We start from the raw sequence: 72,089 nt of genomic DNA on the forward strand, positions 1-72,089 counted from the left end.
AGCTAAAATACTGATATATCTTGTAGGTTTGTTTACACAAAACTCATGGCAATTCTAGGGAAAGCAAGGAAGCCAGACCATGCTCTTAATGTTTTCAATCTGATGCGTGTAATGATCAAGAACTTTTGGAAATTTTTAATTCAAATTCCACTCTGTATATGATAATGTTGGACTCTCTAACACTAGATCATCCAGGGAAATCGTCATATATATCCTGCCATGGCTGCATATCATAGCATTGCTATCACACTAGTTACATTGTTTTTGCATATGGTGAGGGGTCTCTGGTCTTTTTTTCTTCCAAACTCTGGACACGCAGGAATTTTCCGTCTTAGTGACTTACTTTTTTTAATATCAAACAAATAAATTATCAATTCCCACATAGGCCATTATTTATTCTCCTTTTCCTATGGGCATGTTTATCTGCTTACCTATCTCCTTTTTTTCTTTCCTATTCTGGAAATCTTGTTGATTGGCTATTTTAATTTAAGATTTGGAGTAATAAGACCTGGTTGGCATTTGCAGGTGGATTATGCATGTACCCCTGAAGAAGTACAGCAGCATTTCCAGTCATGCAGGACGATAAACAGAGTCACAATTCGCACAACAAGTTTGGCCAACCAAAGGGTTACGCTTATGTGGAATTTGTCGAAGTAGAAGCTATTCAGGAGGCAATCCTTCTGAATGAATCTGAGCTACATGGCCGCCAATTAAAGGTTCACATCATCAATACATTTTTTTTCTTTTTACTTTAAACTTCTAGTATTGGAACCATGTATTCAACTGAACAAGATCTTTTAATTGTATTAGGTTTTTTTAGTCTACTGGTTGCATTACGATAGCATAAATAATGTGAGTTATTATTCTTCTCCCACAACTATTTCTTTTTGTTAGTAGCATCGTATTATTCATGAGTTATTATTAAGTTGTGTTTTATGTGTGAATCGTTTGTCAAGTGGTTGATTTCATCTAGTTTGCTGTATTTATTATTTTTAGTAATAATGCAAGATGGGTGTTTTGAGTTTTGCTGCTTTATTATTTTTTTATAGAAAATATAGTGAACTAATAGTTGTGTTGAGAATCGGTGTCCCATTCTTTTAGTTTAGGTTTGATGATTGCATGTAGTGCCTTTTTGTATGAACTTGCATAATATTTAGTTAACCATATTGGACTATTAGAAATTTGTTTGATTGAATTTGCATGTTGGAAGTATGATAATCAATGATTCATGAAATAAGTAATGCGAGATTGAATTATTATACAGTTGAATATGAAGGTTGTATTGAGATACAAACTTATTAAGTATATGGGTTGTATTGAGATACAGACTTATTAAGTATGTTTTTATGTGTGAAAGAAGGAAAATATATTACCTAATTTTAAATTAAGTACACTACTATAAAATCAATTTTGGCTGGACCATGATGTATTTTTTCTCTTCTCATTTGTTTTTGGCTTTTACTTGGATCTTTAATGGTTTTTGTTTTGTTTTAATATGTGTGTTGGTGTGTACGTGTGAACTTTACTATGTTTGGCTATATGGAGACCTTTCAAGGACGTTATTGGCTCCTAGAGTTGGAAAATGAAAGACAATCATGACCTAGCAATTACATAGTAAAATATTTATGTATAAAGAGAGAGAGAGAGAGAGAGAGAGAGAGAGAGAGAGATGGAGAGAGATATTTAGTAAAATAGTCAATTGTCCTCGTCAAACATCGTCATTAGAGTGCGGCTTTTATATCATGGATCATGAAGTGCTATTGCTTGAATGAGACACTCATGCGATGACTAACTAGTAATTTAAGTGTATTTATAATTATTGAACTACAATTTTATTGAATTTAATTTTGTGTTTTGTAGTGTGGTGGGAAGAATACATATACACTTGGCGAAATTAATGAAACTCGAAATGAATGGGCGGGCAAGCTTCTTGAGTGGACTAGTCATAGCTAGAGTAACTTTTGAAATTAGAATTAAAAAGTATACTAATTGTAGTTTTTAGTCAGCACTTACATAGTTATTGCAAAGTGTATATTTTGATATTGTAATTTTTAGATTTGGAATATACTGAGTTCTATTGATTTTTTCTGCCAGTTTATTCTGTTTGAACTATGTTGTAATTACACAGAAAATTATGAATGAATATAATAGTTGAAAATAGAGAAATGAAAAAAAATTCCATATTCTACATGGGACGTCGATCTCCAAAACACCGTCGTCTTATGCATTGCAGGAACGATGCTTGCACATAAATTGTCATTTCATGTACTGCAGGAGGATGACACTTAAGTAGGAACTATCGTCTCATTTACCGTAGTGGATGACGCTTGCATAGAAACTGTCATCTCATGTACCACAAGAGACAACGTTTGTATATGAACCATTGTCTCATGTATGACAGGAAATGACACTTTTATTTAAACTGTCGTTTCATGTTTTACATGGTATGACATTGCATGAGACGACGGCATTAGAACCGACGTACGAGAGTCCATACGACGGTTTAAAACCATCGTCCCATGTCAATTTTGTAGTAGTGTTTAAGCAAGAAATTAATATAGTTTGTGAGCGGATCCTTTAATGTTTCCTCATACTAATTTTGCTCATCCTTTTTTCTTTACTAAAGTGATAAAGTCAATTTTTTGGAGTTGTTTATGTATCAAAGTTGAAACTTTGTTAATGATTTTATGAACCATCTTTGAAAAATAAAATTTCATCAAGGTGATAAAGTCAAAGTAGTACAGACTCTACTGTTTGTTGAAGGAATTAACACACTTCTTCAAACTCTCTTTAGAACAAGACTGCCTACTGTTATTGGAGGGTCTTATGCATTCATGGTCCCTATTATATCTATCATTCATGATTCATCATTGGCTAGTATTGAGGACCCTCATATCGTAAGTGCAACCCTTCTATTCTTGAATAAGTCATTTCCTTTTCCTTGATTTCACTAAAACATTCTTTTATGGTATGACTTCTTTGCTATCTATGTGTTGTAAGGAAGCTTACTTTTCTTGTACATTTTTCTAGAGATTTCTCAACACCATGAGAGCAGTCCAAGGTGCTTTGATAGTAGCATCAAGCATACAGATTATCCTAGGATACAGTCAAATTTGGCCATCTGTTCCTGGTAAGATTTATCTATCTTGGAATTAGAGGTAGCTGATTCAGGTATAATGCTGAAACCTGAAAACAACAGTATAATAGCTTGTGATTCTTGCTATTCAAATGGTTCTTTAGAGGGAATAAAAATTGGATGGTTCCTATTCCAAGGGGGAAAACAATGATTCCTTTATTTTTAAGTGTCAAGTGCAGTACCAATCTTTCAAAATCCTGATATTTCTATGCAATTTATGGTATTGAACTTGGTTTGGTCACATTTTTAGTCTTACTGAACCATTTTCTCTAGTTCAGACATGATATGGACTAGTCCTTTATGAATGCTAAATGGACATTTGACCATATGGTCCCCATGCATTTTTCTGTTGAAATATGTTTTACTGCACATTGGCTTTAAGGTCTGTTAACTATTTTTTGCACTTTGGAATTGGTACAAATGGGAATCTCCAATTTTTTGTGTTTTGGTTATTTAAAAATTTGCCAAGAGTTTGTTTTCTTTATAGGCTTGTTTGATTTTTCTATAAATTTTTTGGTTTACCTTGTTCTTTCTATTGATATTTTTTTTCTTTATGCTCTAGGCGGTGTGTTTTGCTTTAATGGGCATTGGCAGCTCATTTCATGCTAAAGAAACTGCTGTGAATGGGTAATTGGAGAGTCGAGTGTGGTAAATACTGTTCTTTTCCTATGTACTGTGTTATGTTTGGAGTCATTTGGGACATGTTACTTTCTGATTCTTTTGAGATCTGCATGTAAAAGCCTCAACTTATCTGTTTGCATACATTTGTTGAAAACTTCAGGTTCTGGCCTTCGGGTACTGTATGACTTCAGGCCATCAACTACAGAGGTTAACATAACAATAAAGCTTTTACTTGTGTTGCTTTTCTCGACAGTGGAGTTTTGTTGTCTCAGTTCACGTTTTGGTGGCATGATAGACATGGAATCTATCGAGGACGTGGCTAATATTTCTAATGTGTATGGGATTACTACCCATTCTTTGCAACTGTACAATCATTGTTGACCACTGGACCGTCTCCCTGCAACTGTACAGTCATTGCAACTGCTATTTATTTCTTTGTGTTGAAAGTAGTAACTTTTAACTATGTTGAATATTTAATACTCCTTGAATACTTAAAGAACATTTTGTTGTTGATGCCAGTGTTGAATGTTTTAAACTAATTTGTGGGTTGTTAATACAATGTTGAATGTTCTTACTTTTTGTTATTTGAAAATCAAGTTCATTTGATGATGCTAGTATATATTAGAAAGCTAATTTTAATTATATAAAAAAATTAAAATATAATAGAATAAATTAGTGTTATATAAATAAAATATATAATGAGAATTTAAAATTATCTAAATATTAAAATAATACAAAAATTGTGTTATAATATCTATTACAATAACACTTTTTATGCAAAGAATTGTGTTATGCAAACTTCATTATATAACACAAATAATGTGTAGTGTAGTATAACAGAAAAAATGTGTTATACTAAAGTATAGTATAACACAAAAAATATGTTATACTAAAGTGTAGTATAACACAAAAAAAGTGTTATACTAAAGTGTAGTATAACACAAAAAAAGTGTTATACTAAAGTGTAGTATAACACAAATTTATAAGTATTGAAATGTATCATATAATCGACTATAAATAACATAATTAAACACTTATCTATATATTAAAATAACATAGAAAATGTGTTATCGTTGACAGTATAATAACACATCTGTATAACAATGATAAAGTGTTATGTAAAGTACCTTGACCTATGATAACATAGTCAGTCTTAACACATCAGAAAGTGTTATGGTATGTTTTGATAACACATTTTCGATGTTATTAAAAGCATTTTTTCTTGTACTGCAGTGTGCTACTCAGGAATCTCCTCGCCGGTGGCACTCACCGTCATTGACTCCCTCACATCCTGGTGAGGTGCCAGAAGCCCGACCAGTCGCAGGTTAGCTTCTGTAACCAGCTATCTAACGCTCTTCTCTACGTCAGTCATGCTGGCCAAGAGTGCTGCTTGGACTTCCATTTCTGGAGTGGGAGCCGGTCGCAGCCATGGACCTGAAATATGCTAAATCTCTAAGGGGAATGCAGATAAAATACAAGGAAAATAAAAGACCAGGAGAGCAAAGATATTATCTCCTTAAGTGAAGGCCAGGTTATTGGCGACCATGTCGGTAGTCAAAAAGTACTCTAGATGGTACTTCCCTACATTGGATTTGAAGGTCGTATCACTCAGGAAAGTGCGGGTCATTTCCTAGTGGCAAAGATGAAAAAACCCCGTATTCTCTTGGTTGGGGTTGGATTTGAGGTCAAACAGATAGTTGACCTCATGTGGCGTAGGGACAGGCCACTTCTTATGACTGTAAAAGATATAGAGTGCGGAAAGCATTCTATACCCGTTAGGGGTTATTTGGAAAGGAGCAACCCCAAAATAGTTGGCCACTCCTTGGAAGAAAGGATGGAGAGGCAGGATTGCTCCTGTCTCGATATGATACCTCGACCAGACACTGAAGGCGTCTCCGGGCAGGTTTGCCCATTGGTCTCTGGTCGGTCGAACTAAAGTTACCCCAGGAAGTCCGTACTTCCTGAGATAGTTGCCTATCATCCTAACCGAGATTTGGCTAGGCGGAGCAACGTACCATTCAACATCTGGTCGAATGACGTTTCGAAGTTGGGCTTGATTTTGGATTTCTGGGTCAAGAGTATTTTCATCTTGACCACTGGTCTAAGGAATTTCAGCCCGAGGAGCAGGCTCATTTGAAGAAGGGTTGGATGGTTTCTTTTTCTGGGCCTTAGACTTTACTCGACCCATGTTTTGAGGTGGGGTCAATGGATTTTTTGCTGTGATACGAGAAAAAGGGATCTCTGGAATTAGCTGTGACGGTTGTTCTTCGTCCTCAAGCAGTTGGGCCAGCAGATCATCGTCGATAGGCCTCTCACCTCCCCACGGATCTTGCATGAAAGTCTGCAAACAGAAAATGGGAGATGAGAATCTAATGGCCAAAAGCATCAAGGTGTTTAAAAGTTGGAATAACATTGCTCGTGTATAAAAGTGAAGCTTTTATACGACCAGCAGTATTCTGACAAAAAAAAAACGATATATTTCAAGCGAACAGTTTGGAAAATGGATTAAAAACAGAAGTGAAAAGTTTTTCGGAAAAAACTTTTCGACTCTGAGAGGGCGGGAAAAACCCAGTTTTTTCTACAAGCTTAGAAATCGAATTTTTACATTGATTTCATGCCCTAAGTTAAATATCCTAACTGCCAAACTGATTCCTAACCCCAGCAGAGTGTCTTTTTCCTACCATATTAAACATCGATCAATATATCCATTTACCCCAAAAAAGTTTCGGTCAAGAACATTCAAGAACTTAGAATACAAAAATGAAGATGAAACAGGTGTTGCATGGCATCTCAAATAACTTACTTGAATAAAAATTGGAGTATGAACACGTGCGTCTCGAACGACTGAGCAAAAGTACCTTGGATCATCGATGAAAGTTTCCAGGTTTGCTTGGCTCTGTTCTTCACCGTTCGGCTCTGTTCTTCACCGTTCTTAAGGAGAAAGTAAAAGGTAAAAGGTAAAAATATGATCTTGGGGGATTATTTATATTGATCGTGGCACTGTAAAAGAGGTAATCATGGAATTACTCTTTTCAAAGCATGGGGAAACGCAATAGCCGTCAGACAATTTTTTGGGAAACCGAAAAGACCTGATTGGACATGATTGGTTACCTTTTTCGAGAAGGCATGGGTGGCTCTGACAGATTTGGTGGGGTACACGAAGGGTCAGTTTCCTAAGTTTACTTCATGATGGTCGCAGTAAAATAAACTTGGGGGGCAAATGTGTACCCAAAAATGGCTCCTGATGACGTGGCAAGAACTTATTACACGTGGTTGGCACGTGGCAGCGTCACGGTCAAGAGGTGTTGTTCGCCTATCGACCAGCTCCTTGATGCTTCATCAGATCTCGCGGTTAGATGCGACCAGTCTGGTCGCATGTTTCAGTTTCTTTCCTTTAAATATTGTAATCTTGTAATAACTGCATTCATTATTTCCTCTTTATTGCATTGATACGCTGATATTAAGGATAATTAAGGCCCATTGGCCCATGTAACCCCCTTGAGCCTATAAATATGAATGAGAGGGCTCAAGGAAGGGACTTTTGAATCTTTTTTCTAAATACTCATAGCAAGAGCGTAAGGGTGATTATCCACCATTTTTGTTTTAATTCTCCTAAAGCTTGTGAAACTCAAGAACCCTAGTTCTTTGATCACGGCATTGGGATTCAACATCAATAATAACACTAAGTGGATGTAGGTCATTACCATTCATTGGGGCCGAACCACTATAAATCATCTGTGTCATTTCTTTACCACTTGATTCCATTCTTGACTATCATCTCATTTCTTGTCGTAATTCTAACTCCGTGTCGTTGGCCAAATCAAGGGTCAACAGACACCAATGTGAACAACATACGACCAATAAGGAAGTGAAATATGTGATTGAAAAAGTAATGCTCTAGCCACATTAAGAATGTGTTGATGCTTTCTTTCTACTACAACATTTTGTTGAGGCCTATCAACACAAGAATGATAATATTGAATGCCTTTTAAAGCATAAATTTGTCAAGTTAAATTATTTTTCATTTTCAGATCAAATGCCTTTAATATTTCAATTTTATTGAGTTGAAATGAATTTTAAAAAATCAGGAATTATTTGTTGCACATCAGATTTCTCTTTAAGCATAAACACCCAAGTGTAACGAGTATGATCATCTACAATAGTCTAAAAATATCTATAAACTTCGATGCTCCTTATGTGAAAAGGACCCCAAATATCAACATGAATTAAGTCAAAAGGAACATAACTTATATGATTAAATGAAGGAAAAGGTAGTTGTTTTCGTTTTGCATAATGACAAGTAGAGCAAAATTTATCATGAGATTTATTTGTAGAAAAAAGAAGACTTTTATTCATTGAATTTGGGATCAACATAGATGGGTGTCCAAGGTGAATATTCCAAGGATTAGTTGTTGTACAATTATTAACAGTAGGTTGCAAAACAGGGTAAGATTTTGAAAAAAACTTGTCTTGGTCTATGAACTATAGGTTGCCTATCTTCTTAGAAATCCCAATCTTTGAATTCTGTTGTGGTTCCTGAATATAATATTGATTGTCAGTAAAGAAAACACAATTAGATGAGTGTTTAAGAAAAGCATTTACTGAAAAAATATTGAAGGTAAATTCTGGTATGTAAAGAACATCATGGAGAGTGATGGTGGTTGTCAAATGAACAAAACCAACTTTGTGAACCTTAACTAAGATACCATTAGGTAAAGTAATATTTTGTGCAATATGCTTACCAGTAAATGAGTGAAAAAATGAAAGATTGTTGCAAACATGATGTGTGGCACCGCTATCTATAATCCACAAAGTGGGAGAAAAATTAGAAGTGTTATTAGAGAAATTTGAAACTAGTGGCTGGTTGGTTTCGGATGAAGAGGTATTTTGCTTGAGTTGTTGGCAAAGAAGGGAAATAAGCTCTTGATTTGTGTTGGAGTATTGGACAGAGGTGTTAGCTGTATTAGGATCATTTGAAGATGAGGCCAAGCTGTGATTGGTGTAAGGTTTTGGATGTTGATCCTACTTGTTCCTATCACCATAACCATTTTTTGCTTGCCTGTTCCTATCACCATAGCTATTTGGTTCTTGCTTGTTCTTGTCACCATAAGCAGGTGGGAAGCTGTGGATAAAGTAGCATTTGTCAACCTGGTTTGTGACAATTTGATCAGGTGGGTCTTTGTTTTTTGTTTCTTTGGGCATATGGTTTTGGGTTTGGGGTGTTGGCTATGGCAGTAGCTATTATGGGAGAGGATGGAGAGATGTTGTATCCAAGACACCTCTACTTTCTTATAGGACAACCATGGAAAAAACGTTGGTAAGTGGGGGTAAAGGATCATACAAATGAATTTGAGCTCGTGTGGCATGGTATGATTCGTTTCAACCAGTTAAGAGCTGAAGAACTTGGCCTCTAGTGTAGAAATTTTGAAGATTCTTCATTGCTCCACAGGTACAGCCGCAAGTGCAAGGAGTGTAAGGTTGGAGTTCATTCAGTTCATCCCAGTAGGCTTTGAGTTGAGTGAAGTAAGTATTGACATTTCGATCTCCTTGTTTAAGGCAATGTAGAGAAGTCTGGAGTTTAAAAATCCTAGGGCCATTACCCTGCATTGAATCTCAAATAGAGGTCATTCCACATGTCAACAACTTTTTCTTGATACATAATGCTAGCAGCAATCACCTTGGACACCGATTGAAGAATCCATGCCATGGCCATATTGTTAGAAGTATGCCAAGATTCAAAATCAGGATGCTCAGAAGATGGACAAGGTAACATACCATTGATGAATCTTGATTTATTCTTTGCTCTGATGGAGATTGTGGCAGCATGTTTCCAAGATTGAAAGTTCTCTTGGCCAGTCAACGGTGTGGGAACAATGAGATAACTAGGATGATCACCGGTCCCCAAATGATAGGGATTCTTGGAGCTTTCTTGAGGAGATCGATCAGTGTAGGTGGTGGTGATTGGAGCAAACCGGTTAGTAGTAAACTTAGTGCCACCAGTGACGTTGAAAACCAAAGGAGATGGTGGAATCAAATGGGTCTGAGAACCAGAGGTGGGTTTCTTGAGTTTGTGCTTGAGGTCCAGAAATTGGGACCTGAGTTTGTGCGTGAGATCCAGAGATGGGGACCTGAGTTTATTGTTGTTGAGATCCAGAAATGGGGATCTGAGTTTCTTATTGAGATCCAGAGGCCCTTGTTGATAGCCGAAATGAAGGAATAGGCCCAATACAGTTGGACCCAACTAGTATTCAGGAGCACATGAAGCAGCTGGAGCAAAACACGGCCCAACCAGAAGGAGAAATAACCAGGCCAGCAGAAGTAGCTCGGGCAGAAGCTGAGAAGAACAAAACTGGGGAAATGGAGGACTTGGCGCCAAGCAAGAGAGTGAGTAGGCAGCCACGTTGGTTGAGGGATTTCGTGACCATACTTAGGCGTTGAGTGAGAAGGAGAGTAACTGAATTTGTTAGCTATTTTCCCATTGAATTGTATGGGTATAAATAACTCAATTGTAATTTTCAAATTTCTTATGTTGAATGATATTACCAGCTGGTATTTGGGAGATTTGCTCTGTCTCGAAGAGAGCTTTACCTTATCATTGGTGCTTTCATTGCACTCCTTTACCCTCATCATCATGAAGAACGAAGACATTGCTGCAATGTTTCAGTCGCTGGATCTTAAATTCCAGCAGTATTCCGATTCTCAGTTGGAGAGTTTCAAGACACTCCTGGAGCAGCACATTGCCAAAACAGATGAACGTTTTTCTCAGATTTTACATTCACCTGTGAAATCGGGCGAAGGTGATGGTAGCAATTCTAAGGACTCCAGCAAACAGCCTGGTCGTCAAAGTGATGTTGAACCCACGGGTCGCGACTTGGAGTCGATCCTCAAGTCCTTCCGCATCAAGGTGCCGCAATTTGACGGATCTCAGGTGGAGGATTGGATCTACAAGATCAACAAATTTTTTGATCTTCATTCGGTCGAGCCACGTAACAGGTTGCCGATTGTTGCTTTTCATTTGGATGGAGCTCCTTCCACTTGGTTCCAGTGGATGGAAAAAGGAGGTGCGTTCTCCGATTGGGATTCTTTTCTAAGAGCTTTGCAGAATCGTTTTGGGGCATCTGTTTATGACGACCCGCTTGGTCGTATATCAAAACTCACCCAAACGGGAAGGGTGGCGGATTACCGTACTGATTTTGAGGCATTGATGCAGCGAGTATCCAGGGTGGATGAGTCAATGTTCTTGAATTTCTTTATCTAGGGCTTGAAAATTGAAATTCGACGCGAGCTGTTGCTGTCGAAACCAGGGGATTTAGCCGAGGCTATGGCGAAAGCGCAACTATTCGAAGACCGTAATGATGATCTGGCCAATCGCTCGCGTAGTGAGACGGGTCGTCTATCTTGGCCACCGCGAGTACCCACCGCACCACCACTTGCCAACCCACCGCCAATATCGTATAAGTCCACTTCGCCACCTACTACTCCGCCTCCTAAATCACAGCCGATCGGAACTTCTTCTCTGCCTATTAAACGTCTGTCCCCCGCTGAATTGAAAGACCGTCGCGAGAAGGGTCTTTGTTTTACTTGTGACGAAAAATTCAATTTCGGCCACAAGTGTAAGAATAGAATGTTGATTTTGTGTGGCAGTGAAGATGAAGATGGGACCTCTACTGAGTTGTTGGAACTGCAAGACTCAGATGATCCACCTGAAGAAGAAGTTAGCCTCCATTCTCTTTCCAATGCCATGAACCCATGGATTTTTCGCATCAAGGCACGCCACGGCTCCGAAACTCTGGAGGTTTTGATCGATACGGGGAGCAATAACAATTTTATACAAGAATCGTTAGCTACCCAGCTTCAATTACCGTGGGAGGAGACCAAGAGATTCAAAGTGTATATGGGTAATGGTAATTTTTTGCTTTGTTCCAGGTTATGCAAAGCAGTTGAGTTGGTTTTACAGGGGCATCGATTTACTGTAGATCTGTATGTGTTGCCCATTTGTGGCTTGGATGTGGTTCTCGGAATGCAATGGTTACAGACACTTGGCCCATGTATCCATGACCACATGGCCTTGACCATGGAATTTGTGTGGCAAGGCAATACCGTGAAACTGGCGGGTTCTTGCGAACTTGACACTCAACAACTCTCTTATTCTCAGTTTAATGCCTTGTTTCAAGAAGGTGAGGTTCGCAGTTGCTATCGTTTAGCTGTCATTAAACAAGGGGATAGCTCAACTGAAGCGGAGTTACCGGTTTTGGAGGCCCGATTTCCAGCTGCTGCCCGAGGCCTCTTGTCGCAGTTTCGAGACGTTTTTGAGGAGCCCAAACAATTACCGCCATATCGGTCTATTGATCACAGAATCTTCCTGCAGCCAGGCTCTTTACCGGTGAATGTTCGCCCATACCGATACCCCTATTTTCAGAAGGACGTCATGGAACAATTAGTAAAAGAGATGATGCAGTTGGGATTCATTCGCCCAAGTACTAGCCCATACTCTTCACCCGTTTTGTTGGTAAAAAAAAAAGATGGCTCATGGCGGTTTTGCGTCGACTACCGAGCTCTCAATGGTATCACAATCAAGGATAGATTTCCTATTCCTACTATTGACGAGCTCTTGGATGAGTTGGGCAAGGCGGAAGTCTTTTCGAAACTTGACTTAAGGGCTGGCTACCATCAAATAAGGATGGATCGGAGAGATATTCACAAAACAGCTTTCCGCACTCATGAAGGTCACTACGAGTTCACTGTCATGCCTTTTGGACTCACCAACGCACCGTCCACTTTCCAAGCTGCCATGGCACAGGTTTTTCGCCCATTTTTACGCCAGTTTGTAATTGTTTTCTTTGACGATATTTTGATTTACAGTAGCAGCGAATAAGAGCATGTGGCGCATCTGGGTACTGTTTTGCAGCTGTTACGAAATAATTGCTTTTATGCCAAGGCCAGTAAATGCCAGTTTTTCCAGCAGACAATTGAGTATTTGGGACACATTGTCTCAACCGAGGGAGTACGAGCCGACCCCTCCAAGATTTCGGCGATGCTTGACTGGCCAAAACCGACTTCCCTCAAGCAGTTACGGGGTTTCCTTGGCCTAACAGGCTACTACAGACGGTTCGTGGCTCATTATGCCACCATTGTCGCCCCACTCACCGAGCTCCTCAAACGTGATAATTTTGTATGGTCCGAACAGGCAACCTGTGCCTTTGAGGCTCTTAAACGAGCCATGACTAACACCCCAGTTTTGAGATTACCAGATTTTTCGAAGCAATTTTTGGTGGAGACTGATGCTTCTAACTACGGTATAGGAGGAGTTTTGATGCAAGAGGGCCATCCTCTTTCTTATTTCAGCAAAAAACTGGGTCCCCGTTTTATTGGTGCGTCGGCGTATTTGAGAGAGATGCGAGTTATTATTGAGGCAGTAGCGAAATGGCGCCAGTATCTTTTAGGCTGCCATTTTATTATCCGTACAGATCATCGAAGCTTGCGCGAACTACTATCACAGGTGGTGCAAACGCCGGAACAACAACACTTCATTCGAAAGTTGCTGGGATTTCAATTCACAATTGAATACAAGGCTGGTAAACAGAATTCCGCGGCTGATGCGTTGTCCAGGCGTAATGACAACTGTCTTTCTCTTCTGAGTTTGGCCATGAGTAGTGGTTCTTATGAATTTTTGGAGGTTTTACGGCAAGAGAATGTTACCTGCCCTGATTTACGCTCTCTGAATGAACAGTTACAGCAGGGAAAATTAGATGCATCTCTCTATTCGGCCAGGGACGGGCTCCTGTATTACCGCCAGAAATTATTTCTCAGCCAGCATTCTCACTTAAAAACTCAGATTTTACAGGAATTCCATGCTTCACCAGTAGGTGGTCACACTGGGGTTGCCCGCACTTTTTTGCGGTTGAGTGCCAATTTTTTCTGGCACGGGATGCGCCAGGATGTGCGAAATTTTGTCTCGGCTTGCTCTGTTTGTCAAACAATCAAATATTCCATATCAGCTCCTTATGGTCTTCTTCAACCTCTTGCCATTCCGGAACGTGTTTGGGAAGACTTAGCTATGGATTTCATCGTTGGGCTGCCTAATTCTCATGGGGTTTCCAATATACTAGTGGTTATTGATCGATTAACTAAGTACGCTCACTTTGGAGCTCTACCGACACACTACTCAGCTACTAAGGTCGCTGACCTTTTTTCGAATATGGTTATCCGCCTACATGGACTGCCACGTACTATTGTCTCTGATCGAGACCCCATTTTCACCAGCACTTTTTGGCGGAAGCTCTTTGAATTAATGGGAACTAAGCTTAGCATGAGTTCAGCTTACCATCCGCAAACTGACGGTCAGACAGAAGTCACCAATAGGTACCTGGAGCAATATCTGCGAGCTTTCACAGCAGATAACCCGAAGCAATGGAGCAAGTTCTTGATGTGGGCTGAGTATCACTACAATACAAGTTTCCATTCCGCTATTGGGATGACGCCTTTTCAGGCTGTTTATGGACGCACACCTCCAACTATTCCTGCTTATACAAGAGGAGCAACGCCAATACAAGCAGTTGAAGAGGACTTACTCACTCGAGACGTTCTCCTTCAGGAATTGAAATCCAATCTGCAGAGAGCCCAGAACCGAATGTGCCAGCAAGCTAATAAGAAGAGAAAAGATGTGGAATTCAACTTGGGAGATCTGGTTCTTGTTAAACTCCAGCCTTATCGTCAATCGATAGTTGCCTCTCGCCTCAATCCGAAACTGTCTCGAAGGTATTTTGGACCCTTCGAAGTAATTGCTAGAGCGGGTCCGGTCGCTTATACTCTGAAACTGCCTCAACACAGCCGCATACACCCCACGTTTCATGTTTCATTATTGAAACCTTTTCGTGGTGAGCACCCAGTTCGCACATTTCCACTCCCAGAATTCAGCTTGGCAAATCGCCCTGTCATGACGCCGTTAGCCATCCTAGCTACTCGAGTTTCTCGAACCAACACTGGACTTCAAAGGCAGATTTTGGTGCAGTGGTCTCTGAGTCAACCTGAGGATGCCACTTGGGAAGATTTCGAACAGTTCATGGATCTTTACAATTTGCACAACCTTGCGGACAAGGTTGAATTCGTGGAGGGGTGTAATGATAGCCGAAATGAAGGAATAGGCCCAATACAGTTGGACCCAACTAGTATTCAGGAGCACATGAAGCAGCTGGAGCAAAACACGACCCAACCAGAAGGAGAAATAACCAGGCCAGCAGAAGTAGCTCGGGCAGAAGCTGAGAAGAACAAAACTGGGGAAATGGAGGACTTGGCGCCAAGCAAGAGAGTGAGTAGGCAGCCACGTTGGTTGAGGGATTTCGTGACCATCCTTAGGCGTTGAGTGAGAAGGAGAGTAACTGAATTTGTTAGCTATTTTCCCATTGAATTGTATGGGTATAAATAACTCAATTGTAATTTTCAAATTTCTTATGTTGAATGATATTACCAGCTGGTATTTGGGAGATTTGCTCTGTCTCGAAGAGAGCTTTACCTTATCACTTGTGCACGCCATAGAAGAGGATCCTAAGTTTGTGCGGAAGCTTTAGTTTATTACTGATACCATATTACGAGAAAATGAGTTTTGTGTATTTTCTTTATTCTCAGTAATAAAATCCTTACAAACACAAAGGGTTGTGCCTCTTATATATACGAGAAAGCCCAACCAATAACAAAACAACGTTAAGTCTGTTATATCAGCTCAGAAAATAATATCTATGCTAACATATGTATATATATTTATGGGTTATTACCGGCGAAAATACCCAATGTTTACATGTTGTTCCACTTATACACCCAATCTTTATTTTTCGCGGTGAATATACTCAAACCCACATGAACTGTGTCTCCGTCACTACTTTACCCCTAACAGCGTTAAAAATGCTTACGTGGCCAATTGCGTGTACAAAACCAGACACATGTGCTTTAAAATATTAACTGCAAATCAAAAAAAAAAATTCCAACGGCTTGAACAGGGAATGATTTCTTTATACCCACATTTCATGTAGAAAAGGCAAACCCACATTCAAAGTTTTTTCTGAAACTAATTTCTTGAGACTACAAAGATCACAGAGGACGACGACGAAGACTGAGGACGAAGAACCCCCTGCTTTTTACCATTTCGAATTGAGGAGGACGACGAAGACTGAGGACGAAGAACCCCCTGCTTTTTACCGTTTCGGATTGAGGACGACGACGAAGCAGGAGGAGGAACTGGAACAAAATGCCCATGCTTCGGACTGAGGACGAAGAACCCCCTGGATATGGTAAGCCCCTGACTGTGTTGTGCATGTACTTTTGTGGGATATTCTTTGTTTTGTTAGGGTAATGTGCTTTGTCGTATATCACATGAGTTTGTCCATTTTCCCACTAACTTTCTTTGTATTTTTTTATTATCTGATATGCTAGATCTGTGTGGGGGCCATTTTACTGTGGCAATGCACCATGGAGGAAATTTCTTCACTCCATTTGGCAACAAAAGGTATCATGGAGGTAAAGTTTCTTTTTTTGACTGGAATCACACTGATTACTTCAGTAGATATGAGTTGGATTGGATGGTGCAATGCTTAGGGTATAAATTGCCTGTGGGTTTTTTGTGGAAGCCTAAGGAGAAGCATTTGAATTTGGCTGAAATGGTAATTGGTGATAAACAAGTTATTGAAATGGTTGAAGATATGATGAGGAGAAAGTATAGACAAGTGGATATTTTTGTGGTCCAACCAGAAAGAACTTTGGAGTTGGAATGGAGTAAGGAGAAAGATGCAATTCCTTATATCCCAGAACTTTCTAAGAAGACGGTGTGCACTATAGAAGAGTTGCCTGATGATACAACTATCCCAGCAGATGTAGTGGTCAACCCATTATCAGATGATGAAGATCCTTGGTTTGATCACAATGAAATTAGATATGAGGATGGTCCTGAAGTTGTAGACATTGACTCTGTGAACTCTGAAGATGAGGACCCTTTTTTTGTTGTCAATATGCCAGAGGAATGGACACAATCTAGTTGTGTCATTGAAGACTTGCCTGATGATGCAGATGTAGTTGTCGATGTGGTTGTCAATCCAAAACTCAATTGTGCTGCAGAAGAGGCCCAAGTTGGAGAAGAGGTCGAATATGAGTATGAGTATAATGATTTTGGCCCAAGTCAAAATGATGAAGCTGATGTTGGTGAGAATATTCAGAGTGAAAGTGATGTTGGTGAAAGGGGTCTAGAGAGTCAGCATGATGAAGCTGCTGTTAATGAGAATGGGCAAAATGAAGGTGAAGCTGCTGTTAATGAGAATGGGCAAAATGAAGGTGAAGGTAATGAAGAGTCTGAATTTGTTATGGAGGAGGAGGAGTACATGCAGAATGAGGGTGAGGCTGAAGAGATGTTTGCTAATGCTAATCCTGCAACATGGTGGCATTGAGTTACAGACGGTTGTAGCCAAGCTGATCCAAATGATGATGAAGGTGCTTATGTTAGTGAGGAAGACCTACAAAGTTTGTCTAGTTCAGATGAGGATGGTAATGCCAGGAGGAGAAAAAGATCCAACAACCAATTCAATCATGCAACAAACATGGATAACTTCAGATTTAAATTAGGCATGCTTTTTGCTACCGTGGACCAATTTAGAACTGCATTGAAGGAGCATTTTATTAAGATTAACAGGGAGTATGTTTGGCTGGCCAATGACCAAAGTCGGGTAAGGGCAAAATGCAAGAGTGCAGGCTGCAATTGGGTCATTTATGCAAGAGTCCAACTGTCAGACAAGCGCTCATTCAGGGTAAATACATTGGTGGATAGGCACACGTGTGGATTGGTTTTCAACAACAAACATGCAACCTCCAATTGGCTTGCAAAGCATTATCTTGAACAGTTCAAAATAAACCCAAACTTAACTTACTCTGGTTTCATGCAGCTAACAACACGTACTCAGTTTTCAAGAACAACAAGGTCAACTTTCTACAGAGCAAAGAATTGTGCAAGAGTGATGTTAGAAGGAACTATAAGGGAACAATATGCCATACTGGAAGATTATTGCAAGCAACTGTTAGAGACAAATCCTGGGAGCACATCAATATTGAAAACCAGAATGCAGGATGGAAAGAGGTTATTTGAAAGGGTGTATATATGTCTTAAAGCTTGTAAAGATGGATTCGTCAATGGTTGTAGGCCCCTTATCTGCTTGGATGGTTGTTTTTTAAAAGGATATTGCAAAGGAATGTTATTAGCTGCAATTGGCATTGATGCAGCAAATGCCATGTTTCCAGTGGCTTATGCTGTAGTGGAGAAGGAGTACACAGGTAGCTGGACATGGTTTTTAAATTTATTGAAGGAGGATTTGAAGATTGATGAACCAGAGAGATTAACAATGATTTCAGATAGGCAAAAGGGCTTAGAAATAGCATTAAGTACTGTATTTCAAGGTTCGGAAGTGAGATTCTGTGTGAGACATATGCATGCCAATTTCAAGAAGCAATTCCCTGGACTCTTACTTAAGCAAATGATGTGGGCCGTTGCAAGGGCAACAACTAAAGTGGAATGGAAAAATAGGATGAATGAAATTAAGCAAGAGAATTTCAAGGCGTATGAATGGCTGATGAAAAAAAACCCAGAAGAATGGACCAAGTCTCATTTCAGGGAGCATGTGAAATGTGACCTTCTTATTAATAACCTCTGTGAAAGTTTCAACAATGCCATTCTTGATGCCAGAGATAAATCTATTATCACTTTGCTAGAAAATATTAGGCATTGGATGATGAGTTTGTTCTGCAATAGAAGAATGAGTGTCTCTAAGTGGGTGCATCCTGTTTCCAAAAGAATTATGGACATCATTGAGAAAAACAAGAATGTTGCTAAGCATTGTTTCCCTATGCTTGCTGGAGGTGGTAAGTTCCAGGTAAATTTATTGCAAAGCATCAATGCTCAGTCATTTGTTGTGAACTTGGAAACGAAAACATGCACATGTAGGCTATTCCAATTGTCTGGCATACCATGTGGGCATGCTTTAGCTGCTATCTGGTTTTCAAACCTAGATCCAGTGGGATTCATAGATGACTACTACAAGAGGCAAGCATATGAAGAAACTTATGCGACACCAATCGAACCAATGCCTAGCCCAGATAAGTGGCCTGACACTGGTCTGAATCCGATACATCCTCCAACAGAGACAATTTTACCTGGAAGGCCTAAAAAGTCTAGAAACAAAGAGGCAGATGAACCACCACCTACTACTGCAACAAAGGCTAGGAGAGTTGGCCAAGTTAATCACTGCAGCAATTGTAAGCAAACAGGCCATTCACGAGTAACATGCAAGAATGCAACTATGGAGGTAATCTTGGTACACGATATGCCAGACTTGTATTCATTTGCAGTTAAAATGAATGTGATTTGCTTAAGTATGATGAGTTATGTTTTTGGTTTAATTATAGCCTGCAAGGCAAAAAAAGAGAGGAAGACCACCATCTCAGAATCCTACTACTGAAACTATTAAAAGGAAGGAGCGAGCTAAGAGACAGAAGCAAAGGAATGGTGGTTCCACATCTCAGACCAACTAAGAAGCTGCTCTTTAATCTTAAACCCTTTTGATGTAGAAAACTTGTTTTCTTTTTGGTGTAGTCGCCATACAATATAGGCATTACCATACTTTTGACATGTACATATTCAGTCTGACTTTATCAATATTTTGGGACATCTTGGCCATTAGGAATACTTTTGACATGTAGACATTATGCTACTTAATATGTCATATGTTTGCTCTGTAAAGTTGAAAATATTAATCAATGACAAAATATCTGGTTTGGTGCATCATTCTATTATGCTTGAAAGCAACACTAAATAAATATATTTCTCTTACATTCAATGAAGCCATGATTTTTTTTCAGGGAAGGGTCGAACACTAAATAAAATACATCATTTTTATTATGCTTGAAAGCAACACTAAATACAATAAACAGGGAAGTCGAACATTACATAATTTTTGTCAGCCAATACACAATTACAAAAAAAAAAAAAACAACATCATCTTCCTCACATTTCCCTTTACCAACCAGGAACTTGCACGAACTCTTCCATCCAAACTCCCATTCATATAGCCACAATGTTGACATTGAAAAGGCTCCACACTAGGTTCAAAACAAGACTCATATCTATCTTCATATTCATAATATCTGCCCAGATCACCATCAAACTCACGTACTCTTCTTAGCAAACCAGGTATCACCATCTTTGACCTTTCACACATAGGGGGGTCAATCCATTGGAAATAGTTACAACCCCCATTCCACTGTTCACAAATAGTTTTCTTGAATTAATTTATTTCCAAGCTAATAATATATAAAGGAAAAAGAAGACAAAAAATATAAACAGGCTCACTTTCATCCTATAGCAAGATTTGAACCGTCTCCCTGGATTATCATCGGTCCATGATGTCCTCTCCACTGTTTCTGCCCCACAATCACAATGCTTACGACAAGCTTGATATACACCTTGTGCCCTAGATCTCGACGACCTCATTTTGGCTCCACCTCGGTTTATTGATTCGCCCCAAGACACACTTGGGTCTTCCCCTTTCATCTCTTCTCTCTTCTTCTTCTTCTTCTTCTTCTACAATGGAGATCTCTCGTGCATATGGTATTTAAGGATTTAAAGCTTTTTTTTTCAATCAATAATTAAAAACTTACCTGGGCTAAATGATGTGTCTGGTTTTGTACACGCAATTGGCCACGTAAGCGTTTTTAACGCTGTTAGGGGTAAAGTAGTGACGGAGACACAGTTCATGTGGGTTTGAGTATATTTACCGCGAAAAATAAAGATTGGGTGTATAAGTGGAACAACATGTAAACATTGGGTATTTTCGCCGGTAATAACCCTATATTTATTCAATGTTCGCGTAATGGAAAGGAATACATATTATTCCTTATTATATATATGGCCAGCCTATCAAGTTTTTAACTGCTTAAAATAGATAATGTACTATCAATAGGAATGTGATTAGACAGTAAAATACAGGAATATTAGAGATACCTGCTTATAACATATTTATCTATATATAATATATTATCATCAAATTATGACACATTTATATGTATACGTTCTAAATAGTTGACACTTTAATTTTAAGTTGGTCAGTGCATATTTATAAATGCAGTATAGCACATAATTACCTTATTAATTAATCAAATGAGTAATTTCTAATACAAAATGCAGCAAACTTGCAACTTCATATATGAGTAAAATTATTTATCTTACCCATGCACTAAAAAAGATCACGCATGTGCTTAATTATTCATTTATTAATTTAAAAGGGCTTTGTAATTGCTAAATAATAAACTATGGAAACACGATTGGTGATCCAAAAACCAACGATATCGAAGACATGCAAAGAGACACGTGATAATGTTATTATTAAATGTGTTTGTGTTGGATGCTACACATAAAACTTGCTTGTAAGTTGGATGACAATTAAAAAACGTTCAGGGTATGAAGCCGAAGTAACCATGTGACTCGCCTTGATGATACCTTGTTAATAAAGGAAACTAAATATATATTTATATATATATATGTGGACTGTGTGGAGAGGAAACCCTCTCTTGGGTCATGATTTGTCTCATTTATAGTACTCAGTTTTCTTAAGCCTTCAGATTCGGTTTCACATGAAAGGGTTGGACAGGCAACCATAAAGAGCAACAGAAACTGTACTATAGAGCTACATATCTCGTAATATGTCTACACAGAGTTAGTAACTAGCTAGAGAGATAGAGAGAGAGCAATGAAAAATATCAAACATCAAATAATAAGAAAAATTATTTAATTATTTTTGTAAATAATATGCATGTCGTTGGCCGGTCAAAACTAGTAAAGTACTATTGCAAAAGAAATAGATAATAAATTGAACAAATATATGAACAAAATTAAAACTTTAGTATATATATGTATACATACATATATATATATAGGTTGGAGAGGATGGAATTGAATTATTGTGTCAAGGGTGTAACGCTTTTTTGTTTGTTCCTCATAATTGTCAAAACAAATACAGTAGTAGTACTGAAGTGTATACTAATACTATCCTATCAGATCAGCTATGTACTTTGATGATATCTCATAGAATGGGTCGACATGAACACAGTACCACCAAGCATTACATGATGTAAAATAAAAATATCAACAGTATTTGATCAATTAAATGATGAATGGCCAAAAATTAACATCAGCCATCATCAACAACTAAAGTAATTAATATAGTCTTACTTTTACATTATATAGGGCTTTGTCTTTGTAATTTCTTCTTTTTTATTTTTTTGTTTATATAAAAAATTGTAAATAACAGACAAGAAATTAGTAAACAAAACACATGGCAGTTAAATCATATCTGAGTAAAAGCTAAATCATTCTTTAGCTTAATATAGATTCTTTCTGTTAAAGGATATATTGTAATTTTGCTTTCATTTTTCCACCAAAAAAGTAATAATTCACTCTGAGCCCCACCCTAGAATTCACACATAAAAACTCTTCCAGACACACACACACATATATATATATATGCCTGCATGTGAGTGTGTGATAATTAATTAGTAGTACTGATTAATTTTGTCGTAGCTTAATTTTAACTTATTTTTTTCGATGTGGAACAAAGAACAGGGGACCTAGCCATTAAAGGCCTTCCAATGAATCTGTAAAAGTTAGCAGGCTTTAGTACTTTGAATTGTTTGGCCAAAGACCAAACGCATTCAATTCGATCTCCTTATTAAGATAGACTCAACAAAGTAATATAATGAGACTGGAGAATCCAACTTGCAACTTCTCTAAATTAAAGCACTCTCCACAACCACGTTTATCTACATACAGCCCCAGGACCCAAATCCGTCACCCCACAAAAAACAACAAAAAGAAAATTAAATTAATTTAACTCACCACTTAATTATGAATTATATATGCATATTTAATACCTATATATAAAACAGTTAAGTATATATTGGCAATTTTTTGCGTTTATTTCTTAATTAATAAAGTGCTGGCTATAAATTTTGTTCGGGTTTAATTAAAAAATAATGATGAATTGATGGCACCAAACATATCTATATAATAATTCGTTGTCTTAACTAACAATATTATATTTAATTGCACTTAACAATAAAGACAACAGGAAAAAAAAAGAGAAAAAATGAAAGAAGAGCTTATATATAGAGAGAGAGCTGATCTGATCATTATCGTACTATTTATAATCTGGAAAACAAAGGCCTTAATTACATTATTTACTAACAATTTACAGTGAAAAGTGAAATTCCGTAAGGTAGATAGACACCCCAAAAAAGAAAAGAAAAAAAAATATTAAATACTCATACTATGTGTATCGTATTCTATTATAATAAATTGTGTTTTATTTTATGACATATACGGTACTATTTTATATCGTACTATCTTACTTTATTTACACATAAATGTATAATATTTTAATAAAAGTCAGCACTAAACATTTATAAATATATGTTATAAAATATAATTCATTGTTATAATACAATATAATACGGTGTATGAAACTTATTGATATAGAATTAAGGGACTCCTATATGATTAATACAAAAAGTTTTTGATTACTAATATTCTAGCCACAGCTTCTATGATCTTAATTAACACATAACATCCTTGAGAAGCTTGTACCTTCGAGTGGTTGGTCGTGGGGACGGAGCACCACTGGTGTTCTTTCCCTTCTCGGCGCTCTCATCGCGGTCGTGTTGCTTGATCTTATCCCCGCTGTACTCAGACCTGCTCGAAACTCCCGATTCATTGGCCGCCGTGGCCCCCGTCGCCGTCGATTTCTTCGAAGTTCCACCATATCTTGTGCTTTTCCCTTCACTTTGGCACCAATCGCACACTTCCATCGCCTCAGCGTATTCGCTGTAGTAGTTACTGCAGTACCTATATATATATACAAATTAATCGTGTATATAATTAATTAGTCGAGAGAAAAATTATTATCCTATGGGTTGTGTTCATAATATGGTTTAAACATCTTGGTCGAACTAAAAATTAGATATATAAAATAGCTTCATCGTATGTGTTGATGATATATGATATGCTTACATGTGCATATGTATGTATATATATGTATAGATATTGATATATACTTAATGATGCAGCGTCGGTATACTGTAATAGTATAGGTTGGTTGGTTGGTAAGCGATTTCGGTTTTCATTCTATTTAATGATCAGTTAAAAGTACCCATCGATCGATCGATGATGATATATATTATATATGCGCACATACATAATTAATTATGTATATGTACACACTTGTAGTACTCATATATATATATGTATATATATTGACTATATATTGAAGAAAACTTTATCTGTTTGTTGTGCGTGTCTACATATGATGATGATGATCATGATGATGAAATCCATACGAGTGTTGGAAACGGTGGCGGCATTTGTTGCAGCGGAAAAGCTTCTCAGGGAAACCCACATCACCGCACATGCAGCATACTGTCTGAGTATCCACCATTGCTGATCAATAACCCCCGGATCTTCTTCAAAGTCTTATTATATGTGTGTAAATATATGTATATATATATATGCTAAACATGAAATTACACAAACCCAAAAGCAAGAGCAGAGAAATTACGAAGAAAAAAGAGAAATAGAAAGAAGAGAGAGATAAATAGAGTAGCTAGGAGGAAAAAAAAGTGACTAGGCTTAAATAGAAAGAGAGTAATGGTTTGAGTCGGTGTACAAATTCCAATTTTATAATATTTTATTGAAACAATTAATTAATATTATTATTATTATTTATATTTACTTGGGATATATTCACAGGTAGACCCACAAGGTTGCTTGCAGTCGTTTTCAGTTAGGGCAGAGAAAGAGATGAACCTTAAAAATTTAGGGAGTGTAAATTACAATTGCATCCTTACTTTCGTTTAATTTATTTATTGCATTTTCTTTTTGCCTTTCCTTGTCCTTTTCGTGGCTTCGCCTTTATAGCCTTGTATTATTGGCAAAGTTAACACGTTACACCACTAGGCGATGTAATCCACGCTCCGAATTCTCTAGAAAGAATGATTGGACACTCTTATTAATTCTCTCTTTCTGCTGGGAAATCTTATTTATTCGCTATCTCTTGTATCAATTATTATGCATTCTGTTTCAAAACCCATTTACGTATAGCTGATCATCATGATTTTCAAGTTTACATTAAATAAATATGATCCATTCTCTATTTTGGTACGGTCACGAACATGAATAGAAGATGGAAGTCGTTGCATAAAATATAAAATGGTGGTCTACATGAATTTACTTATTTCAATGTAATAATATTAACATGTAAATTGATAGCAAGTTTTTTAAATTGGTTTTTTATTAGTTATTTTGATTAATATATTATTAAATTACTTTTTTTTTATTTAATAACATTATTTTAATATTATTCTTTTTAAAATAATAAATGTTAATTTTTATATTTGAATAGGCATATCTTTTGGTTCTTTAAGAATACTTGTTAGTTTTTTAATGGATAATAATGTTTAGGTTCTTTAAAAATTAAATGTTATTACACACTTATCTTTTAATCAATTTTTGTTTTTTCAATAGTTTTTATGCTAGATATTTTGTTAAAAATGAAATTCATCAATGTTATTATTATATATGTTTTTGTTGTATATCGTTATGTTACTATATATGTGAGTTATTGGAAATTTGGAGACCACATAACATTTTTTGGATAATTGTTAAATTTCACAGATAAATTATTAAATTTTATTGTTATTTTAGCATGAGATGTTCATTTTTCCAATTAATTAAGTACTTTTTTTTTTATACAAAACAACATGTTTATATTATTGTTATTTTCTTTCTTAAAAGTTTAACACTCACAAAATTTTTATTTTTGTTATTTTGTAGGTTGTTTCTTAGTTATCCAAGCAGGATGACTTTTAAGTTTGGTTTTGAATTAGATTCCTTTTCATGTTGAATATATTTAATGCTTGAATTCTCTAAGAGTTTCTTGTATTTTAATGAGTTAGATTCTTCTGTACAGAATGCAACAAGTTTGTTGTCCAATTTTTATAGGGTGTCTCTAATCTATGTTTGTTTTACACTTGGATTAGTTGTGCATGCTCTTAGGGTGGCTGAAAAACTTGTATACCTAAAGGCACTATAGAAAAATAGGTCTACAGCAACGACATGTCGTCGCCAAAACAGTGTCGTTGTAGGTCAATATTTGTAGCGAACTACAGCAATGACAAAACGTGGTCATCGCACTAGGGTTTTAATACAGCGACGACATGTCGGTCGCAGTAGGAATTCCCTTTTTCGGTTGAACTGGGATATTGGGACGACATGTTGTCGCTGTAGGTGGTTGCAAAATATGAAAACTTGAATTTCAAAAACTCTTTACAATGACCACATGTTGTCCCTGTAGGTCCATGGACCGCCAACATCTACAACGACGACATGTCGTCACTGTATGGTCACAAACACTACTACAAAAATACACTTTTAGGATACTTTTTTAGGGCAATCACCTAGATGTGAGCCCTAAAAATAGCTCCTGAACTTTTGGGACACTCATTGAGAGTCCTTAAAGAATTTTTTTTATGACACGTGGTGCGAGCTCTAAAATCTGATGTGTGTCCTAAAAGTTTGAATTTTTTTTTAACAAAAGTTCCTGGAATTTTTAGGACACTCATTGAGAGTCCTTAAAGAATTTCTTTTAGGACACGCAGTGCAAGCCCTAAGAACTTATCTGTGTCCTAAAAGTTTGAATAATTTTTTTCAACAAAAATTTTATTATATAATAAATCAGAAAAGAAAAAAAAAAGCACTGAGCTCATTCTCTCTCTCTCTCTCTCTTCCTCATTTCTCTCTCTCTCTCTCTCTCTCTCTCTCTCTCTCTCTCTGTAACGTCCCTAAGGTAGGGTACGTCTGCCACATACTCGTAATTCTAGGGTTTACGAGTATGTAAGGCACTTGACCAAAAGAATTAAATAAAATGATACGAAGAAATACAGAAAAATTTAAAACTTTTATATAAACTTATTAGAAGAAATTATTACACGTATGAATACTTTAAATTTAAGGCAGCCATATGAAAACTCTAAACCATTATTGCATTGCTACTGAGTCCGTGCTCCACAAGTTGCTCAACAGCTAAAGCCACACCTGGAAAAATGTTGGAAAATAACATAATGAGCTAACGCTCAGTAAGCAAATCTCATGCATACACATACACATGAATGTCGTGAGTTTGTAGTGCACATATATTAATATGCTGACTTATATACTTATGCATTCCATTTATTGCTCATGCACTTTCAAACTTTACTTTTATGCTCTTTCTGTTAGTTTCACATTTTTATGGGCCCAATATCACTTGTGCACACTGTTTGATTCAGCCAATGCCTGCAGGGCTTGTTACACATATCATATAGAATCCCATGGGTTCTCCTCCGGCTAGCCATCATCTCAGCTAGGCTCATCATAACACTCATTTCATCGTTGCCATAGCTGCCATACTTATTACACATATGGAGGAGAAAGACGGAAACATGGCAAACATATCTGAATGGTCAACTCTGACCTAGCCCACACTAGTGGGCAGCCACTATAAGTCTTATAGACTTCCGTCTTCTTTACTGAACTTACTTGATTGCTTCATCAAAACAGTGGCACCCTTTTTAAACATCTTATTATCACTTTGCTTAAGCCTTGTGTCATTAAAATGTTTAACTTTACATAAGACTTTTCAAGACATTTCATAACTTTTCTCATATCCATATGCATGGTCTTATATCACATAATAATGTATCACATAAATGTACATGCCATGCATACATGCTGATGCTGAAATGCCAATGTTCGTGTTCATGACTGATGTTGATGGTATTCAATCAAGGCATTGTATCACATCTCATATAACTCAAAACATCTTTAGTCATAATACATGAAGCTTTGGGTTGGTGGCGTTGTTATACCTTAACGTAGAGCTATGGCTCAGGTCTAAGGTTTCCAGCCTAAAAACTTAAACGCTTCATATATCATAACATATAACAAATCATGAACATAGAGTAATCCACATATCCATCAACATAAGAACACATACTTGCACATAATTCATATCATTCTTAACCAAGTAAGACATCTTTCACATATCACAGAATTCATCAATTACATATCACACAACACCCTTATGGTGTTCATATAACCATTCTTCACATACTTATCATATGCATCATCATCATACCATACTTAACTCATCAGATGTACACAATCAATGTAGTCATGCATCTTACACTTAAGCACAAAAGGTGAGATTTACTTACCTTAGGTCCTTAGCTTATTTTAAAACGGCTCACCAAGAGTCAATCAATCAAATCCATACAAATCCTATTCAAGGCACATAATTTATTAAATTCTATCTAATCCGTAAATATACACTATTGATAGTGTATATTAATCATACCAGAAACTATATAAATAATAATAATAATTATAATCCTAACAACAATAATAATTATCGTCTATAATTAAACTTATTTCGATATTAATAACAAAATACTTCAATAGCAATACGTATATGGATGTATATATTCAAATAGTCATTTTATAAAAGAAATCATATTTGTAACATAAAGTTGTAATAATCAATATAATGATAATAATATAAATATAAATATTTATATTATTATTAGTTAGTCATAATATCAATTCCAGTGATATAATAAATATACTTTCTCCAAACTTCACCGGTCTTACAAATATCAATAACTGTAGGAAACTAATATTTGATATTATTTTAATATTCAAATATTAATATACAATAATAATGGTTAGATAATAGGTTTACTATAAATCATACTTTTCATATATATATATGAATCTGTATTCTTGATTTACTTAACAAAATAATAACAATAATAATTAAAATTACTTAATCATAATAATTTCCATATTAATATAAAATCAATTAAATATGTATTTTTATACTTGATTTAATATCTAATATTTTCTAGAAAATTAGACAGCACAACGGCTATAAAGTGGACAATTCCAAAATCAAAACCTGTATAAAAAATATATATAATCCCAGACAGCCAGTAAATTACAGAAAATATTCCATATATCAATAATATATAATTATATACCATAAATACACATAATAACAATTACTCTAATCAATCACAATTAAATCACAATATATAGGTTAAAGAAATTATACCAAAATGATCGGGTTCCACAATAAGTCAAACGATGATTTTCTGAGACTCAAAACGTACTTCGGAACCTCGAACACTAAGTTTCGACCGTCGGTCTACGGTGGATCGCGGTGGCTCGTGGTGGGCCCACCACCCAACTATGGTAGATGTAGGAACAAGTTATTGGGTTTTGAAGCCCACAACACGAGGAACACGATGGTGGTGACGGATCGGCAAACGGATGCCCGAGGTGGCCGAATCGCAACTTTGAAGTCGCGGGGTGGCCGAACTTAAATCGAGTGGTTGAGGCGTTTAATCGGCGAGTGAGCTCTAGATTCCCGCGTGGGTCGATAGTTCGGAGGCCTCTGAATCCAACGGTCCAGCGCGTGGCTAAAAATGGTGGCCGGAAAGTACTCCTGCGTCGTCGGCAACAGTAATACGCAGAGGAGAGAGAGAGAGAGAGAGAGAGAGAGAGAGAGAGAGAGAGAGGGAGAGAGTTTCTGAGGAGAGAGAGAGAGGAGCTCGGGTAAAATGAAAGGCTGAAGCCTTTTATTTTATTTTTATTTTATTTATTTATTTATTTATTTATTTTTAAAAATTATACTTGGACCCAAAATACTAAAATTCTTTTCAAATAAGCCCTTTAGCCAAACTTTCTTAATTTTATAAAAATCCCCAATTAAAATTATATGACATTTGGGTCCAATACTTGACTACTCAAGTTTCTCTTTCTTTAATCTCATTAAAAACATAAAATCATATTTTAAACACTATTTTTCCATTACTATTTCTTAAATTTGTAAAGTTGTACATTTTATGTATTAAAACTTTGATTTATAATAAATAAATGTATTATGAAAATGTTGGATATTACAATCCTTCCCCCGTTAAAATAATTTCGTCCTCGAAATTTCAAACTAAAATTTGATAATCGGAGACAAGAACTACCATTACAAATAAACAGAACAACATTTCACAGCATAAGATTTTATACACAACACTTACTTTCACCCCGAAAACAAAACTTATTCCTGACTTCTTGTAATCCTTATCATATATAAAAAGGCGAGGATGTGTAAACACCTCACATGAGGACTACAATATAGATAGAAAGGAAATAAGCTATAACAATAGTATAAATTACAATGAATGTATACGAAAATACAAACGAATCCTCATCATCCATACTTTTGAACACAAACCACATAACGTAAGAAGAGAAAATGACCATCATCATGAAAACATCCTTGATCTTCATGTTTTACAGTCAATTTTTTTTTTTTTTTTTTAAGCAGATGCAAATGACTGGTTATACCTTGATAATAGATGCTAAATTGAGCAACAAGTTTGTTCAATAGAAAGTTTTTCGGCATAAAAAAAAATTGGATAACTAGAAAACAATTATATAGCCGATGAAGATTATTCTTTAAAACCAAGTCTCTGTGAAACCCTTTCGTTGTCAAAACCGACTTCTTGCCCTGAATGAGAAATAGTGAGATAGGCCATTCATTAGGTACCAGTTCAGAAAAGCCTGACTCTCATTCTTTCTCTAAGAAAACATTTAAAAATCAAAATTGTTTCCAAATGTATAAAATAATAAAGGGCATATTGATACTATGCTAGAATGCAAATAACCGTGGCCACTCGGAAATTCACACACTTAGCTTAGTATCCCTTCATTGAATAAAACATGGGATAAGTCTTGACTGACCAATCCACCACTTCATCTACGAAAACGAATAATTCTCACATGTCTAATAAGTTGGACATGTCTCATTTCAACACCTATACCAATAATACTCAGTCATCACTTCACACAAGTAATACATTATCTTACTTTCGGGATAAAACAGCTAATATACTATAATTTAATCGCCGAAAGTAATTCACACTACAGAGTAATTCAGTAAATAACATTTATCACCTCGATTCATTCAACAATTTACAAATTGTTTCCATGTTCAAATCAGGATCGCAAAATCAATAGAAGTGATTTCCATGTCGACAACATCTAATAAGTTTGACTTTCATCATCAGAGAGGATAGCGTAACACATTGAACAAGATAAAATCTGTGATATCTATCTTGAAAACAAACAAATTCAAGGATCCAATGACCCAACAGTTCAACACATTTTTCTATAAATAAAATTCATCACATACACACTAAAACACAATCAATCTCAAGCTTTTGAAAACCAAATCATTATTACTTCCGTCCATTACTCAAGCTAAGCAATCCATGGCATCCTCATCATCTCAGCTGAACTTAGACCTAACTTTAGCTTTACCTGAGCCAAATCTTCCCACTATCGAATCTTCACCACAAATTTCTGCACCCCTACTACAGCTAATGGTGTATCCTACGGTACACATCCCAGAACGAAATACTCAATTTCCCAGAGTTTGGCTTCCCAAATTTTATTCTGATACTGGCCTTGTCACGGTGGAGGATTCAGCTATGCTCGATAAAAAGGTGGCCATTAGTATAGGTCAAAGCATACTCACCCCTAAAGACCAAATAATTTTATCCCATAGGTCAGACCTACAAGCTGTAAAAGATTCCTTAGTTCTTACCACTCAGGCGGCAGCATCGGTCTCAAACCTAGGCCAACGGGTTCTTGCAAGAGAACAAGAGGTTGACCACTTGAAAAGGTATATAGAAACACAAAAACAAGAGATGATAACCATTAGAAATGCCAACAAGGCATTGACTCGAGAGAAGGAGAAGTTGGCTAAGGAGAATGGGACTTTAACTACACTTCTTGCTAACTACTCAGTCGATATGAAGGAAAAATTTCAGACACTGCAAACTACTGGGGAGACCCTTAGAGTTGAACAACAAAAGTTGATTGACGAGGTAGAACGTGTCCAAAACCCCAATCCTTAATGTATTATGTATTTTTTTTTTTTCTATATATTACTACTGTTTCACTAAAGTCTCTTATTGTGTGTGCTCTCAGCAACAACCTAAAACTCTGCTCTCCAAAACACTAACCTGACATATTAACCCTTAACACACTAACTGAACTGATAGATCACTTTCAAAGCTTGAGAATATCAATTAACAATCCAAACATCGACATCGATAAATCATCAATTATTTATCACATCAATAATAAAGGCATGCATTCAGATAAATAACAAACTTCAATTTCTCTACCGTGCATGAGAATATTCATTTAATCCAAACTCATACTTATATCATGGAAACTCAAACACACAATGAGTTTCTAATACAATTATACAACATCATTAACATACATTAACTAAAATATGGATAAATTATACTAACCATTAACGTGTGGCTTGTCTTGTGGCGGAACTCAGTAGCATTTCAGATCCCAAAATCTAATAACATAACGAGTATACGACATCTACAAACTCAAAGCTCTGATACCATTTGTAACGTCCCTAAGGTAGGGTACGTCTGCCACATACTCGTAATTCTAGGGTTTACGAGTATGTAAGGCACTTGACCAAAAGAATTAAATAAAATGATACGAAGAAATACAGAAAAATTTAAAACTTTTATATAAACTTATTAGAAGAAATTATTACACGTATGAATACTTTAAATTTAAGGCAGCCATATGAAAACTCTAAACCATTATTGCATTGCTACTGAGTCCGTGCTCCACAAGTTGCTCAACAGCTAAAGCCACACCTGGAAAAATGTTGGAAAATAACATAATGAGCTAACGCTCAGTAAGCAAATCTCATGCATACACATACACATGAATGTCGCGAGTTTGTAGTGCACATATATTAATATGCTGACTTATATACTTATGCATTCCATTTATTGCTCATGCACTTTCAAACTTTACTTTTATGCTCTTTCTGTTAGTTTCACATTTTTATGGGCCCAATATCACTTGTGCACACTGTTTGATTCAGCCAATGCCTGCAGGGCTTGTTACACATATCATATAGAATCCCATGGGTTCTCCTCCGGCTAGCCATCATCTCAGTTAGGCTCATCATAACACTCATTTCATCGTTGCCATAGCTGCCATACTTATTACACATATGGAGGAGAAAGACGGAAACATGGCAAACATATCTGAATGGTCAACTCTGACCTAGCCCACACTAGTGGGCAGCCACTATAAGTCTTATAGACTTCCGTCTTCTTTACTGAACTTACTTGATTGCTTCATCAAAACAGTGGCACCCTTTTTAAACATCTTATTATCACTTTGCTTAAGCCTTGTGTCATTAAAATGTTTAACTTTACATAAGACTTTTCAAGACATTTCATAACTTTTCTCATATCCATATGCATGGTCTTATATCACATAATAATGTATCACATAAATGTACATGCCATGCATACATGCTGATGCTGAAATGCCAATGTTCGTGTTCATGACTGATGTTGATGGTATTCAATCAAGGCATTGTATCACATCTCATATAACTCAAAACATCTTTAGTCATAATACATGAAGCTTTGGGTTGGTGGCGTTGTTATACCTTAACGTAGAGCTATGGCTCAGGTCTAAGGTTTCCAGCCTAAAAACTTAAACGCTTCATATATCATAACATATAACAAATCATGAACATAGAGTAATCCACATATCCATCAACATAAGAACACATACTTGCACATAATTCATATCATTCTTAACCAAGTAAGACATCTTTCACATATCACAGAATTCATCAATTACATATCACACAACACCCTTATGGTGTTCATATAACCATTCTTCACATACTTATTATATGCATCATCATCATACCATACTTAACTCATCAGATGTACACAATCAATGTAGTCATGCATCTTACACTTAAGCACAAAAGGTGAGATTTACTTACCTTAGGTCCTTAGCTTATTTTAAAACGGCTCACCAAGAGTCAATCAATCAAATCCATACAAATCCTATTCAAGGCACATAATTTATTAAATTCTATCTAATCCGTAAATATACACTATTGATAGTGTATATTAATCATACCAGAAACTATATAAATAATAATAATAATTATAATCCTAACAACAATAATAATTATCGTCTATAATTAAACTTATTTCGATATTAATAACAAAATACTTCAATAGCAATACGTATATGGATGTATATATTCAAATAGTCATTTTATAAAAGAAATCATATTTGTAACATAAAGTTGTAATAATCAATATAATGATAATAATATAAATATAAATATTTATATTATTATTAGTTAGTCATAATATCAATTCCAGTGATATAATAAATATACTTTCTCCAAACTTCACCGGTCTTACAAATATCAATAACTGTAGGAAACTAATATTTGATATTATTTTAATATTCAAATATTAATATACAATAATAATGGTTAGATAATAGGTTTACTATAAATCATACTTTTCATATATATATATGAATCTGTATTCTTGATTTACTTAACAAAATAATAACAATAATAATTAAAATTACTTAATCATAATAATTTCCATATTAATATAAAATCAATTAAATATGTATTTTTATACTTGATTTAATATCTAATATTTTCTAGAAAATTAGACAGCACAACGGCTATAAAGTGGACAATTCCAAAATCAAAACCTGTATAAAAAATATATATAATCCCAGACAGCCAGTAAATTACAGAAAATATTCCATATATCAATAATATATAATTATATACCATAAATACACATAATAACAATTACTCTAATCAATCACAATTAAATCACAATATATAGGTTAAAGAAATTATACCAAAATGATCGGGTTCCACAATAAGTCAAACGATGATTTTCTGAGACTCAAAACGTACTTCGGAACCTCGAACACTAAGTTTCGACCGTCGGTCTACGGTGGATCGCGGTGGCTCGTGGTGGGCCCACCACCCAACTATGGTAGATGTAGGAACAAGTTATTGGGTTTTGAAGCCCACAACACGAGGAACACGATGGTGGTGACGGATCGGCAAACGGATGCCCGAGGTGGCCGAATCGCAACTTTGAAGTCGCGGGGTGGCCGAACTTAAATCGAGTGGTTGAGGCGTTTAATCGGCGAGTGAGCTCTAGATTCCCGCGTGGGTCGATAGTTCGGAGGCCTCTGAATCCAACGGTCCAGCGCGTGGCTAAAAATGGTGGCCGGAAAGTACTCCTGCGTCGTCGGCAACAGTAATACGCAGAGGAGAGAGAGAGAGAGAGAGAGAGAGAGAGAGAGAGAGGGAGAGAGTTTCTGAGGAGAGAGAGGGGCTCGGGTAAAATGAAAGGCTGAAGCCTTTTATTTTATTTTTATTTTATTTATTTATTTATTTATTTTTAAAAATTATACTTGGACCCAAAATACTAAAATTCTTTTCAAATAAGCCCTTTAGCCAAACTTTCTTAATTTTATAAAAATCCCCAATTAAAATTATATGACATTTGGGTCCAATACTTGACTACTCAAGTTTCTCTTTCTTTAATCTCATTAAAAACATAAAATCATATTTTAAACACTATTTTTCCATTACTATTTCTTAAATTTGTAAAGTTGTACATTTTATGTATTAAAACTTTGATTTATAATAAATAAATGTATTATGAAAATGTTGGATATTACACTCTCTCCCTCTCTCTCCTTGCTGCCAGCCACGAACGACAGCTTTCCGGCCACCCCCTACGTACATTGTTGGGAAAACTTATACATGATCTTTATTTATTTTCTTGTAGATCTAATATTAAACAAGTTAATATGAGACAACCTAGAACATGTTTCTAAAATTTAATTCAAGGAGAAACAATGATAAGAATACTTACAGTATATGCAGCGGAATGAATGAGTCATTCCTTCAGTTTCTCTAACACTTGTATCATTTCTGTCGCAGAGTATTATCAAGAAACTGAACCAATCTTTTATAATCTTCACAATCTTCCAAAGTATCTTTAGAATCACCTAGACTAGAGTGGGCAATTCTCAACACATGAGATAGATACAGAGAGAAGAAGAGAAAATAACAAAGAGGTTTAGAAAAGGACTTATGTTTAGAGTGAATCTAAAACTTATCAGAAAACTAGTGTCTGTCATATGTGACTTCTATTTTCAACTCTCTCTTAACATTCCTTTTATAGACTCAATTAGGTCATTTATTTATTTAAAAAATCAACAAAATAATAGTCAATTAACGGCCCTAGGTCGAAATTATCATGGGCTTTAGGCCAGTTAAATTTCACATTTAATTATAAGCCCACTTGACTTAAAATCAAGGCCTGTATTATTTCTATTGATTTAATTAATTAAATAATTATTTAAATCATTTATCAAATTAATTATTATAATTTGAATCTTGATTTAAACTTATTTATTAATTTACAAACCAATTTATCTTAATTAATAAATCTGTCCTAATTTCTCTTTTCTTCTATAAATTACATAACTCTGTGAAACTATCCAAAATTGAGCGGGTCAACTTTTATAATTCTAATTGATAACTAAATCAATTGATTGAGACTATCTAGATGATTTTATCCAAGGTACAAAGGGGACCATGGGCCTATGAAATCAAGTTCCAATAAAGTATCATAAATCTAACAAATAAATGTACTAACTTATTAATTCCTCGTGACTCTACTAAAGACTCGGAATTGCACTTTTGAATTCATAGAACGCTCTATAACAAATATAGATACGCTATTAATTATCCATTGTTACAACCATAATTGTCACTCAATCCTTTATAGATGGTCTATAATGAGATGGGACTAAAATATCGTTTTACCCCTCATTGTATGTTATCCTTTAAAAACTTAGTTACTTGTAAATGATATTTCAGTAAACTAATATTAATTATTGAAATGAGATCTCTATCATTTAGCACATTGAACCAAACTAAAAGGAAACCATCATTTCACTTCTTCATCAGAAGCTATAGATGTTCATATCTATGATTAACACTCCCACTCAATTATACTACCGAGTTCCCAAGATGTAAGTATGGGCTAGTCCGTAGGGTAAGCTGGTAACGAACAAGTCAAAAAACTCAAATAATACAATCAGTTAGAATACTAACCACTCAGAATTGAGATTGAATTGACATATGGTCAACTATATGATATGACTAGAGTAGATAATAGCAGTATGTTTACTTATCCTATCAGCTGTCAATATCGGTTCGGTTCGATGTAACAAATACATCTGATCTTATCTACTTTGCTAATATTTTGGAAAGAACATAACACTACAATGTGTAAGTAGATCATATCGTATATTGGCAAGTCAGTATAAATCATTTGCACTGACTAATCTTAGGACTAACTTATTTGGAACATATAATCATATTTATATTCAACTGTGATTACGTCACTATAAATATGATTAACTATATGCTCGGGATTTAATAGAATTTTATATTAAACAAATAATCATGAAAAGAAAACATGTGAACAAAGTGATTGACCAAGTCAAAAAATAATTTCTATTGTTTTATTGATAATAAATGAGATTACAAAGAAATTAGGTTTTAATTAGGGCATAAAATCCCAACAAACTCCCACTTGCACTAATTGAAACTAATGCCTTAATTCTACTAATCCCATTTTCTTGATATGCTTATCTAATGTAGCTTCTTGTGGTGTCTTTGTAAACGCATCTGGAAGATTGTCTTTAGTTGCAATCTTCATGACCTTCACATCTCCGTTGGCCACATATTCTCGAATAATGTGATACTTCCTTTCTATATGCTTACTCCTCTTGTGACTACGAGATTCTTTCGAGTTAGCTATCGCTCCTGTATTGTCACAAAACAACACAAGCAGTTTATCCATTTTTGGAATAACACCAAGATCCAAATAGAACTTCTTTAGCCAGACTATTTCCTTAGCTACTTCTGACGCAGCTATGTACTCAGCCTCCATGGTGGAATCTGAGATTGCAAACTGCTTTACGCTTCTCCATATCACTGCTCCACCCCCAAGAGTAAACACCATTCCAGAAATAGACTTCTTGTCATCGACATCAGTCTGAAAATCTGAATCAGTGTAGCCTACAGGGTTCAGAACACCACCCTTGTAGACTAACATATAATCCCTAGTCTGCCTTAAATACTTCAGGATATGCTTAACTACTATCCAATGTTCCGGTCCTGGGTTTGACTGATACCTGCTCACTACTCCCACTGCATAGCAGATATCTGGTTTAGTGCACAACATGGCATACATCAGACTTCCAACTACAGATGCGTAAGGAACTTTTCTCATTGCATCTTCATCTTCAGGAGTCTGGGGAGACTGCTTCTTTGAAAGATTAATTCCATTTCGGGATGGTAAACGTCCATTCTTCGAATTTGTCATTGAGAACGTTCAAGCACTTTATCTATGTAAGCTGCTTGAGATAGAGCTAAGAGCATGTTCTTTCTACCCCTGATGATCTGGATACCTAGAACATAACTTGCTTCACCCAAATCCTTCATCTGGTATTGAGTGCTCAACCAATTTTCACATCTGATAATTTCTTAACATTGTTTCCAATGAGTAAGATATCATCTACATAAAGAACCAGGAATACCACTATTTGATTTGCCTTTAGTTGGTAAACACAAGGCTCATCAATATTTTGTTCAAAGCCATAGGTCTTGATTATTTCATCAGACCTAAGATTCCAGGAACACAAAGCTTGCTTAAGTCCATAGATGGACCTATTCAACTTGCAAACTTTTCCTTCTTGTCCAGCTACTTTAAATCCTTCTGGCTGATCCATATAAATGACTTCGTCAAGCTTTCCATTAAGAAAAGCTGTCTTGACATCCATTTGTCAGATCTCATAGTCGAGAGTGGCTGCTATGGGTAGGAGGATGCGAATGGACTTGAGCATGGCTACCGGACTAAAAGTTTCCTCATAGTCCACGCCTTCTCTTTGGGTATAACCCTTTGCCACTAATCGAGCTTTATAAGTCTCGATATTTCCATCAACACCTTGTTTCTTCTTATAGATCCACTTGCACCCAATGGCCTTAAAGTCACTAGTCGCTTCCACAAGATACCAGATGGAATTTGAGTACATAGACTCCATTTCCTGTTTTATGGCTTCGAGTCATAGTTCCTTTTCAGGGCTAGCCATTGCCTATTTGAAAGACAATGGATCATCATCACTAGTGTCACCAACAACCATATTGGTTTCACCATCCAAACCATAGCGAACTGGGTTCCTAAAAACCTTCCCACTACGATGAGGCTTCGTGACTGTTTGCTCAGGAATAGTGGTACTTTCTTCATTTAAATCGACTTGTGTTGGTTGGACATGAAGAGTGGGAATTTCATCTTCATCTCGCGTTGATGACGATGCAACATTGGTTAGAGTCAATTCTTTAATCATCTCCTCTAAAACTACTTTGCTATGAGGTTTGAAGTTTTGGACATAGTCATTTTCCAGAAAAGTAGCATTCGTAGAAGTAAACACTTTCTTTTCTGAATGACTATAGAAAAGTCCACCCTGAGTACCTTTAGTGTAACGCCCCACTTCACTATGGTTGCTTTTAGGAATGATGACTAGCCCTGCAAACCAACATGAGTCTTTCTAGCATGCTTTGTCCTCACTCGCACGCTTCCTGGGAAAACTTCCCAGGAGGTCACCCATCATAAGATTGCTTCAGGTCAAGCACACTTAACTTTGGAGTTATCAAGTGATGGGCTACCGAAAAGAAGCAATCTTATGATGGGTGACCTCCTGGGAAGTTTTCTCAGGAAGCGTGTGAGTGAGGACAAAGCACGCTGGAAAGACTCGTGTTGGTTTGCAGGGTCAGTCGTCATTCCAGGAAGCAACAATAGTGACGTGGAGCGTTACAAATGGTATCAGAGCCTTAACACAGCCGGAAGTGTGGCCGACGGGGATGTCGGACCCCTAAGGGTGGGTGATTAAGACGGTCAGAATCCTGTGATCCGTAAGGGGAAAGACCAGGTAAAAAGTTGTGCAATCCCACATCGCCTGGGGAAGGTCAAGTATGATGGTTCTAAGACTGTGTAGGTATGGGACTACACAGTTAAAAAGGGCTTAAATGGATTGATGGGTACTACCTATGCCAATAAGATTCATCTTCTTTTCGGTAGCCCATCACTTGAGAACTCCAAAGTTAAGCGTGCTTGACCTGGAGCAATCTTATTATGGGTGACCTCCTGGGAAGTTTTCCTAGAAAGCGTGCGAGTGAGGACAAAGCACGCTGGAAATACTCGTGTTGGTTTGTAGGGTCAGTCGTCATTCCAGGAAGCAACCATAGTAACGTGGGGCGTTACATTTAGGACATCCAACAAACATGCAAACTTCAGTTTGCGGTTCTAGCTTTCCCTCATTTTTCCTCAAGTTGTGGGCGGGACACTCCCAGATTCTATAATGGTGTAAACTAGGTTCACGACCATTCCAGCGTTTTAAAGGTATTTTGGGTATTGATTTAGACGGCATGACATTGAGAATGTCATTCGCGATTTTAATTGCATGTCCCCCGAACGAAGTTGGTAGAGTTGAGTAACTAAGCATGCATCCAACCATTTCCAATAAATTTATGTTCTGGCGTTCCGCTACACCATTTTGTTGTGGAGTAGCTGGGGTAGTAAGTTGTGATAAAATCTCAAGTTCAGTTAAATGATCTTGGAACTGCATATCCAAATATTCTCCACCCCTATCAGATCGCAAGATCTTAACGTTTTACCTAATTGGTTCTGAGCCATTGCTAGGAATTCCTGAAACTTTGAAAATGTTTCTGATTTCCTATGCATTAGGTAAAGACATGAGTATCTAGAGTAATCATCAATGAAAGTGATGAAATACTCAAAACCACAACTGCCTTGTACATTCAAAGGTCCACAAACATCTGATTGAACAAGTACAAGTGGTTCTTTGTCCCTATCACCCTTTGCAGAGAATAGACGCTTGGTCAGTTTGCCTTCTAGACAAGATTCATAGATAGGTAATTCACCTAAGGTGAGTTCCCTCAAAGGTCTTTCCTTTGTAACTCTTTGAATCCTATCATAGCCAATGTGACCTAGTCTCCAGTGCCACAAATATGTCATATTATCGTTATCGGTCTTTTGATGTTTATTGGTCCTAGGTTCAGCTACTTTGAATTAATCATTGTTAAGAGAAAGGGGTTCGTTAGGTCACAGAATATAAAGCCTGTTTTCCAAACATGCAATACGCAATTGTGATTCATTGAAGGAAATAAATATATTAGAACTTGTGAAAGTCATTACAAATTTTTCTAATTGCAACATGGAAACTGAAATTAAATCTCTACTAAAATCTGGAATAAAAAATACATCATTTAAAATTAAAAATTTATTTCAGACTTTCAAACGAGCTCTTCCCCTAGCTTGGATCGCAATGAATGCTCTGTTCCCAACTCTAAGCTTTAAGCTGCCTTCATCCACTTCCTCCCACGATTCAAGAAGCTGTAAAGAGTTACAAACATGGTTAGTAGATCCAGAATCAATAATCCAAATAGATTTATCATTCTCTAAAATACATGTTTCCAAGATAATTGAACTATAATCATTACCTTTGTTTTTAGTTGCTAGAAACTTGGGGCAATCCTGTTTCCAATGCCCCTTCTCTTTGGAGTGAAAACACTTACCTTTACCTTTCTTGTTTTTCTTGTTCTTCCCCTTAGGCATCTATGTACTTGGTTGTGCACTCGTCTTTGCAGCCTTTGCAGGCTTGGGGTTGTTTTTTTGTCCACCTTTCCTCTTGTTTCCAGCTTTCAAAGACGAAGCTTGGTTAGCTTCAGCCTTAGCTAGATCAACCGCAGTAGTAGCAGTTGTCTTCTTTTCTCCTCCCTTACTTGGTCCACCATGATAGACTTAAAATTCTAAAGCTCGTTCATGAGCTGCGTCAGACGATAGTGAGTTTATTCAACACATAGTTAGTGGTGAATGGCAGGAAAGCTGGAGAGAGACTGATGATGATTAAGCCAACTTGAGTTTCCTCATCTATTATGGTTCCATGCAGTTTAGCTTCCTGAAAGTAGTTTGTCATCTTGATTAGGTGATCACGAACATGTTAAGAAGGTGCCATCCGAGCATTGGCATATTTCTTGGTGGCCTCAAAACGAGTCTGCACTGACTTGGCACCAAACATGCGCTAAACCATGATTTTGTAGGCTATCTCGACATTCTCCATCTTTGTCTTGAGAGTGTCGACCATACTAGTCAACATGTAGTACCGCGCCTTGTTGTTAGCTGCCTACCAACGCTCATACTTGTCCCTCACAGACTTGGTAGCTCCTTCAGGTGGAACTTTCGAGGATTCCTCAGTCATGACGAACTTGGAGTTGTCACCAATCAACACAATGTTGATGTTTTGCTTCCATTTAAGGAATTTTTTTCCAGTGAGTTTCTCCATCGAAAGTTGAGAAAGGATGGGAGTAGACACAACAATAATTATACTACAAATTACCAATAAAATAGAAATCAATCACATTTACTCAATAAAACTTCTATTCACCCAAATTTCAAGAAATAGCACAACATATACCAAAAATATGTAAGATATGAGAAAAAAATATAAAAAACAATCATATCTCTATCTCTTTAGGTTTTCAACTAATCTATGATATCCTTGTTCCGGTTGGGGAGAGTAAAAAAATACCACTAGTTAAATAGAGTTGTAAACTCATTTAATAATGGACACCACTATTAACAACCTACTATTCGGTCAAAATAAGAAAACAAAATATCTTATTTTATGAGCTAGACCCACGGTTTCAATAATCATAGATTTAGTCCTAGTTGTCACCGTTGGGCTGAGTCTAGTAGAGTTGTGACTTATAATTATCTATCTTTTGAAATCTAACCTTGCCAAAATAACTAATGAACACCTTCCGTTGGGGGACGAATTAAAGCATCTCGAGGCCCCATTAAGGTATTGACTATGTTAAACAACCGGTGGAGATCGAATACAAATACTTAAAATAAGCTCATTATAAAATTAAAAAATAGTCTTTTTGTTATTAATTTTAAAAAATTAATGACTGATTCTCCAAAAAATTGTAAGATTAGAATTTTTATAAACCAAAGTCCTATAATTTCCTATTAATTCTAAAGTGTCACATTGAAACAAATTCAATTAATTTAGAATTAATTTGTTGTTAATCAATATTTAGGTTTAACTAATATAATGAACTTATACAATTAAGTCCAACTCAAGTAAATAGACGTTAACAATTGGGCTTGTATGGAGGAGGGCTGAGTCCAGTATATCGTTCCCACTACAAATGCCCCCAATCTTCCATACAAGGTCCAAAAGATAGGAATTTGAGCCTTCGTTTTATTAATTTCTATTAATTGATTAGGCCCACTATAGTCATGCAAAGCAAATGGGTCTTCACAAGTGGAATCACCCACAAGAGAGGAATTTATACTTTACATTTTCTAATGGGCCCAAATAAAACCTATCATTTTATGAATATTTTATTTGGCAAAAACCACATATCTAACAAACATATGGGCCACTATATGCATCTAAGCCCAATTGCAAAAATACCACATATAGTGCAAACAGACATGTTATAATTGAATGGGCCTAATCATGTTACTATATGAGCAATTCTATGAATTTATGCAAAAATACCAAAATTGATTTCATTTGCAAAAATACCACAATTAATTTTCTAGAATTTATCAAAAATTTCAAATTAATTAAATTTAAAAAAAAAGTCAATTTAAATGAAATTTATATACAATTAATAAAAGTTAATTTAAATTTCATTTATCAACAATCAACTTGATTTAGGTTAATTTGAAAAATATTAATTTAATTTAAATAGGATTTTTCAACAATTAACCAAATTTAATTTAAATCTCATTTATTAAAATAATATTTTATTAATTGGTTGAAAAAAATAATATTTTTCAAAATTTAACCAATTTTAAATTTTCAAATTAATATCTTGACTCCTTTTCAAAAATATCTTGTGTTGTTACAACAATAAGCTAATATTTTAACCATTTAAAAAAATAAAATATTAATAGTTATAACAACCCTAAAATATCTTAAAACAGTTAAACAAATTCAAATATCCATGAAAATATCTAACTAACAAATTTCAAATTTCAAATAATTTAAATAATAAAAACTATAGAATAAACAGATATTTATATTTTCAAATAATTATTTAATAAAAGTATTAAGTATTTAAAAGAAAATATCTTAAATATCTCATATCTTAATTCTAATATTTTAATATATTAAAAGATTTAAAATTAAGTTGTTAGTTTATTTTTAAATTTTAATTTTAATCTTTGTAAACATATCTAATTATTTAAACCTCAACCAACAAAAATATCTTATTTTAAATGATAAAAAAATCTGATATTTTTTACTTTGATTATAAATAATTAATTTTCACTTATTTATTTTTTTAATTTTAAAAAAAAAAAAATTGGATGAACAGTACCCGTTCACTGAATGGTCTGGCTGCAAGGGGCGCGCGCGCGAGGGGTGCACTTGCTGCCGAGGAGGTGCACGCGCGGGTGAGGAGACGTGGGTGTGTGTGCGTGCAGGTGCGCGCGCGCATGGCAGTAAGTGGAAAAAATTTCCAAAAATTTTTTTGTACAATTTTTCAAACCAAAATCATTTTCTAATTAATTTTTAACATGTTTTACACAAAATAAAGCATATATAAAAATTAATAGCATAGAAAAAATAACAAAATAACCTAAAAATTGATAATAATCACATAAAATCAATATGTTTCATAAAAACATGAAAATCATCCAATTATTCAACACACATCAAATAATCTAATTTTTAACATGTTCATGCATGAAAATAAAGATTACCAAAGGCTATGAGGTCAATTGTTGGGAAAACTTATACATGATCTTTATTTATTTTCATGTAGATCTAATATTAAACAAGTTAATATGAGACAACCTAGAACATGTTTCGAAAATTGAATTCAAAGAGAAACAATGATAAGAATAATTACAGTATACGTAGCGGGATGAATGAGTCCTTCATTCAGTTTCTCTAACCCTTGTATCATTTCTGTCGCAGAGTATTATCAAGAAACTGAATCGATCTTCTATAATCTTCACAGTCTTCCAAAGTATCCTTAAAATCACCTAGACTAGAGTGGACAATTCTCAACACATGAGATAGATACAGAGAGAAGAAGAGAAAATAACAAAGAGGCTTAGAAAATAACAAAGATGTTTAGAGATAATCTAAAACCTATCAGAAAACTAGTGTCTGTCATATGTGACTTCTATTTTCAACTCTCTCTTCACATTCATTTTATATACTCAATTAGGTCATTTATTTATTTAATAAATCAATAAAATAATAGTCAATCAACAGTCCTAGGTCAAAATTATCATGGGCTTTAGACCCATGAAATTTTCCATTTGATTATAAGTCCATTGGACTTAAAATCAAGACCTGTATTATTTTCTATTAATTTAATTAAATAAATAATTATTTAAATCATTTATCAAATTAATTATTTAGAATTTGAACCTTCATTTAAACTTATTTATTAATTTAGATACCAATTTATCTTAATTAATAAATCTGTCATAATTTCTCTTTTCTTCTCTAAATTACATAACTTTGTGAAATTATCCAAAATTGACCGAGTCAACTTTGACAATTCTAATTAATAACTAAATCAATTAATTGATACTATCTAGATGATTTTATCCATGGTACAGTGGGGACCATGGGCCTATGAAATCAAGTTACAATAAGTTATCATAAATCTAACAAATAAATTTATTAACTTATTAATTCCTTGTGTCTCCACTAAAGACTCGGAATTGCACTCTTGAATTCATAGAATGCTCTATAACAAATATACATACGCTATTAATTATCCATTGTTACAACCATAATTGTCACTCAATCCTCTGTAGACGGTCTACAATGATAGGGGACTAAAATACCGTTTTACCCCTCATTGTGTTTTATCCTTAAAACACTTAGTTCCTTGTAAATGATATTTCAGTAAACTAATTTAATTACTCAAATGAGATCTCTATCATTTAGCACCTTGAACCGTACTAAATGGAAACCATCGTTTCACTTCTTCATCAGAAGCTATAGATGTTCATATCTATGATTAACACACCCACTCAAGTATACTACCGAGTTCCCAAGATGTAAGTATGGGCTAGTCCGTAGGGTAAGCTGGTAATGAACAAGTCAAAGAACTTAAATAATACAATCAGTTCGATAATGTTCGTCTTGTAACCATTTTGGGTTCCTTGACTTGGATGGAAATTTGGTCTTTATCCAATTAAAATTTTCCCTTCAATTATACATATGTTGTTAAACAATTGAACATACGAAATTACACAACTTAAACTTAATGTATTATATGAATATAACTCACTCCATATAAGGTTAAATTTCATTTATATTCTGCAACACAAGACGATGCGCTTCATCTAGTATATCTCGACTTACTGTGCATACAACGCTACCACGACAACTCTGAATCTCAACATTTTCAACATCATTTAACCCAATTTTCTGTACACCAGTCATATATTCAGAACAAAATTCAACTGCCTCTTCTGCAATATAGCATTTGACGATGCATCCTTCTGGGCGACTTCTATTCCTAACATACCACATAAGAATCTTCATATATCGCTCAAATGGATACATCCATCTTAAATAAACTGGCCCACAATATCTTAGTTCTCTAACCAAGTGAACTGTCAAATGGATCATTATATCAAAAAATGCCGGTGGGAAATATTTCTCCAACTCACACAATACCTCAACAATTTCATCTCTTAACTTAGGTAACTTAAGCGGATCAATCACCTTACAACACAATGACTTGGAAAACAAGCATAACCTTGTGATTACATCTCGAACATTCCTAGGCAACACAGATCGAATGGCCACTGGTAGTAAATGTTGCATTAGAATATGACAATCGTGAGATTTCATGCCAGTCATAATACAACTTTTCATGTCTACCAATGACCTTATATTTGAGGAATATCCGTCTGCAACTTTTATATTAAACAAACATCTGCAAATTTCCATTCTTTCCTCTTTAGTAAGAGTGTAAACTGCAGGAGGTAAATATGTTCGTCTCTTATCTGGTTTTGGAGTTAATTCATCCCTTATACCCATTGCAGCCAAGTCTTGTCTAGCCTTAATTCCATCCTTAGTTTTCCCAGGAATATTCAACAAAGTGCCAATCAAACTATCGCATACATTTTTCTCTATGTGCATAACATCTAAATTATGGCGTATAAGTAAGAAAGGCCAATATTCAAGTTCGAAGGAAACATATTTCTTTTTATAATACCCTTTTGGCTCCTCCACAACCTTGACCTTGCGACTATGTTTCATCTTTGTAGGTGTACGAACTTTAGGCTTCCCTAACTTGAACACAATTTTAGACATCTTCTCAAGTACTTGGATCCCATTCAATGGCTCAAGAGCCTCCTCAAACTCTTGTTTACCATTGAATGCCTTCTTCCAAGTCCGAAGTTTATGCGTATTAGGCAGGAACTTCCTATGTCTCATATAACATATTTTCCGAGAGTGTTTCAAGTATTCAGAACATGTTTTTTCTTCACAAACGGGGCAAGCCTTATATCCTTTCACACTAAACCCAGATAAATTTCCATAAGAAGGAAAGTCATTAATTTTCCACAATAAGACCGCTCTAAGATTAAATTCTTCCTGCCTATACGCATCATAAACCTTAACCCCTTCATCCCACAAAGTTTTCAAGTCATCTATAAGAGGAGCTAGATAGACGTCAATATCATTACCAGGTTGTTTAGGTCCTGATATCAACAAGGTCAAAAGCGTAAACTTTCTCTTCATACACAACCATGGGGGTAGATTGTAAATAACAAGCATAACAGGCCAACAACTATACTTACTGCTAAAGGATGCGTGTGGATTAAACCCGTCAGTCGAAAGACCTAGACGAATATTACGAGATTCATTTCCAAAAGAAGGCCACTTCAAATCAACTCTCTTCCAAGCAAGGGTGTCAGCTGGATGTCTTAATTTACCATCCTTTATTCTTTCATTAGCATGCCATGACAAACTTTTAGCATGTTCGGCATTTCTAAACATTCGGATAAAACGAGGAATTGGCGGAAGGTACCACAAAACTTTGGCAGGTACTCCTTCCTTGACATTTTCACCATTTCTTTTCTTTTGCCATCGTGACTCACCACAAGTAGGACACGATTTTGTGTCTGCAAGACTATTTCGATATAATATGCAATCATTAGGACATGCATGAATTTTTTCGTACTGCATGCCTAATGAGCATAACGTATTCTTTGCCTCATAAAATGAAATTGAAATTTCATTATCTTCAGGCAATAACTCCTTCAAAAAACTAAATAAATCGGTAATTCTTTTATCACTCCAGCCATGTTTAGCTTTTACATTGTACAACCTAAGAAGCGCAGATAATTTTGTAAATCTTGTACAACCAGGGTAAATTGGTTTCTCGGCATCATTAAGGAGTGTCTCAAACTTATTTGGGTCTACTCCTGATCCATAATATGCGTCGTCAATCATTTCATCTAATGGATCCCAGTTCTCCTCCACTATATTCCTCCTCACTCCTTTTGGTCTACTTGGCAGAGTTGGAGCAATCGTAGCTATCTCCCCATGGTAATACCAAATTGTGTAACTCTTGTCCATCCCATTGAAATATAAGTGTTCTTTAATATTTTTAAGATCCATCTTTTTAACATTTCCACACTTAAGACATGGACAATAAGTAAAATTTGGGCCTTTCACATTTTTCGAACAAAACCTTAAGAATAAATCGACCCCGTTCCTATATTCCGCAGATAACCTATTCGCTGACATCCATTGTTTATCCATATATTCTCCTATGTATATGGAAAATAAAAGAAACAACACTAAATAAGCACATGATAAAGTTGTATGTCTATATAAAACTAATCATTTTTTATCCTAGATAAAATCGGGCAGCATTTCCCCTATAATAGTGATCTAACCATTTGCATGTGAATAACAAAACAAACAATTCAAACAACATACAATAAGTTTCTTCCTTAAAAGATGTCTATATTAAAATAATTGTTTATTATCCTAGATAAAATCGGGCAGCATTTCCCCTATAATAGTAACCTAACCATCTGCATGTGAATAGCCAAACAAACAATTCAAACAACATACAATAAGTTTCTTCCTTATAGCTGCGCAGCACACAACAAAATTTCTCAGAACCTACTTCACTAAAACACACAAGTTCTCAACCTTCCGTTATCATCGCAGCACACAATTTTAATCTCAGAGCCTACTTCACTATGGATGAATATTTAAGATATTCAAACTCCTCTAACATTTGTTTAATAATATTAAAAGTAGAAGTAAGAGAATATATATGTACCTCTTGCAATTAATAATCCAAAGGCTAACAAAATTACTTCACTTAGTAATCAAATTCGCTATTAAATCCACAAACCAATAAAATTAAATTAATAAATAATAAATAAAATATCACTAAATATCTAGCAATATATAACGTATTATTGTAATTTTAGAAACTTAATTACCTCAAATGTGTGATTAAATATAGGAATTTTGATGCAAAATACTCTCTAAAATCTCCCCACCAAAATCACAACCTATGAAATTAAATTAATTAATATGTTAAACATTACTAAACAAATATCACTAAATATCTAATAATAGTAAATGATTGGTAAACAAATAAAAAAAACTCCAATGCGCCACTAATTATAACCTAAACAAAAAATCAATAAAAAATTTCATAACCTAAAAACTTAATAATCAACAAAAACATAAAAAATTTCATATATTTATATTTTAAAAATTATTTAATAAATATATTTTAACATAACTATATATATAACAAAATAGTTACAATTTAAAAAAAAAGTTTAAATATATATACAAAAATATATCTAAATTTCGAAATAAAAAATGATAAAAATTAAAAAAAATCATGAACATATATACTCTAATGAAATCTATACAATGTGATAGGTTAAATTAAAAAAAAAATACAAGACATAAATATATAAAAAAACTTCCATGAAAAACTAATCCTACAATGTATATGAAATAATGCATAAAAATGAAAAATTAACACAAAATCATGTATATTACTCATCCTAATACTAAACCTATGATTTTTTTTTCCAAATAATTAACTAAAAAGCAAGAAAATTAAAAAAACTTACCTTTAAAACCCTAAAAACACAGCCCCCTTCTCGTTTTTGCTCTCTGGTTGCTCTCTGGTTTCGAATGAGAGGAAGAAGAAGGCAAACATGGTTTAAATGGGCAGAGGAACATCCAACGTCTCCCACTCGAAGATGTGGGACACGTGGCACGTCTCCCAGTGGGAGACGTTGGATGTACCCCCGTATACATCCAACGTCTCCCACTGGGAGACGTGCCACATGTCCCACGTCTCTCAGTGGGAGACATTGGATGTACCCCTAACCACTTCCCCAACCTATTTCCAACGTCTTCCACCATTTTTAATGTCTTCCAATTGTAGCCATTAATATAAAATTTTAATGTCTTCCACCATTAGACATTTAAAACCCCTGATAAGTTTTAATGTCTGACACCAATGGTGTAAGACATTGTAGGGAGTCATTGTATATCAAATTTGTTGTAGTGTAATTTCTTTTCAGCTTCTGCTCGGAGTTCTTTAAACTTAACATAGGTTTTAGATTTCCTTTGCATTAAGTATAGGTAACCATATCTTGAATAATCCTCAATGAAAGTGACAAGGTATTCATAACCTCCTCTATCTGGGACATCCACAAAATTGCTTATGTACAAGATGAAGTGGTTCTGTGGCTCTTGAACCTTTAGCAGAGAAAGGTTTCTTGGTCATTTTGCCTTCTAGGCAGGATTCACAGACTGGGAGAGAACAAATAGATAGTTCTCTTAAAGGACCATCCTTTGTTAGTCTATTAATTTTGTTTAGACCAATATATCCCAATTTCAAATGCTACAGATATGTTTCACTATCAAAATCTGTCTTTTGTCTTTTAATAAATCTGGGATTTGCAGCTTTAAATAATTAAGAATTATAAACATGCTCAACATTGGACTCTAACTTGTAAAGTCCACCTTCAGACTTTGCAGAACAAATGTGAAAACCATATTTTGAAATAAAAATCGAATTATTATTAAAAGAAATATTAAAACCTTGTTCATGAAGTTTTGATAAGGAAATCAAATTTCTAGAAAATCCATGAATAAAATAAACATTGTCCAACACAATAAATTTATCATTATTAAAAACTAGGCGAGTTTTTCCGACTTAAGTTGCCGAGACCTCCTGTCCACTTCAAACTCTCATGGTCACCTCTCCATGAGCCAGCTTCCTCGAAGTACTAAGACTTTGCGAAGAAAAACAAACATAAATAGTGGCTCTGGAATCAACAATCCAAGATGAAAAACCATCTTCAACTAAACAAGATTCTAAACAACCAAAATCAAATTTACCCTTCTTTTTGTTTTTCAGTTCAACGAGGTACTTAGGACAATTCCTTTTCCAATGACCATCAACTTTACAATGAAAGCATGATCCTTTCAGTGCCATGTTTTTGGAGTTCTTTGCAGAATTATTCTTCTTGGAAGACTTGCTGGTCGAATTACCATTTGAAATGGAAGGCTTGGTTTCAGCAACATTTGCCTCCTCAACCTTGGTGGAACTTTTGTTTAGAAACTCAAAAGTTTGCAACTCATTCAACAGTTGGGTCATGTTGTACTCCAACTTGTTCATAACATAGTTGGTAGTGAATGCCGCAAAAGTTGGTGTGATAGATTCAACTATCACACTTACTCGATTTCTCTCATCAATGGTCACACCATGGATTTCTGCATCGTGCAATATGTTGATCATGTCTAGGACATGTTCTCTGACAGAAACATTTTTCTTCATTTTCATATTCATGAAGCTTCTAGTAGCATTATGTCTGCACTTATCATATTGCTGGCCAAACATGCCTTGTAGAGATTCCCAAATCTCATAGGCTATTTCAACAGTTTCAAACTTCTTTCTAACCACATCGCTTATACTAGCAAGCATATAACATTTGGTCTTACTGTTATAGAAGATCCAATTGTCATACTTTTCTCTAGTAGTTTTGGCAACAGTGAGAGTAGGAACCTCAGGACATTCCTAATTAAGGACAAACATGTGGTTTTCACATATCAAAACAATGTTCATGTTTGATTTCAGTTTCATGTACTTGTCACCAGTCAATTTCTCATTAGCAAGTAAAGCAGTTATAGGGTTTGAGTTCGTCATATTGCTAAAAATTAAATAAATAACATATAATGAATTAATGCATATAATAAATATCAAGTTATATTTGGAATAGTAAATATGATGCATGAATACAACACATAAAATAACACACAAAAAATAGTTACTAGTCCACGATAGATTAATTTTAAAATTAATGGACCAGCCCTGGGGTAGGTTAGACTAATAAAAAATTAATCTTGAGACAAGATCTCAACTCCATAAGTGAAAACTTAAAAACTAATTTTTCTCTTTTGACTTATGAATTACTGTTAATTTGGTCAAGATGCACTAGTCGTGCTCGAAAGCATAGATACATCTTTAGAGTGTAACTCATTATTTTTCGATTAATTACTTAACTCAAGAGTGTACCTTAGGGTCAGTCAAACTTGAAATACATCACTGATCTTATTCTCTTATGAGAAGTCAACCTTGAGATAAAATAAACATATTCGGAAACTTTTCCCTAGGGAGGCCGCAAACGTAGGTGACACGAGGCCCTTCCTATGCCTCTCGGTGTTCAACCAATAATGGAGACCATAGGACTTAATGTCATAATTCCCTCTCCCACTCACTATTTTAAAATTTTATATTTTTCTCAAAATCAATATTTTTCATTTTGGTTGTAAAACTAATTAAATTAATTTTACCAAATGATATTCTAATAAGTACTAATCCAATTATGCAAAATAAATAATCCTGCCCTAGATTTTATTTTGCCTTCTTGAACAGAATACCATATAATTTAATAAAAAAAAATTTAAATAAGAAAATAAACAACTTTAAATTCTTTTTACCATCTTAACTAATTAAGAATAAATTAATTATATGATTTATCAAATAAAAACATATAATCAATCAGATGCTAAATTTGATAAGCATATCAAGGAATTGAGATTAGTAGAATTAATGCATTAGTTTCAATTAGTGGAAGTGGGATTTTTTTAGGGTTTTATGCCATAATTAAAACCCAATTTCTTTGTAATCTCATTTCTACTATCAATAAAAGAATTGAAATCAATTTTTTGCTTGGTCAATCACTTTGCTCACATATTTTATTTTCATGATTATTTGTTTAATATAAAATTCTATTAAATCCCGAGCATATAGATAATCATATTTATAGTGAAGTAATCATAGTGGAATATGTTTACCCAAAAATGGCTGCTGATGACATGGCAAGGATTTCTCACACGTGGTTGACATGCGGTAGAGTCGAAATAAGGAGATGTTGTTCGATTATCGACCAGCTACACCTTGCTTCGTCAAACCTCACGATTAGATACGACCAGTCTGGTCGTATGATTCGGTTTATTTCCTGAAAAGATTGTAATCTTGTAATAACTACATTGATTATTTCCTCTTTATTACCTTGATACACGGACATTAAGGAGAGTTAAGGCCCATTGGCCCATGTAACCTCCCCTTGAGCCTATAAATATGCATGAGATAGCTCAAGGAGGGGACTTCTTTTTTGGCTTTTTTATCTTTTTCCTGAATACTGAGAGAAAGAGCATATAGTGTGATTATCCTCCAAATAGTTGTATTTCCCCTAAGGCTTGTGAAACTCAAGAACCCCAGTTCTTTGATCACGACATTGGGATTCAATATTAATAATAGCACTAAGTGGACGTAGGTTATTACCATTCATTGGGGCCGAACCACTATAAATCATTTGTGTCTATTCTTTACCATTAGATTACATTTTTTATTATTATCAAATTTCTTGTCGTATTCTTGACTCTGTGTCGTTGGCCAAATCAAGGGTCATCATTATGGTGCTTTCATTGAGAGATTGATCAAGAAGTTGTAAGAGAATCTAATGGCAAAGACATCTAAGAAAGCTGGACCAGCTGCTGGCACTGGATCATCTCAACCTCCTCCTCCAAATATGGCGGAGAATGAACCACATTTAGAGTTTGAAGAGGAGGAGTTGGATACGGAAACACTGAGGGCAACACTGGGGGTGTTGCAGGATGAGTTGGCCAATCTGAGGGCAAATCAGGAGAACGCGGCAGAGACAATGGCACTGTAGCGGAGAGAAATTGAACGTCAGTGCCAGGAGCTGAGTGAGCGGCAGGCGGACATGAACCCTCGGCAAAGGGATGCCATGGCCGCTCTCGAAGCAGCCATTCAATTGGCTCGAGGATAGGCTACGCTGGCCTCTCAGCCGAATCAGCCACCGAGCGTGCCACCACAGCGGGCTCCCAATCCCAGTCCTCCACTCCAGCCAGCAAGCCCTCAGAGGCCGGAGCAGCCGCCTGTGGCTCAGGACGATGTCCCAATTCAGAATCCTAAGTAGCAGCCTCCATCTCAAGCTGGTCGAGGCAATCCCTTACGCCAGAGGAAGAATAGGGCCGGGCAGCCACCTTGCAGCCCTAGACGCACGGGGGATGAAGAGCCAAATCCACTGAGCAGGGGACAACGCCCTTCTGCCAACAAAAGGAACAACGAGTTAGGCTCTGCGGTCAGGGTCCCCCCACGGTATAATAATGCACGGGGACCCAATGACCAGCGCAGGCCTCCCCCTGATGCTCGGGAAATTCTAGCTTGAGGAGGAAATAGAGTGAACAGTCGGTCACGCCGTAACCAGCCCCAGTTTAGAGATGGCTAAGATTATAATGAAGCCGACTCTGGCAGAGGGAATGTTGGTCGGAGGAATGAGGAAAGAGGTGGAGGCAGAAGCCCCCCACCTAGAGAAAATAGGCCAGTTAGCCATAACGCTGGGGGAAACCTAGGCAGCATAACGTCTTTGATCAGCTAGGAGTTAGTGAACAGAGATGCAAGGATGATGATTTAAGGGACGTACTCAATGACCGTCATGAGAGGCATGATGAGTACGCTCCCTCGGCACCGGTCGCCCCAGCGGTCCCAGAAGCGGTTCAGGCTTAGATTGATGCTCTGAACCATGTAGTACAACAACTAGTCGGGGGTCAAATGTCCCACATAGAATACGATCGGAGGAGGGGCACTACATTTGTGCAAAGGATTGTTGTGGCTAAAACCCCTAGTAAATTCAAGATGCAACACTGCCAAACTTTGATGGGTACGGGAACCCAGTATCTCACGTCAACAAATTTGAGATACAAATGGATATACAGAAAGTGTCAGAAGATGCCCGCTACAGGATCTTCCCCGCGACACTATCTGACACCACTCAGGAGTGGTTCTTTAAGTTCCCTCCTGCTAGTATAGTATCCTGGGAGATGTTCGTGAAAGAATTTTATGGACAATTCTATGCGGGTCGCGTACACCCCATAGAGGCCAACCAGCTGGTCGAGATACGCCAGAAGGAGGGAGAGCCCTTGAAGAAGTATGTCCAGCACTTTATGCAAGCAGCGGCTGGAGCCAAGACGGTGGGTGACGAAGGAAAGATGATGGCCCTAACTTCTGGGGTTAGGCGCCACTCCCCCCTCTGGAGTAGCCTAAGAAAGAATGGGGTAAGACGTACCCAGGAGTTTTTGGATCGAGCTGATCGGTATATCAAGCTCAAGGATGTGATTTCCAATGGGGGGAAATCACTAAGAAAGGACAAGGGGCCAAAGGAAGAACCCGCCAAGGCCGCCAACGGGTCGGAGAGGCCTAATGGCAACGGCAACGGGAATGGAAATGGCAGGAATGGTAGAAAGCGAGCGAGCAATGAGCCCTCAGCTTCTGAGAATAAACGCCCCAAAGGCAATCGATATGAGCCAAGATTCACCAACTACACGGCCCTTGTCGAAAGACGAGCGGAAGTCTACCAGGCGACCAGCTCTAACGTGCCTTATAAGCAATCCGCGCCTATAAGGAAGGATATCTCTAAGAGAGATACGAAGAAATTCTGTCATTTTCACAATGACTACGGGCACGACACTAATGAATGCAACCATTTGAAAGATGAAATTGAGTTCCTGATTAGGCGAGGACATCTAAGGAGATATGTGCCAGCCGTAGGAGGGTCTCAGCGAGAGGCTCAAGGTGGCAACGAGCACGCGCCTGCACGCCAGCGCTCGCCACCTTTACAACCAGTTCCTGTGGCAATCACTTTATTCACCATCTGCAGCGGCCCACACCCTGGAAAAGCAAGGGAACGATAGGCTCGAACCCTACGCCCTGACTAGGACAACGAGATGATGAATGTTGAGGATCGAGCACTAAAGAAGGCTCAAACAGAGGAGGAATTAATAACATTCTCTGAAGATGATGCCCAACACGTACGATTCCCACACTCTAATTCGCTGGTCGTGGACGTGCAAATTGCCAACATGATGGTGATGAGAGTGTTGGTTGACACAGGAAGCTTGGTCAACATCCTATACAAGTCTTCACTGGAGAGAATGAAGCTGTCCGTCAAGGACCTGGAGCCATGCAACCAACCATCTATGGTTTTCTCGGCGAAGGGCTCACCCCAATTGGGTCGATTAGGCTTCCAGTTACAATAGGTACTGCACCTGCTAACAGGACATTACTCACTACGTTCATAGTAGTTGATTGTCCTTCAGCATATAATGCTGTAATTGGGAGGCCAATTCTGGTCGACCTGCGAGCCGTCACTTCAATATGGCACCTTGCCATGAAATTCCCAACAGATGCAGGGGTAGGATGCGTGTTGGGAAATCAGCGGGAAGCAAAGGAGTTCTACAATGCCTTGATAACCAAGGCGAAGAAAGGTATATCGAGGGACGTTCCCGGAAAAGAGTTACAAATGGCAGTTGATGTACAAACCCAATTAGGTGATAATGTCACCAAATAAGGCGTTGCCCAAAGGGAGGATAGAGACTTAGATCCTCGCTTTGGGGATTTTGAGGAAGAGATAGGGCCCATCGAGGACCTTGAAGAGGTCCAACTCGATGAAGAAAATCTGACCAGGGTTGTGAAAGTGAGACAACAACAAAACGAGCACTGGTGGAATTTTGGAAGGAAAACAAGGAGGTCTTTGCCTGGTTGCATAAAGACATGGTAGGAATAGACCCTGCAGTCATTATCCATGTCCTTAATATAGACAAAAGTTTTCCACCGGTACAACAAAAAAGGAGACTGCTCTACAAAGATAGATCAAAGGCCTTGAAAGAAGAAGTCGAGAAGCTTAAGGAGAATGGATTCATCAGGGTAGCGTTTTATCCATCATTGGTCTCTAATCCCGTGCTAGTTCCCAAGCTGAATGGAAAATGGTGAACATGCGTGGATTTCACAGACCTTAATAAAGCCTACCCTAAGGATTGTTTCCCACTCCCCAGGATCGACCAAATGTTCGATGCCATTGGAAGGCACGAGATTCTCTCATTCATGGATGCATACTCTAGGTAAAATCAGATTAGTATGCATCCTCCTGATGAGGATCACACTAGCTTTCAGACTGACACAAGGCTTTACTGTTACAAAGTAATGCCCTTCGGTTTGAAAAATGCTGGTGCGACTTACCAGTGACTAGTCAACCACATGTTTAGGGAGTTGATCGGCAAAAACATGGAGGTTTATGTTGACGACATGCTGGTTAAGTCAAAGAAGCCAGAAGGGCATATAAGGGACTTGCAAGAATGCTTCAACGTCTTGAACAAATATCAGATGAAGCTGAATCCCCTCAAATGCTCCTTTAGAGTAGGATTAGGGATGTTCTTGGGATTTATAGTGAACTCACAAGGAATCGAGGTCAATCCCGAGAAGATCCAGGCCCTGGTCGATATGAAATCGCCAGCAAAGATCAAAGATGTTCAAAGTTTAACCAGGAGGATTGCTGCTCTCAGTAGATTCATTTCCAAATCAACGTACAAGGGCGTCCCATTTTTTAATCTACTCAGAAGCAACAAGAAATTCTAATGGATGGAGGAGTGCGAGCAGTCATTTCAAGCCTTGAAGACTCACATGGCGCAACCACCAATTATATCGAAGCCGGTCGATAAGGAAACTTTGTTCATCTACTTGGTGATCACAGACTATGCTGCTAGTGCTGTCTTAGTAAGAGAAGAAGAAGGTGTGCAGAAGGATGTTTATTATGTAAGCAAGAGGCTAATTGGAGCGGAGCTGCGATACCCGCCTATTGAAAAATTAGCCTATTGCCTAATTTTTGCCTCTAGGAAGCTGCGGCCCTACTTTCAAGCTCACCCAATCACGGTTCTGACCTACCAGCCTCTACGACAAGTTCTTCAAAAGCCAGAAGCCACAGGAAGATTATTGAAATGGACGATCGAACTTGGGCAGTTCGATATCTCTTACTCACCACGAGCAGCAATAAAAGGGCAAGCCCTAGCTAACTTCATCGCAGAGTTCACTGGGCTTCCAGATAATGAGCAGTCAGAAACACCTTAAGAGCCTGATCCTCAAAACCGAGCTCCCTCATGGAAGTTATTTATAGATGGTTCTTCTAACGAGCACCACGCAGGAGCAGGAGTGATTTTGATAACGCTTGAAGGGCATTGATTTCACTGGGCAATTAGGTTTGACTTTACTGCTTCTAACAACGAAGCCGAGTATGAAGCATTGCTTGCTGGGTTACGATTGGCCAGGGACATGAACATAAAAGCACTTGACATCTACAGTGACTCTCAGCTGGTAGTAAATCAAATCATGGGAGAATACCAGGCCCGAGTTGTAAAGATGGTTGCTTACTTAAACAAAACAAAGGATCTATTAGTGCGGTTTGACAAGTACACCCTTCAGCAAGTACCTCGCGACTAGAATTCAAGTGCTGATTCTTTGGCCAAATTACCAAGTGCAAAGGATGCTGATACTCTAAACATAGTGCCAGTTGAACGACTGTCTATGCCAAGCATCCAAACAGAGGAGACTACTCTAGTGATCTAGATGGCTGACACATGGACAGAACCATACATAGAGTATCTAACACAAGGCGTGTTACCAACAGACATAAAAAAAGCCAGGACCCTTCAGCAGTAGGCCGCTAGGTACATCTTGGTCAATGGAATCTTGTTCCGAAGGGGATAATCGATGCCACTCCTCAGATGTATTTTGAAAGATAAGGCCAAAGAATTGATGAAAGAGGTACACAATGGTTTTTATGGGGACCACGCTGGGGGGCAAAGCTTATCAAAAAAGATCCTGGGGCAAGGGTACTTCTGGCCAACAATGAATGAAGACTCGATGGAATTTGTGCGGAGGTGCGAGAAGTGCCAGAGGTTCTCCAAAATCCCATGAGCAACAACTAATGAGCTGAAACAGATGCAAAGTCCGTGCTTGTTCGCAGTTTGGGGTATAGACTTGATTGGATCTCTACCCACAGGAAAGGGCGGCGTCAAGTATGTTGTGGTTGTGGTTGATTACTTCACTAAATGGGCCGAAGCCGAGCCACTCGCAACCATAACGACCAAGAAAGTGCTGGATTTTGTGGTAAAAAATATCATATGTCGCTATGGATTGCCGAGGAAAATCGTCTCAGAAATGGCACGCAGTTTGATAGTGATCTATTAACGGATTTTTGCGAACGACATGGAATTATCAAAAGCTTTTCTTCAGTCGCTCATCCCCAAGCAAATGGATAAGTCGAAGCAGTCAATAACATGCTAAAGGATACTCTGAAGAAAAGAATCGAGGAGGCTAAGGGGGCATGGCTGGAGCAATTGCCTGAAGTCCTTTGGTCATACAGAACTTCCCACTGAACATCAACAGGCCATACTCCATTCTCCTTGGCTTATGGGTATGAAGCTATGTTGCCTGTTGAATTAAATCCGCCGTCACATCAAAGAATAACGTACGATCATAACTCTAATATCCAACTATTGATGGAATCCCTGGATTTAGTTGATGAAAAGCGTGAGCAAGCTCAATTTTGAGTAGCTGCTTACCAGCAAAAATTCGCCCGGTATTTCAATTCTAAAGTACGTGAAAGGAAATTCAGTGTCGAAGATCTGGTACTTCAAAGAGTTTCTTAAACACCCGCGACCAGGCTGTTGGAGTACTCGGACCTAATTGGGAAGGACCATACAAGATTGAAGAAGTCCTCCATCCAGGCACCTATAAACTTGCTCGCTTAAATGGAGATCTCATTCCTCGCTATTGGAATGGAGAACACCTGCGCAAGTACTATCAATAAATAATTCTTCTTAAAGAATTGACTTGTATTAATTTTACTTTTTACAAGTTATGAAAAAGGGTTGGTCATTTTACATGCTAATCGCTTATAAGTGTAAGATCTTATTGATCACTCGTGCAGACATGTTTTGTCCATTTATTACAAGAAATATAAGGGACTATGCGTAGCCAGTCATTCTTGGCAATTATTGTATTTATTACAAGTATTTTCTCATTACGTGTGTTGTTTTGCTGTATCGTCATTTTAATTCCTTTGCTCCGGGCAGTAATGTTCGAATAGGTTTTGGTCAAGGCAAGTGACTAAGGACCTAAAGCTCCTCAATCACTTGGGGGGCATATAAGGAATCTAGTAAGCAAAGCATATCGAAAGGTATGTAAACAAATGAGCAAAATAAGTGAAAGCATGCTAGGGTACTTAGAGTATTTTTCAAAATTTTGTTAAATCAAACCAAAGTACTATGCTAGGTTCGGTCATGCGAACAGATGTTATGATAAAATGCAAGTATTATAAAATCAAGATGAATTCCTTTACACCGCGAGCAGTAACTGCTCGGACGTAATTGTTTGATAAAAGGAAAAAGTAGCTGCCCGCGGAGCAATTAAAATTATAATGTCTTTACGTCATGACCCGTAGGTCGTGTATTCAAAAGATAAAAGAATAAAAGAAAAATAACCGACTACGAGGTAGGAGGATCTTGAGGGGTGTCCTGGTCGACGACAGTTGTAGTTTCATTATCTGCCCCTTCAACGCCAGTGGCCAAGGAGATTTCGGGCGAGGCAGGTATCTTTGCTCTCTCTTCTTCCGCCAAGCGAGCAATGCTGTCGGCTATCTCAGCATGCCTCATGCGCTCGGGAAGATAGCTGAAGTTGGCCTCCTGGTTGTGTTTCCAGAAATCATAGAAACACTTAACCGCGACATTCTTGTAGCTCTTCAGATTACTGGTGTTTGCTTTTTCAAGTTCCTCGATCCGGCCTTCCAACGTTGCAGCCTCTTGTATGCTCGCAATCAAGTCCTCCTCGAGCTTTTTAGTCTCGCGGTAGTTGATGCGGTTAGACTCCTTATACTGGTCTCTTGACTCGATGGCCTTGTCCAGAGCAATCTGCTTCTCCCTTAACTCCTCAGCCAACTTGTTTTTCTCCTCGAGCAATGCAGAGTTTGTCTTCTGAGCCACCTCAAGATGCTTGGCATGTTTTGCTTCGACAACCTTGAGCTCCTCAGAGTCCCATCGCTCGGACGCCTTGGACTTCTCGGTGATAACTCCCGAGCGGAGCCGGCTAGCAGTTACGGTCAGCATTGCCTGTGATCAATGTGAAAATTAAAATTGACTATAATATATAAAAGGATTGAGTCTCCACAAAAAAATAAAACTTACACTTGCGAGCTCGTTTAGTGCGCGGGTTAAGATCTGGTCGACGTCCATCGACTCTGTCCCAGCCATCGCTTCTCGGCAACGCTCGTGCCTCAGAATTTTTACAATCCTGTCCTTGGCCGATCTTAGGGCGCGGCTCGATATGTCCCCCCCTGTGGAAGCAGGGGTAGCTTGCTGAGTCTAGTCAGCTGGGGCCGGTGGAGAAGGGGTCGACCCGACCGGAGCAGGTAGAGTTTGTTGCTCGAGGGGAGAAGGAGGTGGTGTTTCATTTGTTGAAGGTCCATCTGCCGGAGGCTCTGCAGTACGGGTTTTCTTGGCTGGAGGCACTTTACAGCTTTCCCCGTGATGCCGCCTGATCACTTTCTTCATGCTCGCAGGAGCTTTAGGAGCTTCGGGTGCACTGTACATATTGAACATGTTTTCGGATTCCATGTCTGCAAGGAAGCAAGTACACGAACAGTGAGATAGTACAAACAACTGATTGTGCTATGTCAGGAAAAGAAACAAAGAAAATTCTAAGTAAAATACCTGAGCTATCATTAATGGTCGCTACATTATATACTCTACCAGTGTTACACTCACTCTCTGGCATGAAGAAGTCTGAATCTAAATTGGGAGTGTACTTAAAGTTTCCATCCCCGTCAAACAAGTGACAGGGAATTGGCAAACTATCTAAGAGCGAGAGATCAGTACCGTTCTCATCTGAAGATTCATCAAGAGGCTCGAGGGGTTTGGTGGCTTTCTTTTTTCCCTTTCGCCGTGGGTGGGGGGAGCAGTAGCTCGTGGGGTGCTGGAGGGTTCCCTAATTGTCACTCCAGTTGTCCTCCTCCTTTGAGGTTGTGACATGTCTAGATGCTGCTAGGGAATCTCCTTGCCGGTGGCACTTCCCGCTGTTGACTCCGTCACATCCTGGTGAGGCGTCAAAAGCCCGACCAGCCTCAGGTTAGCCTCTGTGACTAGATGCTTGATGCTCTTCTCTACGTTAGTCATGCTGGCCAAGAGTGCTGATCGGATTTCCATGTCTGGAGTGGGAGCCGGTCGCAGCCATGGGCCTGAAAAGCACTAAAAATCTAAGGGAAATGCAGGAGGAATTAAAGAAAAATAAACGACCAAGGGAGTTAACTATTACCTCCTTGGGTGAAGGCCAGGTTGTTGGCAACCATGTCTATAGTCAGAAAGTACTCCAGATGGTACTTCCCCACATTGGATATAAAGGTTGTATCACTCAGGAAAGTGCGAGACATTTCCTGGTGAAAGAAGTGGAAGAACCCCGTGTTTTCTAGATTGAGGTTGGATTTTAGGTCGAACAGATAGTTGACCTCGTGTGGTGTGGGGACAGGCCATTTCTTATGGCTATAAAGGATATAGACTGCAGAGAGCATTCTATACCCGTTTGGAGTTATTTGGAAAGGAGTGACCCCAAAATAGTTGGCCACTCAAACGACTATGAAATGTTATTTCACTACCCTATCAAACATCGATCAAAATGCCCATTTACCCCAAGAAGGTTTCGATCAAGAACAGTCAAGAACTCATATACGAAACAAATAAAAAACGATTTTCCATGGCAACTCAAACGACTAAAAGGTTCGGAAAGCTTACTTGGATGAAAGGTGGAGTATGAACATGAACGTTTTGACCATCTGAGCAAGAGTTCCGTAGATCAGCAGCGGGAGCTTCTAGGATTTTCTTGGTTCTAATGGTTGACGTTCTTCAGAGTTCTTGAAGAAGAGAAGGCGAGTGAAAAGTAAAAAGTAAAAATGTGATCTTGAGGTATTATTTATATTGATTGTGACACCATAAAAGAGGTAATCATGGAATTATTTTTTTCAAAGTATGGAGAAGTGTAATAGCCGTCAGACAAGTATTAGGGAGACCGAAAAGACTTGATTAGACATGATTAGTTACCTTTTTTGAGAAGGCACGGGCGGCTTTGACAGAATTGGTGGGGTATGAAAAGGGTCAGTTTCTTAAGTTTACTTTATGCTAGTCGCAGTAAAGTAAATTTGGGGGAAAAATGTTTACCCAAAAATGGTTGCTGATCACGTGGCAAGGATTTCTCACATGTGTTTGACATGTGGCAAAGTCGAAATAAGGATATGTTGTTCGATTATCGACCAGCTACACCTTGCTTCGTCAAACCTCACGATTAGATACGACCAGTCTGGTCGTATGATTCGGTTTATTTACTTAAAAGATTGTAATATTGGAATAACTACGTTGATTATTTCCTCTTTATTACCTTGATACACGAATATTAAGGAGAGTTAAGGCCCATTGGCTCATGTAACCCCCCTTGAGCCTATAAATATGCATGAGATAGCTCAAGGAAGGGACTTTTTTTTTTGGCTTTTTTATCTTTTTCCTAAATACTGAGAGAAAGAGCATACGGTGTGATTATCCTCCAAATAATTGTATTTCCCCTAAGGCTTGTGCAACTCAAGAACCCCAGTTCTTTGATCACGGCATTGAGATTCAATATTAATAATAGCACTAAGTGGACGTAGGTCATTACCATTCATTGGGGTCGAACCACTATAAATCGTTTGTGTCTATTCTTTACATTATATTACATTTTTTATTATTATCACATTTCTTGTCGTATTCTTGACTCCGTGTCGTTAGCCAAATTAAGGGTCAACAGAATGTAAATATGATTATATGTTCAAAATAAGTTAGTCCTAAGATTAGACAGTGCATAGGATTTACATTGACTGGCCAATCTATGATATGATCTACTTACACATTGTTGTGTTATGTTCTTTCTAGAACATTAGCAAAGTAGATAAGATCAGATATATTTGTTACATATAAATGGACTGATATTGATAGTAGATAAGATAAGAAGACACACTGTTATTATCTATTCTAGTCATATCATATAGTTGACCATAGGTCAATTCAATCTCAATTTTGAGTGGTTAATATTCTAACTGATTGTATTATTTGAGTTCTTTGAGTTGTTTGGTATCCGCTTACCCTACGGACTAGCCCATACTTACATCTTGGGAACTTGGTAGTATAATTGAGTGGGAGTGTTAATCATATATATGAACATCTATAGCTTTGATGAAGAAGTAAAACAATGGTTTCCTTTTAGTATGGTTCGAGGTGCTAAATGATAGAGATCTCATTTCAGTAATTAATATTAGTTTACTGAAATATCATTTACAAGGAACTAAGTGTTTTAAGGACAAAATACAATGAGGGGTAAAAGGGTATTTTAGTCTCATCTCATTGTAGATCGTCTATAGAGGATTGAGTGATAATTATGGTTGTAACAATGGATAACTAATAACGTATCTATATTGCTTATAAAGCATTCTATGAATTCAAGAGTGTGATTTTGTGTCTTTAGTGGAGTCAAGAGGAATTAATAAGTTAGTAAATTTATTTGTTAAATTTAAGATAACTTATTAGAGCTTGATTTCATAGGCCCATGGTCGCCACAGTGCCTTGGATAAAATTATCTAGATAGTCTCAATCAATTGATTTAACTATAAATTAGAATTATCAAAGTTGACCAGATCAATTTTGGATAATTTCACAGAGTTATGCAATTTAGAGAAGAAAATAGATTTTAGGGTATATTTATTAATTAAGACAAATTGATGTCTAAATTAATAAGTAAGTTTAAATCAATGTTCAAATTATAAATAATTAATTTGATAAAGGATTTAAATAATTATTTAATTAATTAATCAATAGAAAATAATATGGGCCTTGAATTTAAGTCCAATATGCTTATAATTAAATGGGAAATTTCTTGGGACTATAGCCCCATCGGAATTTCGACCTAAGGGTTGTAATTGCCTATTATTTTATTAAATTTTCAATTAAATAGTTGACCTAATTTAGCCTTTAAAAGGAATGCTAAGTGAGAGTTGAAAATAGATGATCAAAAGATCTAGTTTTGATGCTTGAGGGTTTTACTCTGTCTACAATAAAATTACTTTTCTAAGCCTCTATATTCTCTTCTCTTCTTCTCTCCGCATCTATCTTATGTATTGAGAATTGCCCACTCTATTCAAGGTGATTCTAAAGATACTGTGGAAGACTATGAAGAAATTTGAAGTTTAGTTTAGTTTCATGTGATACTCTGCGACAGGAAGGATACAAGGGTTATAGAAATTGAAGGAAGGACTTATTCATTTGGCCGCATATAACGTAAGTGTTCTTATTATTATATATGTTTAAATTAAATTATAGAAACATGTTCTCGGTTTTCTTATATTAATTTATTTAATATATGATTTACATGAATTAAATAAGATCCTGTATAAGTAATTCCCAACAACTGCTATTAGAGCCTTTGGTAATTTTATATTTTCATGCGTGTACATGGTAAAATTGAATTATTTAATTTGTTGAGTAATTGGATGGATTTCATTTTTTTCATGAAGCATATTGAATTTCATGTGATTATTAGCAAATTTGAGTTATTTTGTTATTTTTTCTATGCAATTCATTTTTATAAATGCTTTATTTGATGTAAAACATTATAAAAATTATTTAGAAATCGTTTTGGTTAGAAAAATTACGTAATTTTTTTAGAAACTTTTTTTTGGGTTGTGATGGACACCTGCACGCTCTGCCCTCACCCGCACGTGCGCATTCCTTGGCAGCCACCCCACGCATCTGCGCGCGTCTCCTCAGCAGCCACAGTTCGGGTACTGTTCATCAAAGATTTTTTTTTAAAAAAATTACAATATAATAAAATATGAAATTGATTTTTTGTAACAACCTAAAACTATCAGATTTATTTTATCATTTAAAATTGGTTTTTAAAATAAGATATTTTTGTTGTTTGTTATTTAAAAATTGGATATTTTCTACAAAGTTTCAAACTCAAAATTAAAAATAGGTTAACTAATTACTTTTTAAATCATTTAATATATTAAAATATTAGAATTAAGTTATCATATATTAAAGATATTTTTTTAAATAATTGTTATTTTTGATATCTTTTATTTCAAAATATTAATATCTGATTATTCTATGGATTTTAATATTTAAATTATTTAAATTTGAAAATTTGCAAAGTAGATATTTTTATGGATGTTTGAGATTGTTTAACTGTTTCTAATATTTTAGGTTTGTTATAATTATTAATATTTTTTTTAATAAATGGTTAAGATATTTGCTGATAGTTGTAACACCACAATATTTTTTTTAAAAGAGTTAATGATATTTGTTTAAAATTTAAAATTTGCTAAATTTTAAAAATATCACATTTTGCAAACCAATTAAATTTTTTTGATAAATAGGATTTAAATGAATTTTAGGTTAATTGTTGATAAATCATATTTAAATTAAATTAATATTTTTAAGAAATGACATAAACTAAGTCGATTATTCATAAATAAAATTTAAATTAACATTTGTTAATTGTTGATAAATTTTATTTAAATTGACTTATTTATTTTTTGCAAAAATTTAATTAATTCAAATTTTGGACAAATTCTAGAAAATTAATTGTGGAATTTTTGCAAATGAAATAAATTGTGGTATTTTTTCATGAAGTCATAGACTTGCTCATATAGTAACATAATTAGGACCATCCAATTATAACATGTTTATTTACACTATATGTGGTATTTTTGAAATTGGGCTTAGATGCATATAGCGACCCATATGTTTGCATAATATATGGTATTTTTCTATATAAAACATTCATAAAATGATAGGTTCTATTATGGCCCATTAGATAATGTAAAGTTTAAATTCCTCTCTTGTGGGTGATTCCACTTGTGAATGCCTATTTGCTTTGCATGACTATAGTGAACCTAACCAATTATTAATAATTAATAAAACTAATGTTTAAATTCATGTCTTTTGGAACTTGTATGGAAGTTTGGGGACCCTAGTAGTGGAAACGACATAATGGACTCAACCCTCCTCCATACATGCCCAATTGTTAATGCCCGATTGCCTGAGTTGGACTTAATTGTATAGGTTCATTATAATAGTTAAACCTAATAATGATTAGCAACAAATTAATTCTAATTTAATTGAATTTGTTTCAATTTGACACTTTAGAATTCATACAAAAATTATAGAACTTTTGTTTCAAAAATTTAATTTTACAATTTTTTGGGGAACCATGGTCATTAATTTTCAAATATTAATAATAAAAATAATATTTTTAATTAAATAATGAGCTTATGTTAAGAATTATATTTGATCTCCACCATTAGTTTAACAATGTCAATAGCTTAATGGGGCCTTGAGACGCTTTGACTCGTTCCCCTACAGAAGGTGTTCATTAGTTATTTTGATAAGGTTAGATTTCGAAAGATAAATAATTATAGGTCAAATTCTACTAGAGTTAATCCTACGATGACTACCAGGACTAAATCAATGATTATTGAAACCATGGGTCTAGCTCATAAAATAAGAAATCTTGTTTTCTTATTTTGATCGAATAATAAGTTGTTATTAATGGCGCCCATTATTAAATTAGTTTACAACTCTATCTAACTAATGATATTTTTTTTTACTCTCGCCAACCGGGATAACAATATCATAGATTAGTTAAAACACCTAAGGAAATAGAGATACGATTATTTTGGTATTTTTTCCCATATTGTACATATTTTGTGGTATATGTTGTGCTATTTCTTGAAATTTGGGTGAATAGAACTTTTATTGAGCAAATGTAATTGATTTCTATTTTATTAATAATATGTAGTATTATTATGGCTATCTACTCCAATCATTTCTCAACCATCATTGGAGAAACTCACTGGAGAATACTTCTTTAAGTGGAAGCAGAACATAAACATAGTGTTGATTGGTGACAACTCCAAGTTCGTCATGACTGAAGAATCCCCAGAAGTTCCAGCTAAAGGAGCAACCAAAACTGTTAGAGACAAATACGAGGGTTGGCAGACGACTTACAACAAGACACGATACTACATGTTGACTAGTATGGTTAACACTCTCAAGACAAAGATGGAGAATGTCGAGACAGCCTACGAATTCATGGATCAGCTCCAAGACTTGTGTTCGGGGCAAAGTTTGTGCATAGTCATTTTGAGGGCGCCAAGAAATATGCCAATGCTTGGATGGAACTGTCTCAGCACGTTCATGATCACTTGACAAAGATGACAGAATACTTTCAGGAATCTAAACTACATGGAGCTACAATAGATGAGGAAACTCGAGTCGGCTTAATCCTCAATAGTCTATCTCCACCTTTCCTACCGTTCACCACCAACTATCTGATGAATAAACTTAATTATGGTTTGACGCAGCTCATGAATGAGCTTCAGACTTTCGAGTCTATCAGGGTGGACAGAGTAATGGAGGAGAAAAGAAGACTACTTGTGCTACTTTGATTCAGCTAAGGCTGAAGCTAACCTAGATTCATCTTTGAGAGTTGGAAACAAGAAGAAGGGTCAATATAACACCAACCCCAAGCCTGCAAAGGCTGTAAAGACGAGTGCACAACCAGAAGCACAAATGCCTAAGGGGAAGAAAAAGAAGAACAAGAAAGGTAAAGGAAAATTCTTTCATGCAATGAAAATAGGCATTGGAAAAAGAATGGCCCCAAGTTTCTAGCAGAGAAAAAAAAGGTAATGATTATACTTCATTTATCTTAGAAACATGTGTTTTAGAGAATGATAAATATGCTTGGATTATTGATTTTGGATCTACTAACCATGTCTGTAATTCTTTACAACTTCTTGAATTGTGGGAGGAGGTGGATGAAGGCGGCTTAAAGCTTAGAGTTGGGAACAGAGCCTTCATTGCGGTCCAAGCTAGAGGAAGAGCTCGCCTGAAGTTCAGAAATAAATATTTAATTTTAAATGATGTACTTTTTATTCCAGATTTTAGTCGAAATTTAATTTCAGTTTCAATGAAACAATTAGAACAATTTGTTATGAATTTTATGAGTCTGAATATATCTATTTCTTTCAATGGATCACAATTGTGTATTGCATGTTTGGAAAATGACTTTATATTCTATGACCTGGCGAACCCTCACCTTTAAAAATAAATTATTTAAAGTAGCTAAACCTAGGACCAATAAACATCAAAAGATCGATAACGATAACATGACATATTAATGGCATTTAACACTAGGTCACATTGGCTATGATAGGATTCAAAGACTTAAAAAAGATGGGACTTTGACAGAACTCACCTTAGGTGAATTTCTGTGCATCTTGTCTAGAAGGCAAACTGACCAAGCGTCCATTCTCTTCAAAGGGTGATAAGGCCAAAGAACCACTTGGACTTATTCATTCAAATGTTTGTGGACCTTTGAATGTAAAAGCCAGAGGTGGTTTTGAGTATTTTGTCACTTTCATTGACAATTACTATAGATACTCATGTCTTTACCTAATGCATAGGAAATCAGAAACATTTTCAAAGTTTCAGGAATTCCTAGTTATGGCTCTGAAACAATTAGGTAAAACATTAATGATTTTGGAATCTGATAGGGGTGGAGAATATTTGGATATGCAGTTCAAAGATCATTTAACTGAACTTGGGATTTTATCACAACTTACTGCCCTGGGTTCTCCGCAACAAAATGGTGTAGCGGAACGCCGAACACAACTTTATTGGAAATGGTTAGATGCATGTATAGTTACATAACTATGCCAACTTCATTCTGGGGACATGCAATTGAAATAGTGAACGACATTCTAAATGTAGTACTGTCCAAATCAATCTCCAAAACGCCTTTAGAACGCTGGAATGGTTGTGAACCTACTTTACGTCATTATAGAATCTAGATGTGTCCCACCCATATCCTGAGGAGAATGGAAGGAAAGCTAGAACCGCAAAACAAAGTTTACATGTTTGTTGGGCATCCTAAAGGCACTTGGGGTGAACGTTTCTATAGTCATTCTGAAAAGAAAGTGTTTACTTCTATGAATGCCACTTTTCTGGAAAATGACTATGTCAAAAACTTCAATCCGCGCAAAAAAATTGTTTTAGAGGAAATGATTGAGGAATTGACTCCAACCAATGTCCATCGTCATCAACAAAATTTGATGATGAAATTCCCACTCTTCATGTCCAATCGACGCAAGTCGATTTCAATGAATAAAGTACCATTGTATCTGAGCAAAAGTTAAGACGCCTCGTCGTAGTGGGAGGGTCTCTAGGAACCCAGTTCACTATGGTTTGGATAGTGAAACCGATATAATTGTTGGTGACACTAGTGATGAGAATCCATTATCTTTCAAACAAGCAACAACTAGCAGTGAAAAAGAACTATGGCTCAAAGCCATGAAACAAGAAATTGAGTCCATGTACTCAAATTCCGTCTAGGATCTTGTGGAAGCACCTACTGAATTTAGGGCCATTAGGTGCAAGTGAATCTACAAGAAGAAATGAGGTGTTGATGGAAATTTCCCCAAAGAGAATGTCAAAACTTATAAAACTTGATTAGTGGCAAAGGGTTATACCAAAAGAGAAGGTGTGGACTATGAGGAAATTCTTAGTCTGGTAGCCATGCTTAAGTCCATTCGCATCCTCCTATCCATAGCAGCCGCTCTCGACTATGAGGTATGGCAAATGGAAGTAAAGAAAACTTTTCTGAACAAGAAACTTGACAAAGTCATTTATATGGATCAACCAGAAGGATTTAAAGTAGCTGGACATGAAGGAAAAGTTTGTAAGTCAAATAGGTCCATTTATGGACTTAAGAAAGCTTCTCATTCCTCGAACCTTAGCTTTGATGAGATAATCAAAACCTATGGCTTTGAACAAAATATTGATGAACCTTGTGTTTAAAAACTGATGGCAAATCAAATAATGGTATTCATGGTTCTCTATGTAGATGATATCTTACTAATTGGAAACATTGTTAAGAAATTACCAGATGTGAAGAATTGACTGAGCACTCAATTCCAGATGAAGGATTTGTGTGAATCGAGTTTTGTTCTAGGTATCCAGATCATTAGGGATAGAAAGAACAAACTCTTAGCTTGATCTCAAGCATCTTACATTGATAAAGTAGTTGAACGTTTCTCAAAGACAAATTCCAAGAAAGGACGTCTACCGTCCCGCCATGGAAGATGCAATGAAAAAAGTTCCTTACGCATCTGTAGTTGGAAGTCTAATGTATGCTATGTTGTGTACTAGACCAGATATGTGCTATGTAGTGGGAGTAGTGAACATGTATCAGTCAAACCCAGGACCAGAACATTGCATAGTAGTTAAGCATATTATGAAGTATTTAAGGCAAACTATGGATTATATGTTAGTCTACAAGGGTGGTGTTCTGAACCGTGTAGGCTACACCAATTCAGACTTTCAGACTGATGTCGATGACAGGAAGTCTATTTCTAGAATGGTGTTTACTCTTGGGGGTGGAGCTATCATATGGAGAAGCGTAAAGTAGTCTGTGATTTGATATTCTACCATGGAGGCTGAGTACATAGCTGTTTCTGAAGTAGCCAAGGAAATAGTATGGAGAAAGATGTTCTATTTAGATATTGGTGTTATTCCAGATATGGATTAGCCGCTTGTCTTGTTTTGTGA

General features: G+C 36.4%; 2 protein-coding genes and 1 long non-coding RNA gene across 3 annotated transcripts; 1 reads left to right on the forward strand and 2 right to left on the reverse strand.

Moving 5' to 3' along the window:
- The first annotated feature begins 18,509 nt into the window (after positions 1–18,509).
- Positions 18,510–19,568, forward strand: LOC133777599 (uncharacterized). Its single transcript, XM_062217291.1, has 2 exons — positions 18,510–19,092; positions 19,193–19,568. The coding sequence occupies exons 1-2, from the start codon at positions 18,517–18,519 to the stop codon at positions 19,316–19,318; spliced, it is 702 nt and encodes a 233-aa protein (XP_062073275.1). The 5' UTR covers positions 18,510–18,516; the 3' UTR covers positions 19,319–19,568.
- Positions 19,569–23,232: 3,664 nt separating this feature from the next.
- On the reverse strand, positions 23,233–24,459 carry LOC133777600 (uncharacterized). Its single transcript, XM_062217292.1, has 2 exons — positions 24,173–24,459; positions 23,233–23,681 (listed from the first exon to the last, which is right to left on the reverse strand). Exons 1-2 carry the CDS (start codon positions 24,268–24,270, stop codon positions 23,393–23,395), a joined length of 387 nt encoding a protein of 128 aa, XP_062073276.1. The 5' UTR covers positions 24,271–24,459; the 3' UTR covers positions 23,233–23,392.
- A 2,203-nt stretch (positions 24,460–26,662) lies between these two features.
- Positions 26,663–35,146, reverse strand: LOC133777601 (uncharacterized). Its single transcript, XR_009868680.1, has 3 exons — positions 33,784–35,146; positions 28,981–32,623; positions 26,663–28,148 (listed from the first exon to the last, which is right to left on the reverse strand). It is a non-coding gene; the product is annotated as an uncharacterized LOC133777601 (long non-coding RNA).
- Positions 35,147–72,089: the final 36,943 nt, after the last annotated feature.

Source organism: Humulus lupulus, chromosome 5 (genome assembly GCF_963169125.1).
Source record: "Humulus lupulus chromosome 5, drHumLupu1.1, whole genome shotgun sequence".
In the NCBI taxonomy this organism is placed as follows: Eukaryota; Viridiplantae; Streptophyta; class Magnoliopsida; order Rosales; family Cannabaceae; genus Humulus; species Humulus lupulus.

Bases quoted from the DNA above. Each gene is read 5' to 3' on its own strand.
- LOC133777600 (XM_062217292.1), bottom strand. From the start codon at position 24,270: ATGGTGGATACTCAGACAGTATGCTGCATGTGCGGTGATGTGGGTTTC. The intron at 23,682-24,172 runs GTATGGATTTCA...ATATATATATAG, and splicing joins CGCCACCGTTTCCAACACTC to GTACTGCAGTAACTACTACA.
- LOC133777599 (XM_062217291.1), top strand. From the start codon at position 18,517: ATGATGAGTTTGTTCTGCAATAGAAGAATGAGTGTCTCTAAGTGGGTG. The intron at 19,093-19,192 runs GTAATCTTGGTA...GTTTAATTATAG, and splicing joins GCAAGAATGCAACTATGGAG to CCTGCAAGGCAAAAAAAGAG.